A 71,344-nucleotide genomic window follows, 5' to 3' on the forward strand; every position below is an offset into this window, starting at 1 on the left:
TGATGTTATTCATGGTGAAAGAAAATATCCTCTGTTAGTCAGCTTGTGCTGCTATAACAAAATACCATGGACTAGGTGGTTTGAATAACAGACAATTATTTCTCACAATTATGGAGGCTGGAATGTTCTCTATTAAGATGCCAGCAGATTTGGTTCCTGGTGAGGAGCCCCTCCCTAGCTTATAGATGACTACTTTCTCACTGTGTCCTCATGTGGTGGTGAGGGACAGAGCTCTGGTCTCTCTTCCTCTTTGTATAAGGACACTGATCCCATCATGGGAGCCCCACCCTCATGACCTCATCTAAATCTAGTTATCTCCCAAAGGCCCTACCTCCAAATACCATCACATTGCAGGGTAAGACTTTAACATATGAATTTTTTAGCGGGACACAAATCTCTAGTCCATGGCAATCTATAAACTAGAATTCTATATCCAGGGAAAATAAACTTTGGAAACACATTTGCAGACAAAAAAATTATGAAAAATTATCAGCAGAGTCACTTTAAAGTAAATAATAAGGGAATTCTTAAGACAGAAGGATATCAATCTAGGATGGAAGCATGGAAATGGAGGAATGAATGAAGAGCAATTGAAAGGGTATATATGTGGGTAAAAATCTAAATAATTATGTGTCCTGGGGTTAAAAAAATAGCATTAAAATATGCAACACAAAAGCACAAAGGCAGTGGGATGAAGTTAAGTGAAATCAGTGTTCTAAATTTTTTGCGTCGTCTAGAAGTAATATAAAATACGAATTTATTTTAGGCTTTAACAAGTCAAGACTGCACTCAGTTTAAAGTATGTGCTATAAGATTTGTAAAATAATTTGTAACTACCAAACTAAGAGAAGAGAAAAATGAAAGAATAAAAAGACTTGATTAATCCAGAAGAAGATAAGAAACCAAAGAAAAAGGAACAAAAACAGGCAGGACAAATAGAAATGAAATAATAAGTTTGTAGATTTAAACTCTAATATGTCAGTAATTACATAAAATTACTAAACAGACTAAATACTCTAAAAGATGAAGATTATTAGACCAGATAAAAACAACACTCAACTTTGTGCTGTTTAGAGGCCTATTTTAAATGTAAGAACTCAGAACGATTGAAAGTAAAAGGAGAGAAAATGATAGACCATGTAAACATCAACCAAAGGAGAGATAGCATAGCTAACTGATAGAAGCAGTGAAGAGTTAAAGGCAAGAATCATTACCAGAGATAAAGATAATCATTTCATGATGATAAAAAGGTCAATGTACCAGGAAGCTATAACAAATCCAAATTTATAGGCACCTAATAACATAGCTTCACAATATCTAAAACAAAAATTTTCAGACCTAAAAGGAGAAGTAGACAAATCCTCAATCAGAGTAGATTTTCTTTCCAAGTTAATGGAGAGAATTTTCCCAACTTTAGGTTTTTCTCTCATAATTTTTTTTCTTAAATCTCTGTGGCCTGAAACCTCTTATCTGATAGCTACCACCAGCAGATGACAAAATAAATGAATAAAAACAAATATTAATAGAAAAGAAGCACAGTGGGCAAGGCTTTCTCTAAGAGCTTGCTTTATTTGTGGTCTTCTGTGTTCATGGAGATTTCTGTATTTCATGTAAATAGACAGGTTACCCACTAAAAGAGAAGTTCCTGGTTTATATGATAGATCAACTACATAGCTAAATCCAAGTGTTACAGAGCGAGTGCTTGCTTCCTGATGTCTAATTACCTGTTCAAATGTCAAGACGAGATTTGCACTTTAAAGGATGCCACACCTCCATTTTGGTGTACTTCAGGAGCCATGTTCTCCTTACTACCTAATATTTTATATCAGAGTCCGCACAGTTGAGACTCACACACAGAGCAAACATAGGCTGATGGATATTGGCTGTGAGATGTCCAAGATGCTCTTGCGAGCTAGGAGCAAGAGTCAAAGGTGTGTCCCTGGTCTCATGAAGCATCATGGGTGTCAAAGGTGTTCCCTGGTCCTCATGGAGTCCTGGGTCCGGATGTTCCCACCTGCCTCTTCCAGGCAGCCTGTTGGGCAGGCACTGACGGCATAGACCATTAGGTGGTTATTTTCTTTCGGAAGTCGGGTGGGGCTGATCTAGGTGACTTATTTAGCGCTCACAGCAAACCTGCATGAACCATCTGGATCCTTATCAATGCATTGATTTTGTAAAATTTGCTTTCTTTTTATTATTTTTGCATACATAATTTATGTTCAGTGTAGAATAATCAGAAAAAGCAACAAATAAGAAGAACAATAATCACCCATAATCCTACCCCTAGAGATAGGTTAATTTTTGTTGTACTTCCTTTCAGTCTTTATCCTATTTTCCAAAACGGGCTCTAGCTATGTATTATTTGATGGTTTACTTAAAAAATACCTCTTCAATTGTATCAAGAACTCCTTTTAAAGTCAATAAATATAGATTTATACTTTTTTATTTTTAGCATCATTTAATTTTTTTCTAATTCTATAATAATATGTACAATACAAAAAAGCAGAATTAAGAAAATTAACATCTCTATAGATAACTACTACTTCTATTTTTGGTGAAATTTCCCAGTCTTTTTCCATGCATGCATATAATTTATAGTGTTTTTCTCCGCAAAACAAAATTAGGCACATATTATGCATGGCAGCATTACTTTTAAAAGCTGAACTGCATTCCACTGTATCAGTATGCCATCTTTATTTATACAGTTCCTTACCTTTGGCCATTACTTTCTTTCTTTCCTTTTTTTTTTGCCATTGGAAACAATGCTGCATCCATTAGCTGGGTAATCTATATCTTGTGGCACTTATCCAGTTTTTTTCTAGAAAAAATTCTTGAAATTTAATTGCTTGGTCAAAGGGTATGTCTATGTTTATAGTTTTCTATTCATGTTGCCACACTGCCTTCTAGAAAAGTCATGCCAGCTTACATTCCCATCAGCTTAGGGCCTCTTTACTCTCTGCTCTTACCAATATGGTGCATGATCCTTCTTATGAAGCTTTGCAAAGCCAATAGATGGAAAATGGCACTTGGTCTTTAAATCTGCATTATTTTGATCTCTAGTGAGGCTGAACATTTTTTCATATGTTATTTGTTATTTCATATGTTCGTTATTTCATATGTTCATTGTATTTCTTCTTTTGTTAATTTCCTGGTCATTCTAGATTGATTCTGTGAGCTCACAATACGGACACGTCTGACTTCTTTAGGTGAAGTCTCTTACTTGAAATTCTAGACTGACTGAGTTGTGTCCAAAGTCTCTTTCTGTTTTGCTTGTTAGTCAGATCTAAAAGGGCTCGTTTTAAATTGTCTATTTGAAATTATATCTAGTCTTAGAATATCTGAACTGCAAGAGCTCATGGAGGACATTTATTCCGTCTCCTCGTTTTACATATGGGGAAACTGAGACCTAGAGAGGACAAGATGCATGCCCAAAGTCACATGGCATACCTCTCTGTCTCTATCTGCCTTTTTTCTTTCTCAATCATGTATTATTAAAATGTGATGTTTGGAATGATTGATTCTATCTGGGAACATCTGCTATTCCCTACCCATCTCTTGAGCTAAAGATGGACCTATTGGATATGAGGCCGAGATTCCCAAACTGTCAATGTCACTGAATAGAACAGATTAGGAGAAAGTCTAGTTTGAATGTGAATATCCTTGAAAAGGAAATGACTCTAAAAATACACTGTGATTCTAAATAGACTTAGGAGATATTAGGTTGCAGCATATTCAGGATTTTCTTTAATGAACAGATTAAAATCATTTATGCATAATTTATGATTTTAATGAAAACTACAAAAGATGTCCAAAGTGTGTTTGAAAAATTAATTTTCTTAATAAAACTTTTCTATTGTAATTTTGTCTATTCCTTTAATTCACTTAGAAAAATCCTTCATAGACGGTTTCAGACAGCATAGACTAAGTTTGTGGCAGTAACAAATAACCCCCAAATCTCAGTGATGTAAACAGTAAGAGTGTATTTCTTGCTCACTCAACATGTCCAGTGGGGACTAACTGGGGGCTCTGCTCATCAGAAGCACTCATGGACCCAGGCTGTTGTAGGATCTGTCTACACATGTGCGTCTAGGTTCATCTTGGCAGGGGAAGAAGGTATAGCAAATTGTCCACTGATTCTTTTAAGGCAGGGGCTGGTAAACTATGGCTTTTGTGCCAAATCTCACCTGTCACTTGTTTTTATACATTCTGCAATGTAGGGATATTTTTTACATTTTCAAATGGCTAAAAAAAAATCAAAAGACGAATATTTTGTGACACACAAAAATGATATGAAATTCAAATTTCAGTGTCCGTAAATAAAGTTTTATTGGAACACAACCACATTAATTTGATTACATATCATCAATGGCTGCTTTCATGTTATAATGGCAGAGTTGAGTAGTTGTGACAGTGACCATACGGCCCACAAAGCCTAAATATGTACTGGCCTTTTATGGAAAAGATTTGCCAACCTCTGTTTTAAAGAGCCCGGAACTAATACATGATACTCATGCTCACATTTCATTGGCCAAAACAAGTCCCCTGGCCTTGCCTAACTTCAGATGAGTTGGAGAAATGTACGTAAGGAGAAGAACTAGAAATATTTGGTGAATAACATTAACAACTACCCCGTAGACAGAGGGAAGCTGAGCTTCTCCCTCCCATCTGGCTGAGATTCCACTAATTCTTAATTAATTGAATCTGAACTAAAGATAATCTACTATAAATGTTTCTCAAAGCCTGAATCGCCCATGTCATGAAGACCCAGTCCTCCCTCCGAATGGCAGCTATTGATCTATGATTATTCTCATAACTGCAATTTACAACTTGATAACAACAGCTAGACAAATTTATAAGCAACCCAATGAGCAATTTTGAGAAAAAAATCAATTCCAGTTCTCCAGAGTATAAGGGGACATTTAATACTGTAAATTGTCTGAGCTCAGCTAGAAAGAGAAAAAGAAAAGCATTTATTTTCTTATTCACAGCCTCTTTTAGAGTAAGCGTTTTAGACCCTTGTCTGGGAGTGATGTTTCCCAAACAATGCAGAGGGGGAACCAATGAGGCTGGCAGTGCTTCCTGAGGCAGTGTAAGCCCTTCCACCAGCTTCAGACAAGCCCCTGTGAAGTCTATAAATGCTGAGGAAACCATTAGCTAAGTAAGAAATGTGAGTAATTTCAAAGAGTGACCTCAGGGCTGCCGGATTTAGACCCCTTCATGAAATGTAGATGTGTGCTTAGCTCTCCTCCCGGAACTCCCTGGTCACTGACACTGGTGTATTTACGCCACAGACGAGCAGCTCAGGCATGCCCTATCGCAGCCATTGTGCCTTGGACACACAGACAGGAGAGTAAGCTGGGGCATCCTGCCCAGTGGTACAACAGCAACTGAGGCCACTGAGCCAGCCCCGCTCATTCTGGCTGCCTGAGATGTTTCCTCCCTGCCCTTTCTCCTACAAATTACAATTCTTTTCTTTTTAAAAATCTCCTGAAAGCTCTTGTGCATGCAAACCACAATTATTCATAATGAATCATCCCCAGAGGGCGCATCTTCATGAAGTCTTGCCTACTTCCTTATGGTTCTGGCAACTGAGTAATCAGAGGATATAAGAGCCCTTGTTCCCTGCCATAAAATAAGTTTATAGAGATATAATTAGCAATAGTATTATCTTCATTTGGACTTAGCCTTGCTAAATGTCCTATAAGAGTTGTTTACGAGGTGATATGAATGGTAATGGCATTAATAACGTCATTAGCCAGAAGTATCAATATTTCCCACCACTTACTGCCTCTGAATGAGGTTGCGTGTGGAGTTCTGGGATGGGGAGGAGCTGGTGGAGTTATAGAAAGTTTTAAGGAAGCACTCAAGAGTCATTTGAAGGAATTTGGTAACCTCGAAATGTAGCGCCCTTGTCCTGCTGTGCGTTGGTAGCTCAGGGAGTCTTCATGTACACAGATCCCAGTGGCCCTGGACCCGCATGCTCCTTTGCTGTCTCCAGGCCTCTGCTGGTGGCCTTCCCCTACCTGAGGTGCCTGCCCATGGCCCATGCTGACATACCCTTCCACAGGGCTGCTTCTCTTGCTGTTTCACCCAGGAAGTGCTCAGAGCACTCACTGGGGGCTTAAAAGTTATTCCACCCTCTATTGTGGATGGCCTTGGCTCATGGGCTGTGTCGTCTTCCAAGATGAGTGTGAGGTCTTTGAGATGGGGTCCATGTTTTCCATTTCAGTATCTCTTTCAGTACTGGGAAGAAATAGGTTTGTATCCCCAATCTCTGAGGGTCCCGGCCCTGTGTCAGCACTCTGCCATGTGCTTACACTTCCCAGATGCCCTTGGAGTTGTAGGGGTAGAGCTGGGGGGGCCTCAGAGGCCATTCTGTCCAGCTGGTCACTTTACAGATGAGGAAACTGAGGCTCAGAGAGGTGATCTGTTTGGCAGGGTCCCACGTGGTGAGTGGCAAAGCTGGGAAGAGAGCTCATCTCTCTGGATGGGAAGGGAAATGTGAGTCCCTGAGGAAGCTCCCCTGCTGGACAGAGCGTGGTCAGGTTATGCCCCCGAGTCCTGGATGTTCACCTAACTGAGGAAGACTCCCGTAGAAATGGCAGAGCGATGTGGAGGAGGGAGCCCTGGGGCTGGAGGCAGGAGGTCGGGGTTAGGTGCTGGCTCTGACCCTTTCATGGCTGGCCGTGGCTGAGTCTCAGTTTCTTCATCTGGGAGTAGAGATGATTTTCTGCTCTGATGGCCTCCCTGTGTGCTTGTGAGAATCACATGGTAGACCTGCTGAGAAAGTACCGGTGCTTCTGTGCTCCCCTCCCTGGCCTGGGTGAGTCTGGGTGGGGAAGGAGGAAGGGTGTGAGTAGAGTGCACAGGGTTGCCTTCCCAAGGCCCTGTCCATTTGGTTGGCAGTGGTGGCCCCACTTCCTCCATGTGGCGGTGCTCCCAGCCCAGGTCCCTGGCCTGCCTCTTAGAGCTGCTTCCTCTCATGTTAGGCAGGCACCTTCAGGAGCAGAGTGCCTTGTGGCCAGCCTGTCTGACACTGACACTGACACTGACACTGACACAGCCTCCTGATTTATGGCCAAGAACCTGTTCAGTGGGGCATTAGCTCATCACCATGGCAGCCCCAGCTCCCCTGTCCCCCTAAGCCTTGGAGCTGAACCTGGTCACTCAAGTCTGAGCACAAAGTGAAGATTATTGGCTGCTGGATTGGGGCTATGACAATCTCATTAGCTCATTTGTCCTGCAGAAGTGGGCACATGCTTGTTGATCTTGTCACTGGAGCCAGCTTTTTGGGAGTCGTGTCAGGAGGTTCCTCGGAGGGTCTCTGATGTCAGAGCTAGGCTGACCCCCAGTCTCCATCCAGACTAATCCTGAATATCATCAGCAGGCACCCTGCCCCTTGGAGAGGGCAAGGGTCTTGTCCAAGGCCTCGTGGGGAGCCTGGAACCAGGGTGGGTTACTGGATCCCCAGACCCAGAGGGTCTTCTCGTCACAAAGGTGAGCTGCTGCCAAAGGCAGAGGGACCATGGCTGTGAAGGTGGAGGAAAGATGACAGGCAGCTGGAGAGCAAAGCCTAGGACAAGTTTCTGGGAAGGCCTGGCTGCAAAGCTTGGAAATGGCCTCTTAGGGGAGACCAGCGTTTGTACGAAGACTAGGCATAGAGTTCTTTCCTCGTTCTCCAGGCTAGCACCTTTGGGAGCCAGCAGTTTTAGCCCTGGTCTATCCCTCCAGGGTCAGCAGAGAGAGCAGAGCCACTGACCCTTCCTACTTGTCCTTTGACAACAGCAGGAAAGTACTTGTCAGCTGGTGAACTCCTGGCCAGGGCTGACTGTCGGATTCCTCTCCTTACTCGTGGTATGTGATCAGCACACAGTAGGTGCTAGGAAATGAGTGAGAGAGGAGGGCACATGCAAGATAGGGTTGTTGAGTTTGAAATTTGGTCCCAGAAACAACCAAGAAATGTTTCTGAATCTTTTCTTGGAAGAAAATGAAAAAGCCCTCTGAGTCTCAGACCAGGCAATAGCGCCTCTCTGAGGTCTTGCTGAGAGGTTTGTGGGGACATGGGTGGTTTGTGGGGGCATGGGTGTCAGGAGGCTCTGCTGTGCTCACCTTGCCTCTGCCGTCAGGGCTGCCTGTCTGTTGTATATGGCTCCTCTTGCCCGCTCAGATCCTATTACGCCAACGTAAATTGAGTTACAGCATCAAAAGCTCTTTGTTTAGTGAACCAAGCACTTTGTATTAGTTACTACATCTGTCTTGTTATTTTGCGTCATCTTTGCTGGAAGCCTGCACGCTTGTCCTCGAGGAGAAAGCTGTAAAGACTAAGTGATTTATGAAATCTATTTAGTTCTTTTGGTTATTCTTAAATGGGATAAACAGTGGCATTGGGGCTCCAGGATTGAGGTGAGGAGAACCGAGGGTCCAGGGTCCCCCTTGGTCCAGGAGGCTCGCGGTGCCTGCGATACCCGATACGCGATCGGCCAAGGGTGCAGCTGGGCTTTCTCTGTAATCGAATCAGGCACAGTCTGTTACAAACAGTTCTTACAGAGTAAATGCAGGGATGTGAGAATTATTAAGGCTGCTAATTCTTTGCACTTGTACAGTTTAAAAAACAGCACTTTTTCCACATTGTAAGAGTAATATGGTATGCATTGTAGAAAATTTGGAAAATAGAGACAAAGCACAACGAAAAACAAATCCCAAATCCCACCAGTGAGGATGAAACACTGTTAACACTTCATTGTGGAACCTTCTAGAGACTCTTCCAGGTGTGTGTGTGTGTGTGTGTGTGTATCTGCATTTCTATATACGGACTTACAATTTTTACAGGAAAGCAATCAAAAGTCTCTTTGCCTTTTATCCACACAGGCGTGGGGTCTTTGGCTCCCCAGGAAGCTGAGTGACCCACAGCTCACACAGAGCCTTCTTTGCTCCCCAGCCATCACCGTCTGCCAGGGAATCTGCTCCAGTTAACACACAGCAGGGTGACTGAAGTCTCACCATGTGTCACCAACACCCAACACTTTGGGCCCACTGGGGGCTCCACGTGGCACAGGGGTTGGGGCCGACTCCCCTCTGGCTTCCTTCAGTGGCTCTATCACCCAGGAAATACCAAGCTGTTCTGAGCCTTTTGGTGGCTCTCCCCAGGGGGCTAGGATGACATTAATGTGCCCCTGTGTGGCTGACCTCTCAGGCTTTGAGGCAAATCCTGATCCTGGAGCCCTGCAGGGCCCCCTAGTTGTGCCCATGCCTCCTGCTCTGCCCTTTGCCACCCCCTGGATCACTGAAGATGACCTCCTCCCGCTTGAGGATGGCTCAGGAGGGTGTGTGACCGACCTTGCATGCCGGGTGCGGAATTTGGGGTGGGTGCTATGTGCTATGGAAGAGACCCATGGCTCTGAAGGCTTTTTCAGCTTGTGGAATAATACTAGAGGAGTCTACAAACTTATGCCTTCTCCCTGGCTTTAAGAAAAACTTGACTTTTCTTCTCTTAGAGATTCACAAGTGATGTTAAAGGATCTCTGTCTTGCTGCCGATATATAAGAGAGTGTTTGCTCAGTGTCCACTTTCCACTTTCCCTGAGAAATCAATCCTCCTTGTCAGAAGCAGGCCGTTCGGAGACTGTGCCTGCATCAATATCGGCTGAGCTCGGGGGCAGTGCGAAGGAGGCAGGGCGCTCTGGGCTAGGGCTCCACACTCCTTATTCAATATTCTTTGACCTCTGAGCTCACCCTGACTTTGTTCAGTCGATTGCCCTCCTGCTGTCAGGAAGACCTGCCCTTGAACATGGCTGAAGGATGCATTACCTGTCGGAGGCAGCCAGGTGTGTCTGCACAGGGCTGTGCTGGGGGCTCTTGTAGTTGGCTTAGTAATTAAAAGCAAACAAAGCCTGCATGGAGACATATTGGTTTTGCTAGGGGTGCTGAGGCAGAAACAAGTGGGAAGGCAGCCAGGTTCCAGAGCCCAGGAAGACATGGTATCATGAGGGGTGACACAGAGAGTACTGAGTGCCAGGAGTAGGGGAAGCAAATGGCTCCACTGCAGGCCATCTTGCAGGACCCAGGAAGTTCTCACTCCTGTCTTGGCCTGGAGTGGGACTGTCACTGAGCATGCAGTTGGGCCTTACTTGGTGAGAAAGAAGGAGGGCAAGGTCTGTTCTCAGACCACTGCCCTGCTGGGCCCTTTATTGGGATCAAACTGAGTGTTGGTGACATCCTACAAAAGGACTGGATTTTAGTTATTAAGTGAGTGGCAGAAGTGGCTTTCAAAGCCAGAGCTGCCTGACTCCAAAGCCATGCTCTTGCTCTTTTTCCATAGGTTGGGTGTAGGATGGGTTGAATGGGGTGGTCCCCCAAAGATATGTCCATGTCCCTGGAACCTGTAGATGTGACCTTATTTGGAAAAAGGACTTTTGCAGATGTAATTAAGTTAAAGATCTTGAGATGGGGTGATCATCTTGTATTATGCCGGTGGGCCCTAAATCCAATGACAAGTGACCTTATAGGAGAAAGGCAGAGGATTTTTTGAGACAGACAGAGAGGAGAAGACACAGACAGAAGAAGAGGAGGCGATGTGACCACAGAGGCAGAGACTGGAGTGATGTGGTGACAAGCCAAGGAGCTGACAACCACCAGGAGATGGAAGAGGCAGAGAACGCATTGTCCCTCAGAGCCCTGGAGGCAGCATGGCCCTCCTGGACTTTGGACTTTTGGGCTCCAGACCTCTCAGAGAAAATGTTTGTGTTGCTAAAAGCCACCTAGTTTGCGGTAACTTGTTATGGCAGCCCCAGGAAACTAGCACAGGCTGGCTCAGTACGTGTCAGAAGCTGGGGATTTTCAGTTGCTTTGCAATTGTAGAGGAATCTTTTTGGGCATCAGGATTGGCCCTGTGGAGGTGTGGCCTGGGTGTGGAGCCAGGTGGTGCTATCTGAATCCATCTCTCCAGGCCTCTCAGGACACCCACGACATTGCAAGCTGCTATAGTCTCAGTGTCCTTCTCGCATACCCTGGAGCCCCTAGCCCCGGAGCACAGCGAGAGCTGACCTGATGTGGCATGTATCTTTTATGAATGGATTTTGCTCAGCTCTGAGGTTGCCTGTTTCTTGCCTGGAGGCAGTGGCAAGAAGCTGGTGCTGTTTTGGGCCTTTTGCTCTGAAGTGGCCCACTCCCTCTCCAGCCTCACCGGCAGGTGACCTCACAGGAAGGTTATAAATAGCAGTCAGGGATGGGTTCTGAGTGCCTCAAAGTGGAAGCACAATCACTTGATGACAGTTCAGCGCAGGGGGAGACAGCAGGGCGCTGGGGGCCAGTGCTTCTCCTCCGCTCTGACGGTAATCAGAGCTGGCAGATGTCTCCGACAGCTGGGGCTAATGGGCTGTCAGACAGGGCGGACCAGCCCGGGACAGGCTCCGTGCTCCCTGGCACTGGTCCAGCCCAGACCGAGGGCAATCAAGCATGGGGCTGCCCAGGGAGGCTCCTGCTTGCAGAGGCTGTACCCCTCCCTGGCCCGACGAAGCCTGTCTAAGAGTGGGGTCTGCTCCACCCATCCTGGACAGTTTTGTTTTTCGTTTGTGGGAAACGGTCATTTGAATTATTGATGAGAGATTAAAGCAGCTAATTCAGTTCAATTTCTCTGATAGACAAAACTATTTATAATTAACCTAGAAGCAAAGGTCAATGCAGTGGTAAATGGCTACGGTCACAGAAGAATTGCAGTGAGGATCTGGTTTGTGCTAAGGTGGAATTTGTGCAAGGACCATCTTGGAAGCGCTGTGAAATAAATTCATGATTCAAGACGAACGTGTGGTGCCACCTGAAAGACCTTTATCTCAGCCTTGGGACATTTTGAGCAAAGGATGGTCTGGGCTTGTTTCTTCAATGTGTAGCCCTGAAAAGGGAGTGAGCTGGTGGCCTCTGGGGCATGTGTCCTCCAAAGTGGCCTGGGAACTGGGAAGTCAGGAGACCTGAGGCCTGGTTTGACTGCTTGCCACTCCCCATATGACCTCAATGTCTACATCCATGCAATGAGGAGGTGGTAACAACCCCCGGACCCTTCCATCTCTGCCACCCCAGGCTCTTGCCCTGTGGTTATAACGAGTGATTCCAGGCATGAGAGGGAAGGGCTGGCTGGCGCCTGGACTGCCCCTCTGTATTCAGACCCTCAGGAGTCCCTGAAGGGAGCCAAGCATGTTCTTGACTTGTTCATCCGTGCAGCTGGAGGTTTGTCTTTGGCGGGGGTCCTGGAGCGAGATACCATTCAGCGACCTTGACAGGGAAAAGGACTCAGCAATCTGGCAGGAGTGTAGTGGTTTCCTCTCAGCACATGCTTGGGTCTACCTCTCCCCTGCCTGCAAGCTCTGCCTGCAAGCTTTGGGCAGGAAAAGCCAAGCTCAGCTATTTTGGCAATGAGTGTCCTGGTGAGGAACTGGCGCAGAAGTGGGCACTTCCAAAATGTCATAGAAAGGCACAGGACCTTCTGTGCCCAGTGTCTTTTTACTTCTCTGGTGGAGCTGAGCAGTGTATCACCTCTTGTTTAATGCTGGTAAGACATATCTGGGTATTTACCACCAAACTCTAGAAGTGGCTTTCAGGCATCTATCTAGCTTAAAAGAATTAAGCCTTATGAGGCAATTCAACAGGTAAGATAAAAAAAGTGGGGCTGCTCTGCATTGGGGGAGCTGTAGCTCTATGCTTCTGGCACTTTCTCCCCCTCAGGGGCAGGCAGCTTCTGAGGGACCACGAGGACTTCCCCCGACCCAATCCCGGGGAATGCTGACTTTGGTCCGAAAACTACCCAATGATAAGACCAGCTTCCTCGTTTTATAACAGAGGGACTTGAGACTCAGAGAGGGGACGGACTGGCCCAAGTGTCCCAGTGGACTCATGGCCAAGCAGGACTCTCCTGACTTCTAGCTTGGTGGAGGAGTGGGGAGGGAGTGGGGGGTGGGGGGCTGTCTGTGGCACCATACTGCCTCTCTTGGAGTTATTCTCAGGCCTGCTGAGAGTTGGGTCTCCTGATTTCCTGAGGACCTGGCTTCCAGTAAGGTCTCCTCAATGTGACTAGTCCCCTAAGATTTAATGTCAGGCTAAGGCCTCACCACTCCTGTCTGCAGAAGCCTGACACAGCCCCTGGAGAGGAGAGGAGAGAGGAGGGAGCGAGGGGGAGAGGAGGGAAGAAGAGGAGAGAGGGATCCTGTCCTGCAGAATGTGGTTATAGCTCAGTAGACAAACGGGGCTGCCTTATGACAATCTCTTTCGATGTTTTCCTTTCAACTTATTTCTTGGGAGACTGAGGCTGATTTTGAAACAAACTGATGGGGACATACGGGTGGTCCAGGAGTGCCTGGTGATAACCAGCTCCGGGCTCTGCTTTCTACCTGTCTTTACTCATTGTCCTTGACCCCGTGGGTGCTCTTGGCTCCTTGATGGAAGATTCACCACATACTTGTCTCCTGAATGCTATGGCACTTAATCACCTTCTAATATACTATATATTTTTCCTGTTCATGATGTCTGTTTTTTCTGGTCTGTTTCTATGCCCATGCCTGCAATCAAGTTCCTCCAGCACAGAGAAACTGCCTGCAGCTCAGGGAAGGTCTTGATACTGTTAGAAGGATGAACAAACAGATGACTGACTTTTCCTTCCCACACACCTGCAGATCTGTGGCCTTGTCTGGGAGGTTAATTCTTTGCCTTTTTTGGGCCTATTTTGGGTGGATTAAAAGCTTGTATGTCCCAAGAAAGGGTGTTTAATGTCTGCTGAAGGCATATACAACTATTTCTTAAAGATAGGGTCCATATTCTTCTTGAAATAATGCCTCCCCCAGACAGTAGGCCTGCGTTTCATGATGGTCCTTGGAACATAACATCCACAGCTTTCCTGCTTCCCATTGGACCTGGTGTTGTTTCATGTGGCTCCGCTCTTACCTCCTTAGGTTTCTGCAGTTTTGAAGTCTGCTCTCACCTCTCAGTAATGAGGAAATAAACAGTGCTGCTATTTGTGACCTCTGATTTTAATTGGATTTTAGAGCAGTTTTGAATGAATGAATGAAGTTCTGGGCTCTAGGAACAAGCTCTTCTAGTAATGAGCTGAAACTATTACATTAATTTCCTAAGGACCTCTTCCTTCCTCTGCTCAGATTGTTTGCATACACTGGTCAATGCTGCATATAAATTGAGGTCTCAAAAGGCTAAATTAACAATTAATTGGGAGCATCTCTAAGCCCCTCAAAATGGAAATAGTTCCTCAACTGTGAGAGGAAATCTACCTCTAGAGACCTCTTGTTATTGGATATGTGCACCTTGACACATCAGGGGAATCTGGAGTGAACCCTTGTTTATAAGGGTCCAAAGGGGTGAGCAGTGTTCATACATCAAAGACATAATTCTTAGTGTTTTGTCATATCAGCTTTTCTCTTCCTTCGTGCAGTGCAAAGTCCTGGAGGAAAAGTCTCTGTCACTAAAAGTGGGCAGCGGGTTGGATTTAGAAACATGCATGAGTGTAACCCCAATTGTCACTTGTCCTCACTCTTCCCTTCTCACTGTTTCCCCTCAGACTCTTATAAGACACTTAGCGTCTGGTATCCCTGCCTTCCGAGGCCCTCCTTCCTGTACCACCATGCTCCCGGCACCTGGCCTTCAGGCTAGTGTCTGTGCCTGTAGTTCTCATTCTCCATCCTTTCTGAGCATGTGGCTTGTAGTTATCTTGCTCAAGATTTCTCAATGACTCCCCACTGCCCGCAGGATGAAGTAGGAGCTCCTCCCCCTGGCTTCCAGGCTCTGTTTGGCTCAGCCTGGCACTTCCTCCCCAGCTTCCTTCTCCCTTTCCCCAAATGTGCTCAACTCTTCACTTGGGCTGGCTCTTCATAGTGCCCCTCCCCGACCCCGACCCCTCTGCTAATTCCTGCCTCCAAACTTTTGCTCCCACCATTTCTAAAGGGACTCATATTATTTATTGTCCAAGCCAGGATTGTTTTGGTAATGAAAGGAAACACTATTAATAATTATGCTGGGACAATGAGTGTAAGCTGGGCAGTCCCAGGAAATAAGGACATGTGGTTACCTTAGCTATGTCCTACCCTTGTTCTCTTTCCCTTTTCATCTCCATTCTCCCCCTCCTACTGAATTCTGCTCAGGTCTTCCCTGTCATTGATGGCTCACTTCTAGGAAGCTTCTCTTGGTGAGTGTGGGTTTCTCAGTCTCAATTATAAGGCTACATGCCAGACACCCTTGGTTCTCTCTAGTTTGGTGCTTATCATCTGAGTAACTCCCAGTAGGTGAGTGATAGTACCCGGATCAGGAGCATGGAGTCTGCAGCAGGAGAGGTCCTTCCTGTTAGTACCAAGAATTGGGCCACAGGTAAGTGCACAGGATGTCACTCAGTTGTATGTTTTTATGCACATATGTGTCATGGTCGTTTACCCTTCTTTTTGGCTTTCCAGAATCTGAACTCCCTTATTCTTAGGGCATTTCCACCTTTTGAGGCAGAACCCATCTCTTACTACATACAATTGAAGATGCCAGGTACTCACTTACTGGCTTCCCTTGCAACCAGGGTACAGGAAGGGACCATCTGGACTCTAGTCTGGTGAGGGTGGCAGCTGCGACAGTGGCAGTGGTCCTAATGGCGGTGTCTCATATGAGGTGTACATGGCAGCTCCAGCAGAGGTGTCTGGATCTGGTACTGGGGTATCAGAGGTGGCTTCTCCAGCCTAGTTCTGGAGCAGACATGGAGCTCTGTTCCTGGCGGTATGTCTCCAAGGCTGGTTCTCTAGCCATCCTGGTGACTCTGGGAGCTATTTAGCATCCTTTCTTTAAAAAATGTTAATCATAAACAAAAGTAGTGCCTGCTCACCAGGCAGATTGAGCAATTATAAAACTTTGCTCCTTTCTTTTTTTCTCTCACTTCTCCCTCTTCTTTCTTTGTCTTTTTTTCTTTCTAAAGAATTTTAAGAATATTTCACTCCTAATTCACTTCAGTATGAATTTCTAAAAAATAAGGACATTTTCTTATATAACCTTACAATTTTCATCTTACCTGGCAAGTGTAACAGTAATTCCTTAATAGCTTCTAACGTCTAGTCTATATTTCCCTGATTGTCTCAAAAATGCCTTTTCAGGGGCTGGCCTATTGGCACAGCAGTTAAGTTCACACGTTCTGCTTCAGTGGCCTGGGGTTCGCTGGTTCAGATGCCGGGTGTGGACCTACGCACCGCTTGTCAAGCTATACTGTGGGAGGCGTCCCACATATAAAGTAGAGGAAGATGGGCACAGATGTTAGCTCAGGGCTGGTCTTCCTCAGCAAAAAGAGGAGGATTGGCAGCAGATGTTAGCTCAGGGTTGATCTTCCTCAAAAAACCCCCCCCAAAAAACCTTTTTATAGTTGTATTTAAGGCAGGAGCCACACAAAGTCCAGACTTTGCATATGGTTTTTCTGTCTCAGGAGTCTCTTTTACTGCAGAATCATCCCGTGCAATTGATCTGCTTTGCTGAAAAAACCCAGCTCTGTTGTCCTGTAAAGGTCTCACCTTCTGGATTTTTCTGATTTCTTCCTGGTGGTGGTGTTTCTACTTGTTCTTCTCTCCCTGCCATTTCCTGTCAACAAGAAATTTATCTAGAGACGTTAAACCCCCAAATGTCAGTAGCTTAGTCCCATAGAAGCTGTGTTGTTGTGGATGTTCCTGGTTAGCAGGCAGCTTTTCCCCGCCCAGGAATTCAGGGCCCCAGACTCTGTTCACTTTGACTCCTCTGTTCCTGAGGACCAACTTGTTTTTGCAGTCCAGCTGGAAGGAGGAAGAGAAGGTAGAGAATGCACACATGCTTCTTACCTGTCAGGAAACGACACCCATTGTTTCTTATCCCATTTGTGAAAATTAGTCACCTGGCCAGTCCTAGACACAAGAAGGGCTGAGGAATGGAGCCCCTTGTTGTTGGCCACTTCCTAGGGACACCCATTTTGGAAGAGAGTGCCTACGTTTTCAGCTTCTGTCGCGGTCTGTCTTGGTTTGTCCACAGCCCAGCTTTAGTGATGCACGGACACTGGGGCGCTAATACCTCTGTACATTTTCCTTCTGTCACGGCCTTTGAGAGTGGCCTCTCATTCTGCTAATTGGTTGCTTATCTCGCATACCATCTGATTTTTCCTGTCGTGTCCCTGCATCCTAGGGAGAGCCTGTTTTTAGCTCAGGTTTAGCATGAACCAGATGAAAAAGAGGTAACTTTTTGTGCAAGGCACGATGTTATCATGCATCCCTTAAGAGATCCTGAAACTATTCAGAAGAAAGGTCTTTACTCTGGAGAGAAGGCCTTCTCCCTTAAATCAGTGCTTTTACACTTTAACATTTTCCTTCTTTGCTAAACTCCTTGTGAATTCTCCAAAATTTGACAACGGTCTGTGATATAGTTTGTATTCAATTTTTAAAGGGAAGCATTAAAACAGGTTTTCAGAAAACATAGGTTTTGAATAAAATCAGTATCTTCTCATAAATTCCCTGCAAATCTTAAACTTCACCAATTACCGCCCTTTTCTGAAAACAGCACCTTTTTGTTGGAACACACTGTTTACTTATAATATACATTGCATTGTTCTCTAATAGCTTAATATGTTTTTTTTTCTGTAACAAGTCGAGAAGTCCCCAGAGAGGGAGGATAAGATACTACGTGCCTTGGTTCCTCCTCCATCCCTCGCCCAGGGCTGGTAGACTGTTCTTCAGTTGCCTAGAAAGAAGTAAATGATGAAGCCTGAATTCTAGCGCTTACAAAAGCTCCAGCTGAGCTTGGGTTTGGGTTTGCTGGCAGGTTGTAGAGTCGGGGACCTCTGTCATATGGTTTTCCTTGTGAAGAAACTCTATTCCTCTTTGTTGTACTGGGGCTAACAGACTATGTAACGTAAAAATCTCGGACACTAGTAGTGGTTGAAACTGAAAGGCCAGTAAATGTCCCATAGGAAAGAAATGTACATGGGGAGGTGGGGGAGGTTAGGAAGTCACAGCAGCGCCAGACAAGCCTTTGGGTCTGAGTGTGCTTCCTGCCCGAAGGGAAGAAAACCAACGCTGTGACCAGGAGGAGTGTTCCCAGAGTCTGATGGCACTATAATAGCATAAACAATGACAAGTTCCATAAACATCACAAATGGAGGAATTTGCCTTGAAGTTTCTTCTGGGATCTAATTTAAAGGAACAGCTTGGTGAAAGTGAGGTCATGAGGGAAGCAGAGACGAGTGGAGAGAAATGCGGTGTGACAGCTGAACTTGCCCAGCCTGCTCAGCAAGCTGCACTGGCTTGGTGGGGAAGGACTCCCGGGCAGAGGCACTGGGTTGGAAGTGAGCCTGGAGGAGACAAGTCCTCAGCAACTGTGACCCCTCAGGGCTGCTGACATCAAGCCCCAGCAGGACGGGAGCTGTGCTGAGCTGGGAAGAGGATTTGGAATGAGATCGGTGTTTGAGTGTCACCTTAGTCATTTACTACAGCTGTATGACCCTGAGCAAGTCACATGCCTGTGAGTAAACACTTCCACATCTGAGAGTGGAGCTGAAGCTAACGCCACTCAGCTGCTGTGAGAATTAAATGCAGTCACATCTCCAAGGGCAGGAAGGGTGGCTGTCACACTGTCAGTTGATTAACAAGTTGGCACTGGCCAAGGGAAGGTTATACTGTGTCCCCCAGCCTGAGTATTCTTCCTGTTCAAGGCTGCCTTTAGACTTTTAGTTTCTGAAAAACAGACTTTTTCTTTTCTTTTCTTAAAAAAAATCAGAGTTGGAAATTTGAAGTTGGAAAACAGGAGGTCTCATCTAGAACAATGTGTAGGGGCAGCCGGGTTTCATCTCAGTCTTTGGTTGTATCGTGAATTTCTCTGGTCACCTAGACCCGCCTGTGACTCCGCACTGCTATGAGTTTAGCCAGGAAAGGGCCCACAGATGCAGAGACACGGAGGTCAGCGCTGGGCGGTCCAGGGGCTCCTCAGGCTGCGCTTTGTTCTGCAGAGTGGGCGAGACACCTTGCCTGCGTCCCAGCAGGCCAAAGAAGAGGATCCTGGGAGCTCAGCAGTGACATCTCGTGCTTCTCAGCCACTGAGCAGAGCAGAGACTGGGGGCCTGGGGCTCCGGGCATTTCTGGAAGCTATTGTCCAAAAACTGTCAGGAGAGAAGGTTTTCTTGCAGGGGCCCTGTACCCGCAAGCTTTTCCTGTCCCCGCCCAGTGCGGGGGAGACAGAGTGTGTGCCTGTTTATTTTCAAAGTGAAGTTGACTTCAGTCTCTTGTTCTAGGTGGTTCTTATTTTAGTTGAACCCTGTGGCATCTCTCCGCAGGGCTGGAGGAAGGTGTTCACCGTGTACGTGAGACTGGGACCCAGTGGGGAGGGCCTGAAGCATTGAGAAAGGACCGGGGAAGCTGTGTGTGTGGGGTGGGCGTGTGGATGGAGGGCTGGACAAATCTGCTGGGGTGACAAAATCCTGTTGCTCTTCCTGGAAATTGTGAGCATATATTTTGTCTTCAAAAACATCTTTTCTTGGAATTGTTAAAAGAGAAGGGCTGGGTGGGGGGCTTCAAACCGAGTCCCTTTCTGAAATGAGTGGGGTTCTCTGTGCTCACAACTGAGGTCTGATTCCTCCTTCTAGAAAAGAAGTCTGGAGAGAGAGGGGATTTGGTGTGGGGTGGGAGAAGGTGTGGGGTGCACAGGTGTGTTCTTTAAGGTGAATGCCACTAGGCCCTCCCCCCGGAATTGGTGGGAAGCGGCTTAGCCCTCTGTGGCTTGGAAGATGGTGCAGCCATCACAATATGCTTCACGAATGGGCCGTGGGAGCTGAATTTAATTTTATGTCCGCCGGGAGATTGTAGCCAGGTGTTTCTGTGGTGTGGAATCGTTATTTACAATGAAGCACTTACAGAGAAGTAGTAAAGTTAATGGAGGTTTCAGAGGAATTAGCTTTGTTCCGTTCCCCGGTGGCCCAGGCGGCTCCCCTCTCCAGTCACCGATCTGGCGAGGAGGCAGCGCGCAGAGCTCGTGGAGTTTGTGTGGGTGGATGAAATCGGGAGGGACTCGAAGTGGCGAGCCCCCAGCCTTCAGAGACTGGCCCGTGGCTGGACTCTGCCACAAGCCTGCCTCCCTGGCCAACAGCCCTGCACAGCCTTGCTGGGGGTTCCTGGCCCTGGCAGAGTAAATCGCTGTTATTTCCACTGCCCATTGTGGCTCTTGCTGCTGCTGGAAGACGTGCCAGGAGCTGGAGCATGCGGATGGTGAGATGCGAGTCAGCCCCATGCTCACACTCCCTAGAGGGGTGACCAGGCTGCACCATGAGGACAGTGCTGCCCTCAGGTCGGCCGCAAGCTGTGAGGTCATTGGGTTGTAGATCCTCAGGTTCCCCGTGTATCCGGGGTCAGGGGCCGGGCAGACGTGGGTTTGAGTCTGAATTCTACTGGATGACTTGAGCACATTACGTAGCCTCTCGAGCTTCGTTTTCCTTATCACTAAAATAGGGACAATAATTCTGCCACATCACAGGGTCATCGGGAGGATTATGTGACATAAGGTGTGGAAAGCACTTAGTTCCCTGCCGGGCACCCATGTCAGCCATGTACCTTCTTCACTTTTTGTCTCTCAGCCCACACACCCATCTATGTGTCTTTCCGGGCCAGAGAGTCCACAGACTGCATTTCCCAGGCTGCCTTGCCAGGCGTCTTCCTGGTGGGCTCTGCCCACAGGAGGCCCAGAGGGCGGGAAGACGGAGGAGGCCTCAGTTCTTCCCTGCTCCCTTGCTCTCTGCCCTCTTCTGCCAGTGGTATCTGAGGCGGGGCAGCTCCTGCGATGGCCCTTCCTCCATGCTCCCCGTCCTGTGGCTGAGGCGCCTCCTCTCAGCCTCTGGGTCCAGGTAACGTCATCTCCTCCCTTTGTACGTGCTCGCCCCAGGGGAGATACTGGCTGCTTGCATTTCCTAATCTCTGGGTCACCTCACCTTTCCCTTCTTACTGCCCCAGCACCTGTGTAAGCGGTTCGCTGCGTTGAATCTTCTCTGTGTGAAGGACCTAGCGTGATTTCTGTGTCCTTGACTGGAAGCTGAGCAATGCAGTGGATCTCCCGTTAGTCATAACGAGAGCGTGGCCTTGGAATCTGACAAGGCGAGGCTCACACGTCAGGGCTCCACCCCTTTGTTGCTGTGTGACCTGAGCCTCCACATGTGCATCTGTAAGATGGGGAGGATAATAGACCCAACTTCATGGGCTTATTGGGAAGATTTAATGAGATAACAATAGAAGGAAAATCTCCACATAGTGTGGTCGTGGACAGCAACACAACATGAGGATCCATTTCTAGAAGTGTTTGTTGCTTTCTCAGGTCGGCCCAGGGAGTACTGAGGATGGCTCTGGAAAGAGCATGGGAGGTGGTAGGCTTAGGCCTGTGTATTCATGGGCAGCAGGGAGCTGTGTGGGGCCTGGAGGGCCCTGTAGGCAGGGACTGCTGGCTGGAACAGTCTTAATGTCCTCTGCCAGTTTAGCTCAGAGCTTCAGCTAAGCACCAAGGCCGGGCCCTCCCTGAGGCTGGCCTGGTAGGAGGACACCATAAGTGCTATGGCCTTTTCTCCAAGTCTCCAGGGCTCAGATAAGTGAGGACAGGTCAGTGCCTCAGTCTGGGGTCTCACTGGTAGTGTGGCTTTTAAAATCTACTCAGTCATTCATTTTACCTAATTAGCCAATGACCTAACACTGGCCTATAATGTCCTTTTCTGTTCACAATGACACTCAGGGGGTTTGCAGAGCTGGAATATTTTATCTGCTGCTCAAAGGCCAAACTTTCCTGCACTTACTCACTCAGACCCTCCAAGGGGAGCCATGGAGCTGGCCCCAGCCCTGGGGGTTATCTAAGAGTCACAAGGCCTGGGAGGCAATCAATGGGTCATCCCTCAGTCCCCTGTCGCCTGCTGGGTTGGCATTCCCATCGGAAATGGTTTTCCCTGGGCTTTTTGTCTCTAGGAGGTAGGAATCACAATGAGCCGATGAGCCGGCAGAGACTTGGCAAGCCTTGGAGGGATCTGAATCAGCAGACTTGAGACAACTTGCATCCCAAGCAGATAATCTGGGCTGTGTAGACTTGCCCACCTGGCTACACCCTGTTGGGCCCTGCCTTTTCCCAGGGTGGTACTTGGGGGCTAGAGCCGGGGACCATGTGTTCAGAAGAGCCCCGCAGTGCAAGGTCCTCCCTCTCTCATCTGTCCTCTCCATTGGGAGCCCACCTGCCTCGAGAGCACCCTCTCCACAGACAGGTCAGCTCCTGCTGCACGTTTCTGCCCCAGCCTTTGCTGGGCCACCCACCTTGCTGGTAATGCCTTCTCCTCTTCATGGATGCAGATCCTATTTGTTCTTTATGCTCTAGGGAACTTTCCCTGGCTGTTCAGAGGCCTGCCGACCTCCTTCCTTTCTGCCTCCTCTGCATTGTGTAACAAGCACTTCATTAAGTTTTGCCTGAAATGATTCTCCACGTCTTTGTGAATGTCAGGCTGGAGTCTCTTTGTTGGCTTCTGTAATGATTAGGATTGCACGACCAGCTCTATAGGGGTGTGGATTGCCCTTTTGGGCCTTCGGTGCAATTCTGGGTACTCTCACCAGGAAGACAGAGTTTTCAGAATGTTGCTGTGTGGGGCCATCAGCTAGGCTTTCCTCACCTGTGGGTAGGGGCGGAGCGCAGACCAAAGGTTTCCTACTCTGGCTTTGTGCCAGAAATGCCTGGGAAAATATTTAAAAATACAATTCATAGACCTCACCCCCAAATATTCTGTTTTAGTAGATCTGGAGGCAGGGGCTTGGAATGTGTTTTTAAACCAGATCCCAAGGTAATTCTGATGTCCAGTGGAGTTTGTGAACCCCGGCACAGAAGAACACACGAGCTGGCCAATTGCCCTCACAACCACACCACATCCTGTATTTGTCGGGACAGTCTTATTTCAAGTATTCTGTTCCATTGCTCCTACAAACTGCTGAAATAGTTTAGAAACCTCCAGGTTTTGTCACCCAAGGTGAATGTCTCAGGGCTCCTCTCAGATATGGACATGGCAGCAGACATTCTCTAGACCCCAAGTCTTGAGGTAGGAAATGGGGAACGGGCACCTTCCCATAAAAACAACGTAATTGTGAATGAAGCACTTGATTTTTAATTCTCTTGGAATCTAAGACTTAGCAAAGAGTGATTCAAGAATCTCCTCTGCATGATTCAATCAGTCCTAGAACATTTCCAGCAGGGGAGCCTCCTCCCCTTGTGCTCTGTCCATGACCCCATGAGTGGCCAGACTTGTGACACCCTCTCTGTTCCCGGAGTTGGTGCCCTCTTCTCTGCCCCTTTCAGCCACTGGTCTTGCTTTAGGCCCCTCCCGAGCAGTGGTTTCCAAGCCTGGCTGCACGTTACAACCACGTATTGACATCCAGGCCCCTCGCACTGAGGTTCTGATTCAGTGGGGCTCGGTGAGGCTCTGGCCTTGGTTCTGATGCGCAGCTGGAATTGAGAAGCACCTGGACCAAGCCATGTTACTCACATGCATGTATGCAGTACAAGGGGAGATAAATTAGAGCAAATTTAAGAAAATGTAAATATATAGGCACAGTTTAGAACCTTCCTTACTAAACTCGAGTTATTTCTCATCGTTGAGCTTCCTTATTGGGTTTTCCAGATAATTTGAAACTGTCTTCCTCATTGTAGCACTTTACGTTTGAAAACGACACAGATGGTGGACATGCCCCCAGACCCCCGCTTGCTGACTGCTGCTGCCTTCTGCTATTGACACGTCGCTTTGTTTACTGCTTTCGCTAAACCCTCCTTTTCACTGTCTGAGCCCTTTCTGATCTTTATTTTTTTATGACGGGAAGCTTAGCTTTCTGCTCCTCCAAGTTACCTGAATGTTCTCTCCCCAGAGCATCGCAAAGAAAAGAGAGGGGGAAGGAAGTCTGCAGCCACCCCTGTGTTTCTTCACCATCCTCTTTCCAATCTGACACATCTCCTGGGGTGGCAGGCATCTCTGTCCTTCATGGTGTGCGAGGGTCACCAGCAGGGAATAAAGATTATCCATTAATCCTCCACCCCACCCCCACCTCCTGCCCAATTTGGCTTCCAAAAGAGGAACATGTTCTTTATGATGAACACTGGAAGACTGCTTTTTCAGACCGTGTGTGGCTTCCTTACATCTCCAAGGGGAGGATGCACGTCTTGTCTGTTCGTCTGCTGGCTCCTTCCCCACCCTGAGCCTTGTGCTGAGACCCAGCTGGCCCCAGAAAACACTCACTGTATTAAATTCAGTTGAATTCCTTACTTTTCCCGCACTGGGTTCACTCTAAGAGGCAAGCATGAGGAGTATTAATGTCAGGTTGTGCCTTCTCAGTTCAGCAGGCTGTCGCTGTCCTTGTTGGTGACACCCCCTGGTTTCACAGCCCCCGCTGTGTGGTGTTTAGCCCCAGGACAATAAGCTTGTTGTAGGAGATTTTGACCAGCCAGGGTTGGGGTTTAACAAGAAGGTGTGCGATTTCTGCACACTCTCAGATTTCCAAATAAGCCTCTTCTCTCTTTGAAATGGAATCACTCTCACCCTGTGTGACTGGTTTATAGGATTCATTAATTCTACTATTAGAAACAGGTCCCTATTAAAGTCAGTTAATAAACAGTGATAGTCTCTCGGTGGACCTAGAGCCAGGAAATACAGGAGCCTGATAACAGCAATGCCGTGGGGGAAACGCTGCTTCTGTTTCTTGGCGGGGAGGGCTGGCTCCTGCCACTTACACATGCGGCGAATTCAAGGCACTCCAGAAGCTTCTGTTGCAGAAATTCAGGCGAAATGAAGACAAATCAATGTAGACTCTGTGTTTTAATCTTAACGTAGAAAACCTGTGTCACGTAAAAAGATTAAACATGTGAGAACAAAATGCACCCCAGATTTGACATAATGCTTTTCTCCAATCTCCCACAGGTGAAGCTCAGTTATTCTGGACCAGCACTGTCCCGAACAATGACCACCAGCCACACGTGGCTGTTGAGCACCTGAAATCTGGCTGGTCCAGATGGAGATGTTCTGTCAGTGTAAAATACACTTGCGTTTGAAGACTTGGCATGAAAAAAATATGTAAAAGCCAATTAATTTTTTATACTGGTTGAAATGCTAATATTTTAGATATATTAGGGTAAATAAAATGTATTAATAAACTTAATTTCATGTTTCTTTTTTCCTTTTTTAAATGTGGCCACTAGACAATTCAAAGTTGCCTATGTTGCTCACGTCGCATTTCTGTTGGACAGTGTGGAGGGTGAGCTCTCCCCCTGTTGGACAGGGCTGATGACTTCTAGAGATGAGGATGGCTCTGCGGTCAAGACGCTCCCTGGCCGTCTCAGCCTCTTCTTTGCTCCTGCTCTTCCTGGAAAGTCAGTCACCGGAAGGTTGACTAGATGGCTCAAGGGAAGGCGTTGCCTGGTGGACTTTCTTTTGGAAGCCGCAGCCCAGTTTGTGGTTTTTTCTTTGTTCAGACCAGAAGTGTTACCTTGCAGGACCCTGCCTAGCGACCATGCCATAGAGTTCAGGAAATATCCAACAAACCTTTATCAAGCACCTACTAAGTGCCAGGAACCGTCCTGGGCTCTGGGATGCAGCAGTGGACATGGCAGATGAGTTCTTGCCCTCCCGGAGCTCACACTCCAGGGGCGGAAACAGACAACAAAGTCCATAAATAAATGAATAAGATGCCTTTAGGGAGTGATAGTTGCGTGGATGTAAAATAAGGCAGGGACATTGAGTCAAAAATGATGAGGGGGATGTGAGGAGCTGCTTTAAATTGGGTGATCTGGGGAGGCTTCTCTGAGGAGGTGATGTTTGAGTTGAGAATTGAATGATGAAGAAGCCCATCACGGGGAGATGTGGCGGCTGAATGCTTTTGGCAGAAGGGTCAGCTACAGTAGAGGCTCCAAGGCTTGACCAAGCTCGGTGTGTCTGAGGACCAGAAGAAGAATAATCAGAAGGAGCATGCAGAAACTGAGCTTGGACAATCGTCAGGGGACAGATCATGTGGGGCCCGTGGCCATGGTAAGGAGTTCAGGCTTTAGTATAAGAGACTCTGGGAACCCCGGTAGGGTTGCAAGCAAGGAGTGACACAATCACTGTGGCTCTCTGTGGAGGGTGGGCAATGGACAAGCACCAAAGCAGGAAGAACAGTGGAGGTGGCATTTCCGGGCAAGGCATGATAGTGAGTGAACCAGAGTGACGCCGTGGAGTTGGAAAGGGGTCGTTGGAGTCTAGATTTATCTTGGTGGTAGAGGGGCCTGGAGTGGCTGCTGTTTGGCTGCAGGGGTGAAGAAAAGGGAGGCATCAAGGCTGACACTCAGATTTTTATCCCGAGCAATTGGACAGATGGATGCTAGTGTCCTTTCCCGAGATGGGCAAGCCTGGGGGAGGAATAAATTCTGCAGCAGGTGGGAATTAAGGAAGTACCAAGAGTGCGATCTCAGACACATGGGGCTAAAGATTCCTTCAGAGGGGCTGGCCCCGTGGCCGAGCGGTTAAGTTCGCGCGCTCCGCTGCAGGCGGCCCAGTGTTTCGTTGGTTCGAATCCTGGGCGCGGACATGACACTGCTCATCAAACCACGCTGAGGCAGCGTCCCACATGCCACAACTAGCAGGACCCACAACAAAGAATATACAACTATGTACCGGGGGGCTTTGGGAAGAAAAAGGAAAAAAATAAAATCTTTAAAAAAAAAAAAAATAAAGATTCCTTCAGACATTCTTGTTGGAGACACTGAGGTGGCTCTGGGGTCTACAACCCTGGATAGATCTCAGCGGAAAGATCTGGACCTGTGATGTAAACATGGAAGCCACGTGCACCTATGTGGCATTTAAAGCCACACAGATCTGGATGGGATCCCAGCGTGCTAGGGTAGATGGGAGTGGGAGGTTTTCAGAACCCGTGGCTTTAGGGCCCTCCAGCACTTAAGAGGTGGAGCAGCGGAAGAGGGGCCAGCAAAGGGGAAGATAAGCCTGACTGAAGGTGCAGAAGCCAAACCTGAAATGGCTAAACCTCCTGAGCCTGGCTCTGGTTGGCTCCAGGTATGAGCACTTAGGTTCTAGCCCTTTGATGATTGCGTTCGAGAAATTCCCAGGCCCAGGGAGGCCTCAGGATTGGGTGGGGAAGAGGGCATGGCTCTGAGGATGCCTCAGACAGCTCCCCTCCCATCTCTGTGTCCCGGGGTGCACCTAGGATGCTGTGGGAGAAGCTTTTGTTCAGGATGGGACTTCAGCCAGCTCTCCACTTGCGAGAGCAATGTAGGAAGGCTTCACAGAAGAGGCAAGCCTTGAACAAGCCTTAAAGGGCAGTGAAAATTAAGATGGGAGAGGACCCTCTAGGTAAGAAACCAAAGCTTAAAGCAGGAGTGAATATGGGGGCGTGGGGGGAGGGGTGAAGAGAAAGGGGGCTTGTGAAGAGGTCCGTCTAATTTAGGCAAATGTGAAGTCAAATGTCTATGTCAAAACTGGATAGCATTTTTTTTTAAAGTAGAGGTTTTGTGTGGGGTGTGAGGGAGGCATGGCTGGATGGGGTGGCGTCTGCTTAGAGACAGGGTAGTGCGTTTGAGGAGCAGAATGGTAAGATAAAGGTGGTGTTTGAGGCTGAGTAATCCGATGGCGTAATGAGAAGGCAACTAAATTTTTGAAATATAAGGATTGTAGCCATCATGTTCTGGAGAGATCAGTAGGGCTGGAGACAGGGCACGGAGCAGGTTGTGCCAGATGAACCAGAGAATCTGACAGCCTTGAGGTTCTGGCCCAGCCCCAATGTGTCGCCTGTGAGAGGGGCAACCCCAAGAGTGGTGGCCCCAGCTGTCAGGGTGGTCCCGGACTCAGATCCTCAGAAGCCAGGAGCCCTGCACGGGCAGGTTTATGCAGAGGAAGGCCTTAGAGCTTGATTCCCAAGCTCTCCTTGCTCTCAAGATGGGCTGAGTCTGTGGAGGGAAAGTGGCCACCCAGCATGTGGCACCCTGATGGCCTTGAAGTGCTTGTCCCAACTGTAAGTGCGTTGAAACTTTGCGTAATTATTTGTTAAAGTCTGAATAAATTCAGACTGTCATATTTATTAAAGTCTGTATAATGTCAGACTGTCTTGAGGACAGCCCTGGCCTGCCTTTGTGCATCGTGGTATGCCCAGACCCCAGCACTGGGCCTAGAAAACAGCAGGTGTTCAATTTATGTCTATGGACCAAGTGAAAGCCAGTGGTATCCTCTAGGTCTGGGCTGTCGGGGCTGGGAGGAACCTCACACAGAGGAGCGAGCCCTACTGTCCATTTTCCAGGTTGCCCCGCGTAGGAAGAAAGGGAGAGAGATGATAACACTTCTGTGCTTAGCCCTTAACAGTTATAGGATGCCCACTGTGGGTGGAGTCCTCTGCCTGGTCCTGGCTCCCTCCTCCTCTCTCCCTCCAACTGGTCTCATCTGGTCACTTGGTAGTTTGGGATTTATTTCTACAAAGTTTTCTTTAAAAAAAATTGGGGGTTCTATTTTGACTTGGAGGTGGACACTATTTCTCTGAGATTTTGAACTCCCAGATCTTGTTGAGACCAATTCTACTGAAAGTGGGGTGCACACCCAGGAGGGGCTGCTGAAGCACACCAAGTGAACACTTGGAGTTAGCAGGACATGCTCCTGCACCCCCTCCCCCCACTCCCAAACACCATCCCTAGTGCCCATGTTCCCCTCCAACGTCGTCGTACCTGCCGCTAAGACACGGCCCTTCTTGCCTCTGGTCTTTGTACTCAAGTTCCCACCACCCATTCAAAACAGCCGCTCTTGAAGTGAGCAGACTGAGCATCTGCAGACCAACAATTCTGGTGGTTTCACTGAATTCACTTTTTCCATTCTATGTTCCGGATTCTGTCAGGTTTTGTGTGCCTGGCGGGCGGAGGAGTGAAGGGCGCGCTTGCCTCTCATGGTGTGTGGGTTGTCACGAGGCTCTGGGGTCTCTATTTCTCCCCCAGGGTGGAAGCACAGAGGGAGCAGCTGGCTGAGACCCAGCTGGCTTGTTCCTTGACGTCTTCTCTCAAGGACTTCGGGGGAGGCGTGAGGAGAACAATTTCAGAAGGCTCCACTTCATCGTCAGGCTTTCAAAGTCACTCTGAAGTATCCCAGCCAAGATAGCATACTTAACTTTTCTCTTTAGTTTTTTTGATTTTTTTTTTAATACTGCAGAGTTCACACTAAAGTCCCTTAACATCTGGTCTTCCAGCTGCAGGTGTTCTCTTTGGTTCCCAGCCCCACGCTGGCCCTCAAGCCTGGATGGGTTTGAGGGCAAGATGAGGAGAGTCATTTCTGGTAGCGGGTAATTGCCTTGGACCGTCAGGACTGGAGACGGAGCTTCGCCAGATGTGCCCCAGATTGAGTGACATGACTTCGTTCCACTGGAGCCTGCTCTGTCGACGCTCCTGCTTCTGTCCATCCTCCCTGAATCCAGTCCTGTGGGGTCCGTGTGCGCTCTGCACCCTGGCTGTTTAGGAAAGCTACCTGTTGTGTTCTGTTGGAAACATGCTAAGTCTTAAAGATGGCAGAATCTCGCATTCTAGTTTGGAGTGACAACATTTGTAGAAGTTTAAATGCTGGGGGGCAAGTTAAATATTTGACTACATTAAAAAATAAAGCCTCAGTTGAGGATTTCATATTTCATGCCTTAACAGTGAAGTTCAGCGTGTAACCGGCAAGGATCTATTTGGGGCTGTGTGGTGGGGAAACCCCTGCTTTCAAAGAGTGCATAGTGTCTGGTGGGTGCAGAGGCAGAGGTGGGGAAAATCTGAGATGAGGAGGCAGGATGTGAAGAAGCAGAGTGCTGGAAGTCCGGGCATGGAGCGGATTCAGGGGGCAGATCAAGAGTTTCTCCCAGAAGGTACCATCTAGAGCATGACAAAAAGACACATTCTTACCATCAAGGGACAAGATGGGCCCATAGTGTGAGGAGATGCTGTCTACATGTGTGACCAGGGCCTCCCTTAGTTTCATCTGGATTTCGCAATGAGAGGACAGGACCCTCTGTCCATGGAGGCAACCTGTGGTTCTCCTTCCTCTGCCCTTGTTTACCGACACACTCTGGTTTCCACAGCGTTGATTCAACTGCCCATGTGTCCACAGCTCTTTCTGGTTACAGAGCGTTCTGACTTTCAGAGGCAACAATCAGCTGGTGGGAACAGAGTTTCAAGGGAGAGAAGCAGCATGACCAGCTTCTATAAAATTGGAGCATCCTCCTGTTCAGTTAAGTGTCTGTTTGCAGAACATCCTCTTTGATTACTGCATTTGTCCTCCATTTAAAGTGTGAGGAGCCCTCTTGACCCCATAGAAGCCAGTCATAAAAGAATGTTTTAAGAAACACTCTCTGAAGTAGAATCCTATTTACAGAAAGGCAATTTGAACACGGTCTTCATCTTACGGGGGGAGGGAGGCAAGCGGCGCTCATGGGGTCGTGCTCGCATTTGGAACACAGCAGCTTCCCCAAAAAGGCACCTCGCGTTTTAGCTACAATAAGGAGGTATCAGCCCTGTCTTGCTGTCGGGAGATGAGGAACAGAGAGGAGAAGTGATGTGCACTTCCTTCTCAGCCTCCTCTCCTGACCAGCAGACCACTTGGTGTTAAGGGCTGTTTAACAACAGAAGGAAGCCTGCTATTGTTGCGAGGTTGATGGGATGTTCATGATTATCCATCACACTGAAACATATTCACGGAGTGAGAACGTGATTGACAGCCCTCAGCTGAAACGTTTCCTGGAACACCCTCGAAGGGCCTCTCAGCCATGAGCCTGGACGTCTGCCCCCACTGGGGTGGGCTCTGCAAGGACTGGGCTCCTTCAGATAACATCTGCCTGGAGGATCACCTGGGTACATGTCTTCCCATTTATGCACAGCAGGTGCTCTCCTCTGGGTTGCTTCAAGTCCTGCTTTGGGAAAATAAACATTTGCCCCCTGTGACTCCCCAGCTATGGGGCAGCATGGTTAGTAACAGAAGCTAATACTCCTGGTATGGCCAACCCAGCAGCACTCAGGAGCCAATTTCTCTTTAAGTCAGAAGAGGGGAGGAGGCGAGAAGGCTGGTGCTCTCCAGGTGGGCACCTGCCATTTCCTCACCAGGTATTTCCTTTATTCTGGGATCAAAGGCAAGCTATATGCCTTCCTGGTACCCATGCTGTGGACTCAAGATAATGCCACTTGTTTTCTCGCCAAGCAGCTCTGAGGCCTGAGAATGGTTGGTCCAGATGCTGCCCCTAGTCCCCGGTCAGTGGTGACAGGTGGGTGTGGATGCTGTGGAGGCCTTGAGCATGTGGAACACCTGTCCTCCTCCCTAAGTCTTGGTTTCACCTGCACCTCCTGCTGCCCTGCTCGCCAGGTTTGAAACTTCAGTGCTTTCTGAGTGGAATCTGAATTTCCTTGTGTCCTGAAGCTGGCTGGGGAGGTGATTTCTACACATGCCACAGAATGTGCGAATTCTGCCACTCAGTGTATTGGTCAGGGGTCTCTAGAGAAACAGAACCAAGAGGTTTTTTTTTTATTTTTATTTTTATTTTTTTTTTCCTTTTTCTCCCCAAAGCCCCTCGGCACATAGTTGTACATTCTTCGTTGTGGGTCCTTCCAGCTGTGGCATGTGGGAAGCTGCCTCAGCGTGGTTTGATGAGCAGTGCCATGTCCGCGCCCAGGATTCGAACTGACGAAACACTGGGCCGCCTGCAGCAGAGCACGAGAACTTAACCACTCGGCCACGGGGCCAGCCCCCCAAGAGGTTTTATATATAGATATACATATATATATATCTACACACACACACACATGCCTTTATTCGTTCCTTTGTTCTTATATATTTATTTATTTAAAGACAGTAAGGCAGACTTTATTCCAGGGGCCTATTACAATGGAGTTGTTTATGACGGGTGAGAGATGGAGCTCAACTCCCTCGATATTTATTTTAAGGAATTGTCTCACATGATTGTGGAGCCTGGCAAGTCCCAAATCTGCAGGGTGGGCTGGCAGATTGGAGACTTGGGGAAGAACTGATGCTGCAGTTCAAGTCCAAAGGCAGTTTGCTGGCAGAATTGCCTCTTTTCTGGGGAGTTCAATCTTTTTTTATTTGGGCCCTCAACTGATTGGATGAGGCCCACCCATACTGTGGAGGGTAATCTGCTTTACTCCAAGTCCACTGATTTAAATGTTAATCTCATCTAAAAAATGCTTCCACATTTTGTGAAACACTAGAATAGTATTTGACCAAATATCTGAGTACCATGGACTAGCCAAGTTGACACATAAAATTAACTATCACACTTGGCTTCCCTGATGCTTAATGCCAGAGACGTCTCCCTTTTTTTTTTTTTAAAGATTAGCACCTGCACTAACATCTGTTTCCAATCTTTTTTTTTCCTTCTTCTTTTTCTTCTTCTCTCCAAAGCCCCCCAGTACATAGTTGTATATTGTAGTTGTGAGTGCCTCTGGTTGTGCTATGTGGGACGCTGCCTCAGCATGGCCTGATGAGCAGTGCCACTTCCACTCCCAGGATCCAAACCAGCAAAACCCCAGGCCACCAAAATGGAGCATGGGAACTCAACCACTCGGCCATGGGGCCGGCCCCCAGAGACTCCTTCTGACCCTGGCGTGTGACTGTGTGCCGCTCATAACTGAGCTTGCCAGATTTTTTCCAGAACCAGGCTGTTGGTATGGATCTTTCAAGTTGTGCTTCATCCTGGAAGAAAAACCTTCTGGGGTTTGAGTTGCAGTTTTAACCTGAGTTTGCGGCAGAGGTGATGCTCCCTCACCGTGTTTTCTTCCTGTCTGACAGCTTCTTGGAAGCTGGGATCCCCGTTGACTCATCCTCGCACCAGACCTTGCACAAAGGAAGAGCTCAATAACTGTGCTGAGCTCACTCCCAGGGGAGGGACTCTGCAGGAAGTTCTCTTAGTGGTCATGGGGCATTCAGACTCCCATGCCCCTGGGCAGTGAGCCATGCCTACTGCTGCCACGGGCCCCAGTCCGGGTCCTGTGTGGCCACCCCTGGTAGACCACCTGTGGGTTTTGTGGTCCCGGTGCTTGGGCTGCCTGGCTCTGCCTCTGATTTGATCGGGTTCCCCAGGGGCAGGGGTGCTTCCTTTCCCCTCCAGCTAGCCTCAGCCCTGGACCAGGTCCCTGAACGTGGAGTTCAGGAGAGGTTTATTCCTGCTGCTGCTCATCAGCAAGCCAGTCTGGGCTGCATTAATAGGGAAAAAGTTGACAAGAGGGGACCAAAAGAGCGAATTAGTCACAGAGCTTTCTGAGGGGCAGAAGAACAAATAATCAGGACGAAATATACTGTGATAAGGAAGCCTGCCCTTTTGTTTACTGACACACATCTCTGCTTCAGGTTATTTTAAAAATGACTATTTCATTTGCGAGGTGATAAAGGAATGAATGGAAATTTACCTAGGAACGTCTCTGTAATTGAGTGTCTATCTGCAGGATGAATAGTGGAAGCAAATTATCCACAATGGGCCAACTCTCTGCTTTTCTGGGACCGTGCATCTATTCTTTCTACTCAATAGAGGACGTTGTCTGCTCCACCAAATTAGCCAAACACAGATAGTCTTGTCAAAGAACGGCTCCATTAGATTTCACAGACACCTGACACCAATACAAAAGCCTCTACCCTCACAGCATTTCAACTTCAATTTTTTCCTACATGACTCAAAAAATAAATTTATTTTGTGGGGCACAGATGATGAGTTTGACAGAGTTTTAGAACAGAAGATAAAAGAAAAGTTAGCAATATTGGCCGGGGCAATTCCAGCAAATTCCACTAGGCTCTATACCATACTTGGGGATGTAGACAGCTTGGTGAATGAGAGAGGACCTTCCTCCCGGGGAATGGAGCCTGGGCTCTGGTCCTGGCTGCGATGGCATCGGTTTGCACATGCTGTCCCATGGAGATGATGACTTGAGATCCAGAGTAGCGAGCTGGAGCTAAGGACTCTGGGAGGGAACCCAAGGGTTGGGGAAAGCCTTCGCTGTAGTCTCCCCATGGTTCGATGCTCCTTATAGAACTCAAACAGTCTCCAAATAACAGTACTGTGCAAGTCTCAAGCCTATTGGGAGAACTGAGCAGAGAGTAGGACACAGGACATCGTGGAGGGACAGCTCTTCAGAGGAGGAGAGAAAGGGAAAAGCCCTCCTCCCACAGTGCTGCCTGGGCTGGTTTCAGGAAGACCTCATTTAAGGAAAACCTAAGAAAGCTGATGCTCTCATTATATATATTTTTTTATTGAAAAAATTTTATAATAGGGAACTTTAAAAAAAATCTCTGTAACTCACCACCTCAACACAGCATGGAGAGTTTTGCGTGTGTTTTTTGACATATGCACGTGGTCGGCTGGCTCTTCCGTTTGCTCCTCTTTCCCTCTGGCTGGAGCACAGCACACACCCCTGTGGGGCGCCTGCCGAGCAGGGAGATCTCCAGGGAGAGAGGAGGCAGAGGCTGTTTCTGCATAATAGCACTCAAGGTGATGCCCTGGGTGGACCCCTTGGCAGAGTAGGGGCCTGAGTGTCTGGTGGATGTTTGACGGGAAGACCAAGCTCTCTTTCCTTCTTGCCCTGGGGGCCTGACTCTGCAGCATCCTCAAGCTTGATGGGAAATGGATTGGGAAATGGCACGACTGAGTCTGAAGACTGAGGGGGCCAAGAGTGAGATACCAGGAGGAGTGAGCAGAGGGACTCAAGAAACCAAGGAGGCAATGAGTTGGGGCTAAGAGAGAGGTGGGATTAGGAGAAAGGCTCTCTGAGCAGTGGCATGCTGAGGGTCCCAACAGGAGCAGTCCTGAGAGTCTAGGAGAGAGTTGAGAAGCCCCTGGCAAGGAGGCCTCCACATAGATAACAGAGGGGGAGTGGTGCCGGCATACCCGACCCCCGTGTATCCCTTTCTAGATACCACACAGTTGAGCAGTTAATTAGTCACACTGCTTTATTCCTGTTATGAATTGTCCTATTTTGCCCCTTCAGTGTTAAGGGGTCAGAGGTGCAGTTTTACATTGTGTGTATGAGTGTGTGTATGTGTGTGTCTATGTGTGTTTTCAACCAGAGTGTACCCACCAGTCTAAGCTCCCTCATCTCTGTCTGCTGTGATCTGTGTGTTCAATGGCCACACCATCCTCGGCTGTGCTGGTTCGTTGTGGTGTGGTAGGCACTACACTAGATCCATAGTCTGGTGTCCTCAGGCCTTGAGGACACTGTAGCCAGGCACCACTTTAGAGGCAGGGGCTTTTCTCAGCAGTGCCAGGACAGCCCCAGCTCTGCATCTGCCTGGCTGCGGCAGGCCTCGGTCTTGCTGCCTTCCCCCAGGATAAAGGCAAGGTCCTTCAGGTGATGGGAAAACAGGAACCACACTAGGCATTTCGAGCTGAAAGGGATTGACTCTAGGTATTTAGGGGCTCACACGATTGTTGGAGGTGGGGTGGGGGGAAGCAGAGGTCAGAAAGGCCACATTCAGGAAATTTAAAAATGGAGGAATCTCATGGGAAGCTGCAGACGGTGATCACAGCTGCCCACAGCATCGACGTGGGAGGTTCTCGGCGGAAACCTGGAGCTACTGGCAGACCTCAAGTTGCGTGCTCACAGCTTCCACCGGAAAATCATGGCTTCTCCCTCTCCTTAGCCTTCCAGATCTCACAGGAGTACCTCTCCCTACTCGGTGGGGGTGCTGTTCACCGAGGTGCAGGAGGCTGGGAGGAAGCCGACTTGGAGGACATAAACACAGGCACACGAGTTCTGTCTTGGACATTCTGAGTTTGAGCAGAAGCCAGGGAAGCAGTTGCTATACGGGTCTGGGCCGGAGGCACAAGTGTGAGAGCTCTCAGCCCAGAGTGGGTGAGTGAGTTGGCCCATAGGCACCTGTGTGTGTGGCGTCGGGGCAGTCCAGGCCTGCGTCCCTGAGGAACCGAAGCATTTGGAGGTCAGTGAGAGGAGATACAACCAGCAAACAGATAAACCCGCCCCCCGAAGGCGACAACCCGCCTGTGATAAATCATGCCCGCGCTGCCCAGCTGCAGATGTGTGCTCTGAGGATCCCCCAGGCACCAGGGGCCTGTCGCTGGGTGATGGATGAAGGCTGCTCCCACCCACCCACCTCCTGCCAGCGCCTGCTACCTGCCACCACCAGGCAGTCCCTTAGGGACAGGGAAAATAGCTGAGCGGGCTTGCGGTGACAGGCTTTTAAAAGTGACTTTTAAAACTTCTTATAATTGCTGATTAAAAGGCCCATTGCTCCAAAGGCTCTGTTTGTGGTGAAGAAGGAAAGTCATTTTAGAAGACCTTTCTGGGGAGGTGAAGCGTTCCCGCAAATTGACCAGGTGGCATTTGCAGCTACAGGCTTCTATTTCAAAAGCCACTAGAAGCCCCTCAAAGAAGTGCTGCAAAGTGGTCATTTTGAGAAAGGGAAATCCTTTTTTGGGGGGAAGGAGAAAATGCCAGCTGTGGCCCTTGCAGTGGCAGTGGAGGGAGCGGGAGGAGGAAGTAGGAGGCCGGGTTCCCCTACACCCTGGGGCGGGCGGGCGGCCCCTCCAGCTTCCTCCACTGCCAGAGTGGGCTCCTGGCCCAGCCACGCCTCTTCACCTGGCTTCCCTGCTCCCCCATGGGCAATGACCACTTCTCAACACCATCCTTCCCAAAGTTGACCCATTGCCTGGACTCCTTTCTCTAAATCTTCCTGGCTCCCAATAGCCCTCACTGACCTCCTGTGGCCTGTGACTGCTGCATGAGCTGGTCACACGTGTTTGTGGCTGGGGACCCTCATGCTGCTGTTTCATACACATCTCTGCAGGCTGGGATATATGCCAAGAGAGAAGGGTTCTCAGGGTGCTGGGGGTGGGGTGCACTCTGCAGAACAGTGGCCGCTCCTTTCCTCTTTTTGTTACAAAAAGCCTGTTACAGTTCTACGTGGGTATCCTCGTCCCACACACACACCTCGGGGCGCTCTGATTGCTCCAGACTCTCATGCTGACTACCTTATGGACTCATAAGCTCTGAGTTTCCTTTCACAGTGAAAATTAGGCAGGGCGTTTATCATCTCGCCTGCCATGGCCTCCCTGGGGCTGGGAGCAGCCCTGCCAGAGCCAGAGAGCGGCGGCATCTGCTCAGCCTGTCCCGCTCTGCGAGCCCCTCCGCCAGCCTGAGTTTGCAGACCCTTCGCTGCCTGGTTCAGCCAGAGGATTTGGCCAAACAGCCAGTCTGTACGTTCACCTTCACGGCCAAGTGAAGCTCACCTGGGCCCAAGAAGCTCCGTGGAGGACAGGATGTGAGCAGAAACGCTCCATCTGTCGAATCCCCTCGCTCCTGCAGCGGGGCAGGCCCCAGGCCGTGCTGCCTGCCTTGTTTTGCATATAGTGATGAAATATTAAGGGAAATTCTTCTGGTTTTGAAAACCTTTTTGTCAAGGCATCAGGGGTATCCTGAACATGTGACAAAAGCCCCCGGATCTTGGAGAGAGGAGCAGAGGGACACAGAGAGGAAGGAGGAAACACTGCCGAGGCTGGAGCTTCCCTGGAGGGGCCAGGAATCGCTCAGGGGTGGCCTTCTTCTCCCTGCTGGCTGCACAAGGTGGACACTGTTGACCCGGAGCCTGGGATGATGTGGTTCTGGCAAGTGCTGGGACGGAATCCTGGACTGTGAGGTCTGTAGTATGCCCTAGCATGGGCAAGTGCTTGTCGCACGTAGGGCTTGGTTTTCTCCACTGGTAAAACCATGTGGTAGACCAGATGCTCCGGGGCTCGTCATGTTTAGGTAACAGGATGGTACTCGGAAGTTGGTTTGTCTGTGCACACATTTGCTACCAATGCTGTTTTGATTCCTAGTGGGATAAATTGGACTGAGTGGCCATCATGGAAGGAAGGGCTGTATCTAGAGGACCCTCCTGAGCGTGGCCTGCTGTGGCTCCGACAGACCCAGGCTTTCCTGCCCACAGAGACGTTGCTGGAGCTGGGGCAGCCACAACTGAGGGTCAGTGTGGTATAGGCCAGCCACATTTCTGAGCTGACCTCCTGGCATAGCTCTATGACTTGACTCCTGTTGGGTCTCCTCGCAGCGTTATGTCTGCATCCCTGTCTGTGTTTGGGGTGGGGTATGCTCTGGGCTCAGGCATAGCAGGAGCCCCTGGCATTTCGGATACAGAGCTTCAGCCTCTCCAAGGCCTTGCCCAGCCCTCTGTCCTGGCTCCCCACTGCCCTGGCCCCTGGCTTGGACAGACCTGACCTGACTCAAATCCGAGGTGACCCCGGAATGCCGGAGCATCTGCAGAGCCCGGATCTGTGCCTCTCTGGTGCTATAGCCTCTGTGCTCAAGGGCATGTGCACACCCATCTCCCAGGGAGAGAGCAACTGGCTCCCCCTCGGATGATTGATTTGCATCCTACATTTCCCTTCCCCAAGGCATCTCAGAAGTACACAAGCAGATGGCTTCTTCGGGAATTCCTCCGGGGAACTGGCCTTCTACAAATCCAACAACATGTGGAAATACAATATTCAAATGAGAGAAGAAATTGAGAAAGAAAATGTGCTCTTTTCCTCTCTCAGTTAAAACCTGGCTACAGAGCCGGAGGGGTCAGAAACAGCTTCCCCTCTCTCATGGCTCCCCTCCCCGCCAGAGGGATGAAAACAGACCTGGGGCCAGGTGAAGAGGCCTTCAAAGGGGCAGCATGCTGGGAGCTGTGAGTCTGAGGAAGTGGGCTTCAGCACGGTTGAACAGGAGTGCTTAATCAGCTGCTGTGTGCCAGGCTTGGGCCCGACTCTGTGGATCAGGTCTGATAGCTTACGGCGTAAAAAGCACAGACTCCCGACACAGACCTGGGTTCTGCTCCCAGCTCTGCCATGTTCTGGTTGTGAGACCTGGATCCGGGGCCTAGGTTCTCTGAGCCTTGGGTTCTCAATCTGCAGGCTGGTGTCATAGTACCTGTCTCGTAGGATTGTTAAAAGGATCAAATGATTTAGTGCATACAAAGAGCTTAGCATGGGCCTGGCTTATAGCACCCTCCATGAGTCACCTACACTGTCATGAATCACACGTCCCCAGCCCCTGTGGCACGTAGAGGGGATGTGCCCTGAGTTAGAGCTGACAGAGCCGAGGCCGAGAGAGGTTCTATGAGTTTTCCTAAAGTCACTTGGGTTGTTACTGATAAGACTCAGCTGGGATTGGGGTTTCTCAATTCTCCAGTAGGATGTCCTGGACGTGCTCTGAGACAGGGGTCCCTCCCCAGGTCTCTGGCTGGTCTAGGGGGAAGAAGAGCTTGCTGTGGTTGTGGGGGCTCCATCGTCTCTGCTCTGTGGCAGAGGTTGGGCAATTAAGAACACGCCTCTTATTTTATGTGTTTTCTTCCTCCTCAAGAAAAGTGTTTATAGGGGCTGGCCCCGTGGCCGAGTGGTTAAGTTCGCGCGCTCCGCTGCAGGCGGCCCAGTGTTTCGTTGGTTCGAATCCTGGCGCGGACATGGCACTGCTCATCAGACCACGCTGAGGCAGCGTCCCACATGCCACAACTGGAAGAACCCACAACGAAGGATACACAACTATGTACCTGGGGGCTTTGGGGAGAAAATGGAAAAAATAAAATCTTTAAAAAAAAAAAAAAAAAAGAAAAGTGTTTATAGAATTCCAAGGAATTCTACCTAGCTACCCAGATCCATCCCCTTAGGGTGGCAAAGACAGTCCTTCTGTGGAGGGAGAATTTGTAGCTGCCTTCCCCAGAGCCCTGACCTTCCCACCCCGCCTCATGCCCGCGTTTTACACTGCTGCTTGCTCTCTGGCATTTGGCTTTTCCTGTTCCTCTTCCCGAGGTTCGGTCCCATTAGTGTTTATGAGCAAATAAAACTTGGATTGCTGCTTTGGGCCGTGGGATCACTGCTGACTTGGGGAGGGACGTCTAATTTGACATAATCCGGCTCCTTCGACTTTCCATGACTTCCCCTGTGTTCTCCTCCGGGAAGATGAGCAGAGGCAGTGGAAATGTGATTCAAGCAGAGGCTGTATCTCCCTTTCGTGACCTTGGCGCCATCCGTCCCCTGCTAGGAGTAGGAGGAGAGTCAGATGGAGTATTGGAAACACAGATGTTATTTATATATTAATTTCTACATGGACATACACAGGCATGGATGGGCAACTTTTGGGGACACAGGAGCTCTGGGGAGTCATGGGTGGCGTGTCAGCTGGTTTCTCACAGAATGAGGTCTCAGGGCAGGGCTGATGGGTATGTTTTTGATCACATGCATGAAGATGTCCCATCCTTCTCTGGGGCAAGAAATTGAACGACATAACTCATTACTTCAAGGATAAAATCCAGGCGAACTGGTGTGAGGTGTCATGTAGACCCCCATGTTTGTACCAAATGTGTCATTTTCTTTTCCTAAATGCACAGAGTCCTGTATGGGATTCTTTTTAATGGACTTGGACGAGCCGTCTTGGGGTCTCAGGGTGGGGGCCTGTGGGGAGGGGAGGGCACACATCGGCTACAGGGGTCAGAGGCTGCCCTTGGGCTGCATCATGGAGAGCATCTCCACAGGGGCGGCACATTCCTTTCTGGGCTGTAGGCGGGGCTGTGAGCCCGGCAGGAGAATGGTAATTATGTCATTACTTGTCACTCTTGTCTCAAGGGGCCAAATTAGCTGACTCTCCAAAACAAGGGTTTACTTTTGACTCTTTAATTTATAGGAGGATACAGATGCAGATAGTTCACCCCTAAATTTTTCTGGAACAGCTGAGGTGTGCCTGGCACAGTGGATGAGATTGAGAGGAGCAAACGTGTTCTGACGTTGAGGATTTCACAGGTCAGCAGGGAATAGGGGACAGACCATGACCTGTGATGATGCCCAGAGGGATGAGAAAATGGGCAGAGGAAAGGCCTGGAGAAACTAAGGGCAGCACCCCCACACTAGATGGAAAGGCTTCATGGAGGAGGAGGTGGGCTGGCCCATGGAGGATGAATGAGATTCCCACAGCTGGAGATGGGGAGGACAAGGCTTCAGGGAAAGGTCCATGCCAAACACAGGTGTGTAGACAGAAACATGAGGGCCATTTGGTAGGAGGTTCTGTGGAGGGAAGTCCTGGGAAAGTGGCTGGAAAGAGGCGGGGCCTTAATGAGCTCTGAAGATGCTCAGTGGCTATTTGTTGAATGAATCGTTGGGTTAATGGCTGAGCCTTCAGTCATCTGACAAGTATTTACTGAGTAACTACTATGTGCTAAATACTCTGCTAGGGGCTGGATATGCAGCTGTGAAAAAATAGATAAATATCACTCCCTTGTGAGTTTACATTCTAGCAGGAGAATACAGACAGTAAACAAATAAATATAATACATATGTAATGTATACAGTATGATAGGAAGAGGTGCATGCAAGGGGAAAGAGTGAGTAGAACCGGGCAGGGGGATGGGCACCAGGGTGTATGTGTGTGTTTGGGGGAGGTTGTGATTTTGACCAGGGTAGCAGAGTAGGCCTCTTTGAGAAGGTGACATTTGAGCAATTTGAGAGGGAGGTAAGGAGTTGACCAGGTGGATATTTGGCAGAGGGAATAGCAAGTGCATAAGAGCCAGGAGTGTGCCTGGCGTGCGCAAGGAGCAGCAGGAGGCCAATGTGGCTGCAGCAGGGTAAGTGAGGGGGACAGTGGTGGGAGAGAAGGTCAGAGAGCCAGTGCGGGCCTTGAAGGCCAGCATAGGCCTTTGCACATCACCCCGAGTGATGTGGGGGTCTCTGAGAGATTTTGAGTAGAGGAGAGATGTGACGTGATGTCCATTTAAAAACTATCATCCTGTGTGTTGGGTGAAAACTTGACCATTTTGGGGGCAAGGGTGGAGGCAGGGAGACCGGTTAAGAGGCTGCTGCAGGTGTCAGGTGAGAGGTGATGGGGGGCTGGGCTGGAGTGTGTCGTGGAGGTGGTGAGAAGTGGCTCCGTTCTGGACACGGAAGATTTCCTGCAGACTGGATGTGGCTGTGAGAGACGGCGGGATCAAGATGACGCCACGGTTTCAGCCTCAGCAATTGGGAGTGGGAGGGCTGTGTGTGGGGCAGGCTGGGGCTGGATCAGTAGCTGTTTTAGACATCATGAGTCCGAGATGCCTGTTGACGTTAGTGTGGAATGTGAGGGGCAGGTGGCTTTCCTCATCTGGAGTTCTAGAGAGAGGTTGGGGCTGGAGATGTAAATTTAGGGCCTTGAGATGGTGTGAAGGTCATAGATCTGATGAGATCACCAAGGGGTTGACAGAGAGAGTATAACAGTCAGGGCTAACATCTTATTTAGTTTTAAGTGCCACATGTTCTGTTAAGCACTTCCCAGTGTTCCTTTTCTTTGTCTCCACCACAACCTGATGAAGTAGGAGCCGTTATTTTCCCCATTTTATAGAAGAGGAACCTGAGGGTCAGCGGGGTTAAGTAAATTACCCAAGATCACACAGCTACTGAAGGTCAGAGCCAGAATTTGCATGTAGTACTGTCTGATGCCAAGTTTTTAATCATTGCCCTTACTGACACTCTAAGTTACGGATCTAATTCTGTGCATAGTGGGGGATCCACTGAGGCTTGTGAGCAGAGAAAGGACTCAGAGCTGTGGGCTGAGAAGAGGCATGTGGAACCTGGGGGCTCCTGAAGAATGTACTGGGGAGGGGAGAGGTAGAGATGAGAGGCAGGGAGTATAAAGAAGGTTTGGGTCACCCAGTGGGGGCTGGAGATGGAGTCTGGAGAAGGCATTTCCTGAAAAGGGGAGAACCAAGTTGTGGCAAACTCAATGCTATGAACTGAATGTTTGTGAACCCCCAAATTCATATGTTGGAGCCCTAGTGCCCAGTGTGGCTGTATTTGGAGATGGGGCCTCTAAGGAAGTAATTACGGTCAAATGGTAAATAAGAGTGGGGCCCTGATCTCATAGGATTAGTGTCCTTATAAGAGGTGACACCAGAGGTGACTCACTCTCTCTGTGTACATGCACCGAGGAAGGCCACGTGAAGACATAGCGAGAAGGAAGCCCTCTGCAAGCCAGGAAGAGAGCTCTCACCAGAAACCAAATTGGCCACAACCTTGATCTTGGACTTTCAACTTCCAGAACTGTGAGAAATAAATGTCTGCTGGTTAAGCCACCCAGACTGTGGTATTTTGTTATGGTAGCCGAAGCAGACTAATACACCCAGACTCTCTGGTATTCTGGCTTTTTCCAGAACTGGGCCAGGCTGTAGGGCCCAGCAGTTGGGTAACTGGTTTCTTAAGGGGCTTCTCCTTCCCCCTTCTAAACAATTCAACAGATGTGAATGGACCAGAAGAATCATTGAACAATTTTCTAGCAATTAGCTTCCTCGTGGAGTCCAGGGAGAACTCCTGGAAGAAAATTGGTAAATTCTTTTCATTCTTTGTAAAACCTAACATTATCTTGCTAATGCCTGATATTAAGAGTTCAAAGTCATTTCTACACCATTGATCTTCAAAGGAAGAGATTTCCTAATTTATTTGACAAGGCCTGAAAAAATGTGGGTGAGGTTCCTTTCAGAATTTTATTTTATTTATTTTTTAAATCTTTTAAGTGTTTTTGTAAAAAAAGTGGTGTAGTTTTTTTTTTTTTCATTTGAAGTGTAGGGGAAGGATGCAAACAAATAACAAAAAAGATGCTTTTATAACATTTATTTTCACTATTTAGCATAAAAAAAATCATTCCAATAGTATTGAAAAGTCCAAAGATGAAATAATTTCATTTTTTCTCTAAAGGCTATAAAAGGCCCTGCCTGTTGATTCTATCTCTTGTGTCCAGTGAAGTCATGTGACTCTGCAGTGGTCCAGGGGTTCATTATTACCCAAAGATCAGCCCTGGTTTCTGGGACACGGCCTAAACAGAAAGGTGGAAGCATCTGAGGATTAAAAATCTCTCCCCACAGAAATGTTATGGGCAAGAAGATACTTCCCTGAGCCAGAAGAAGGCTCAGCAGGTTCCACACCAGGAGCAGAGGATGGCAGAGCCCTGTATGTTCCACTTCTGCTTCCTCTCCCTGCCCAGAAGATTGAAAAGAAAAAACGTCAAAGCAACATGCATGTAAATGCAGTGCAGTGTATGTCTGGGTGTACTGGCAGAGGGAGACATCTTAGGACTAAGAGAAGCTTTGCCAGCTTTTACTACAAACGGGAGAAGAAAGACATCAGGGAGATCCCACCGTGAGGTAGACAGACTTCCCTTTTCTGGAACTCCTGTAGCATGGGAGGTCGGTTTCCATTTCCCTTTTCAGTGGACTGAACTTCTAGATTAGGCATTTTCGTTACATGAAGACTGATAACCACAAGAACACAGTCCAGGGCCCAATTCTAGCTATAAAGTCACCCCAATGCCAACATATGATGTGATGGTAGCTTGTATGCTATAATTGAGAAATTCCACAGTTTTCTGGATGGGAATTTGAGAACCTTGAATGAATTTGCGACACGGCCGACTTCCCCCGACCATGCTTGCCACTTCCCCACTCTTGGCTTCCACTGACCCTGGGTTCAGTTGCCGTGTGTGCCTCCCTGAGCATTCTGAGCCCCTGAGGTGCAGGGACCGCTCCCAAGGAGGTGGGCATCCTCGTTTCCATCCCTGGTCTGAGGAGGAGCATGTCCTGGTGCCGTGTGATGGAGCTGGTTCTAAGGGAGGCACACGGAGGCCCGCTCACCGCATCAGCCTCCTGGGAAACGGATGTCTCCAGGATGGTAATGTTTCCTCTCCTTTTCCTGAAAAAACCCTTTCTCTATAAAAATGAGTTGTCAGCTGCTCTCGAGGCCCTATAAATTGATTTTGGCTCTGTCCATTATGAGTAGCTTTTGTGTGAGGAAGCTGTATAAATCTTACTCAGTCAGGGAGTGTTTAAAATGGCAAATTTCAGAGTAAAGTTTTAACAAAAACCATAAATAAAACTTCAGAAGTAATGGAAGTGCTTATAAGCATCTGTGGAATTCCACACCAGAACAAGGAGCGTGGTTCAGGTGCTGAGAGATTGACTGAGGGGTTGTGTTTGCCGTGAGAGAGAGAGTATCCATCTTTATTCTGCCTCTGCACGGAAGGGCTGGACTTGGAGAAGCGTAGATGTGAGCAGGGCTCCATGGCTAGGCTTGTGAGAGGGAGTCTATCTCTGTCAGGGGCATTGGCAAGTCTGGATTTGAGTGGCTGCCACTGGGAGAGGAACTTGCCAAGAACCAGGGCCTCCAGTCCACCATGCCTCCAGGCCTACTGCGAGCCTCGTGTGCTGGGAAGGTACGAATATCACAATGATCACATCATCCCAGAAACAAGCTGTGGGGCAGGCGGAGCAGTGTGTCTATGTCCTGTCTTCCAGCTAAGGAAAGCGAAGCAAAGAGGAGTCTATGATTTGTCCAAGTCTCAGAGCAACCCATTGTTGGAAGCTGGGGGAGAGCCCGTGGTTCCGGTGCCTGACCTGAGTGGTACCAGGCCTGCACTCTCCCAGCCATGTTTCCTCCCTCCCCATCTTAACTCCACTTCTCCATCAGTTACTGAATCTACTCCATGCCGGGACCTGGGCTGGGTACTGGGGTTGTGGAAGATGCATCAGTGTGCAAGAGTTTTTACTTTACCCCCTCTAACATGCCCCCTGTTCCCTCTGTGGGAACTGCACACATAGAAGGCAGCATGCGGGACAAAACCACAGTAACTCTCACTCATTCTTTCGTTTATTCATTCAGCAAGCATTTATTGAGCACCAACTGTCCTGTGTGAGGTGCTCAATAAATAGTAAAATGTGCAAATATTTGGATAAGAGAAAAGTTCTAAGGGTAGCCCAGGAGGGGTGAGATTGGCAGGTGGGCAGGGGTGGGCAGAGGCTTCCCAGAGGAGGTAGGGCTGAGCTGGACCCTCGTGGAAGGCAGGGGTTGGGGAGGACAGGCAGCTTCCAGGTGGGAGGGGCAGAGTCAGCAAAGGCCCGGGGGTGTGAGTGGGGGGGAGTTATGTAGACGTGGGTCAGCACAGTGGGCGGCAGGTGGGCGCTCCTGGCTGTGTCTCCTGCCGGATGGGCTGAACTGGGCTTTCCCCTGGAGCTTGTTGCTCTGGGTGTTGGACTGCAGCCTGTGGTCTTTTGGCTGTACCCAGGAGCTGAAATGCAGGTCTCCAGTGCTGGGGGTGGGCGGGGGTGTGCTGGGAGGGTAGCTTCCCTTTCTTGCTGTTCTTTCTCCTCTTCCTCCCATCTCTGGCGTCAGCACAGGTCCCCACTTCTCCAGAAAACCATTGCATTGTCAGCCTCTGACCCCCAACACCCCTCAGCCCCTACAAGGCAGATTTGGATCAGACTGTGACTCTTGTCCATGTTTGTCTCTGGTCCTGGTGTCCCTCTGTTTTCCCCCAGGCAGCCTGGGTTCTCGGGGGCAGTCTTCTGTAGTTCCCAAGACCCCAGCACAGGCCTGGACACGTGGTGAGTGTCACCAGGTAATACAGACGATACTTGGTTACATTTCAATTTCAAATAAACAACAAATAATATTTTAGTATAAGTATGTCCTAAATATCATGTGGGCTATCGCATGCAATGTGTGGGACATAATTATACCAAGGAATTATTTGTTGTTTACCTGAAATTCAAATTTAACTGGGTGTCTTTTTTTTTTTTAACTAAATCCGTCAACCCTACCCTAGAAGTCTTGCCGATTGGCTATTGAAACTCAAGGATGTCTAGGTTCATGGGACATACAAGTTTTAGGAATTAGACTCACCTTAAAGTATAGGATGGAACAGGGGTTAGAGCCTGGGCTCTGCTCCGGTTTGAATCCCACTCTTCTCACTTACTACCTCTGGGGACTTCGGCAAGTTACTCACCTTGTAAGCCTGAGTTTTCTTATCTGTGACATGGGAATGGTGTTAGTCCCTGAGTGATGGGTGAAGAATAAATGAGATAATGCCTGGAAAGGGCTAGCACAGTGCCTGGCACTGAACAGTCTCAACAGAGAGGCAGCCACCCTTGTTATTGTTATTACTATTATTGTTGTTGTTGTTGCCGCCTCATGGGGCCACACAGGTGCTCTGTAGCTGCCGTAGGAAGTCCTCGGCTCCCTTCCCTCCTGCCTCTCTTCCTTGAGGCTGGTCTCTCTGGGGAGCCCCCCGCCCTCCCCTCCTCCCTGCGTGTGTTCTCTAGGTGAGACATGCTAATTCGCTTAGACCCGTCAGGCTCTGTCTCTGCTGGAAACAATCGTGCCTCCACCCAGGTCAGCTTAGTTTATGTCTGTAAACGCGGCTTGGGTAGCAAATCCTTTGGTAGACTTTATAATGGGGCACAGATCATTACAGATGGGACTCAGGTTTTACAAAATATTTTAGGAGATAGATAAATTAGATCATGAAAAGCACATAAGGGACATCAATTATGCAGGAGCCAGAAGAATGATTATAAAGTGATCTGGCCTCACTTTTGGCCCATGAAACATTTAACTGTGGCCATTAAAGTAGAAAACATCCCTTGCTTCCTACTTCAGAGAAGTGGGGTGGTTGGGGACAAAGCTTTGCCCAAGGGAAGATGTCAAACGGGTGATGACCTCCCTTACTTGTGGGCGTTTGAGAAGTGAAAGGCCGCCTGGGAGGCATAGAAAACTGAGACTGGGAGGTATAGAAAACTGGGCTCATTTGGGTGGAGAAGGGTCCTGGGGCCTCTGGGAGCACTGGGGACCAGCTGAGGGCTCAGCTGAGATGCTCTCCTGGCTCTCTTAACCCAGGGCACAAAGGTGCACACTAGGACGTTGTGGGGGAGTGGTTAGACACCGTGACTCCTGGGTCCTCAAAAATCCCCCAAAGATGTCATGCTTGTCCTACCTCCTGCCCAGCAGCAGCACAGACCTTGTCCTCAGTGGGCTGGCATCTGCCACATTCACCTGGCCTGGATGCTACTGGTGAACACCGGTATGCAAGGAGAAGCGCAGGTGATCATGACCCTACAAGCTGTCCACATGGCCCTCCTCCACGAAGCTTCAGCAACCATGGCTGGTCCCAGACCTGGCCGTTATTTCTGTTTCTGAAAGAACACAGATCTCATTCTGAGCCGCACACTCAGGCTTCCACAAGTGTCTCTCAGCCCTGCTGGAGGATGTGCTGTGCTTCTGGAAGGCAGGCACCTTCTTCTCCTTCTCTCACCCCTGTGGGCATTGGACTGGTGCTCCAGCTGAGCCTGTTGGCAGGGGGCTGAGGGTTAGTTACCAGCGAAAGATATCATGGCAAATGTTCCCAGGCCTTCTTTCCCTGTGGCAGATCATTCTTAGCCTATCAGTGTCTCTTGGAATCAGAGTGCGTTTCTGCCTGGAGTCAGTCTCTTTGTTTTAGGACCACTTGTCCCATGGAGCCACTAGCAGCCATTAGGGAAAAGGCAAATGGCGGTGACTGCAGTCTGTGCGGTTCTCGGCAGCGTGCCCTCAGTGGGAGGGCCGAGGTTTGTGGGGTGAGTATGCTCTGTGAGCTGGTGATACAACTTCCTCGTTAACGTCACAGGCTCAGCATTCTGACAGATGTAAGATCATATCCCTGTTCCGCCACTTACAAGTTGTGTGACCTTGGATAAGTTGCTTCACTTTTCTAGATCTCAATCTTCTCACCTGCAGAGTGAGGATAACAATGATGCCTATCACATTATGCATATAAATGAATTCTCTGATGGGAGCTCTTTAAGGACTGGTGTGTTCACCACAGGGTGGGGAGAAAAGCGTGGGACCTCTAGCCCTGCTGGGCTTTCTAGAGGTTGGCGTTTGGGAGCAAGCACTTGGCCTTCCTGGCCTCAGTTTATGCATCCATGAAATAAACTTAGTATGTGGTCAAATTAGCCTTAAATATCAGCAAGTCAGCTTTTCAAATGCTGAAGCCATTTCTCCCTGGGGTATACCCTACCCATCTACTTTAAACTTGCATTATTGAATCATTACTACTATTATTAATGACAATTGCTAACATTTATCTAAAACTTCTGAGTGCAAAGCACCAGGCTAAATGCTCTGCAGGCATTCTCCCATTTAACCTCACCAATCAGTAGATGATGGAGCTGAGGCCTGCGGCTATTAAGTGACATGGCCAAGGTCAGAGAACTAGTGAGTGATGGAGGCGGACTTTGAACCCCGGCAGTCTAACTCCAGAGTAGAGAAATAACAGGCAGACCTGCACTGGAGGAGTTTTCCTAAGTTCTGCCTGTGAGCCCACTCTTCTGGAATGCGGCAGACTGTGGCCGTGGGGGTGGGAAGGAATTTCTACTGTGTTTTCCAAACCTGGAAGAAGGAGCCCCATGAAGTTGATTTCATTTTCTCTTGGATTCCAACACCAGTCAAGCTGCTGTAACTTTCCTTGAACTAAAGACCGATCTGGAGAGAGAAATTCTTCCCCAAACCACTTCAGGATGTTTGCATGCTGAAAGGACAAGGTGGCCCGGCATGCAAATGAGGGAAAGGGCCCTGGGCTGGCTCAGCCATTCTGTGAGCTGACAGCTGAAAAAGAACTTGGACTTTGCTCCTTAGGCATTGTGCACACAGTGGAAGGGAAGTTTAAAAGATATTGCCTGGAGCTCAGACTAGGCAAGAGAGTCCATCAGGATGAAGAAAGCAAGAGGACCTGTGACACTGCATGCCCACGGGGTTGGGCTGGGTTGTTTGTAGATTTATATATAGATAAGGCTAATTTATTGCCCACACCAGGATGCCTTTGGGAGTGAAAGGTGTTATTAACAATAACACTGCTGCGATGGTAGGCATTAAACTGGTTCTGTCCTTGGGTGCGATGGCAGATAATTCCTATTTATTTGTTAAAGCAGCCCTCTGGCCTCTGAGGAGCAGGACCTCATTTGTCTGGTTTGCGTTTTGTGTCCACCTTTAGAAGACAGTTTCCTTAACCACATTGACCTCTGCTGCTAAAAGGCAGAGGAGGAATCTTGGAAGAGGAAAGCCACTGAACTCCTTGGAAGGCTGGAGGGCTGCAAAGCCATGAGCGTGTGGGAGTACTTGGGTTCTTCCATCTAAGGGTGATGAGAATCAAGGCTGCCCCAGGGAGAGAAGCCCAAGCCGTTCTGGCCTACATACGGATCTATATCATCCTTGGAAGCATAGGACATCCTGAGCTGATCCGACCTGATTCTTATCTAAAGTTATAGGACCACACAATAACCAGACCCCACCTGCACTGACACCATTCTAACAACTTTTTTACATAATCTTTCCTTTGTCTTGTAAAGAGATAACTCACATACCCACGCCTTATAAATTTAGCCCTACCCTCAAACCATGTTTGCAGCCCTTCCCTGCCCGTGGGCCCTGTCCCGTGCTATTCTCTGAATAAAGGAGCACTACTACCAGACCTTAACAGTCCAAGAAATCTTTCTTTAGACTCCTCGGCGCGCCGAGCCCACATCAAAGAGAGTTTCTAGAGGTTTGGGAATTAATTCTCAAACTCTGAACTTCGTAGTCTTTGTTTGTGGGGGTGGCGGTGGTGGCACTGCTGGGCACTGATGGTATAAAGCAATAACTGGAATTCTCACGGGAGAGGGTTCTCTGGCAGCCCCGAGACCTTCCCCAGCTCCCTGACAGCTGGCTGCTTAGAGGGCTCCTCCTGCCTCCCAAGGGCACTGTGAGGGCCCGACTCCATGCTCACTTTGGGCTCCTTGCATGGTCCCCATGACTGTGCCCAGGAGGAGAAGTCAGGCAGATCGCCATCGTTTCTGAGGGCAGCAGGCAGGGCCGCAGGGCTGTGGCTTAGGTACCAGTTTGCTGTTGTGTAAGACAGCAACACTAACCAGCTCTACCTTGTTCTAGGTCTTGTGTTGTGCGGACCCACGTGTAAGTGTCACAGTGAGTCATGGTCACACAGAATATGGTTACTGCTTTCTCTCCTGGCTTGTATCTCCCAGCTTGGCCACTAGAGAGGGAGTGAAGTTATCTTTTTGTCCCAAATTGAAAACTCTCGGGGAAATGTCTTCTTGGCCTGTCCCTGACTAATCACTGAGGGAAGCTGGGGGATCTACGAGGGGCCCAGCGTAGGTCAGAGCTCTAATTCTGGCAATTGGCAGTAGCTGGAGGTGACAAAAAGTCAGAACATGGCAGTGCCACTTCCTGCCACATGACTGCAGAAGGGGGAGAAGTGATTCCTTGCAGGAGGGAGAAGTGTTTCTAGAAGAGAAGGCTGTGCTGGCCAGTGTGTATTTTTACCAACAGCAGGAGAGTTATGGTTGTAAGTGTTTGCTGATTTGATTGAAGGGACAGTCTGATTTAAATGTGTATTTCTTGATTATCAGTGAGATTTGTCGGCCATTTGTATTTCTCCTTTTGTGAATCGCCTGTCTGTGGCCTTTGCCCATTTTTGTAGTGATTGCTGAGTATTTCAGGGGAGCTCGGGGGGCTCGTGGATCTGAGTTTCCTATTTCCCATCACCTTTGGTGGGTAAGTTATGTCAACTGTGCTTACTCCTGCTTAGAAGAAACCCAGCTAGGAGACTAATGTAGAAATCCAAGAAAAATGGTCTCTCCTTAATCAAATTTCTTGTATTATGAATGATTAAATACCTCATGTGAGAATTGTAATTACTGATTAAAGCCAATATCAATAGCCTCAGATAATCAGTGCAACACTAATTAGAAGGTACTGAGTAACCCCCAATGAGTCGTCTATAGCAATTTGAGAATTGCCACAATTGTTGGCAAGCTGAGCTGGGAGGTGGGCGTGCTGACTGCGGCAGGCACATGTGTGTCCGTGTCAAAGCTGAGCTCACGGGCAGGCTAAATGCAGAGCGGCAGGAATCACTCTGCTGATTTGGAGGGCTCCCCTCTGGTGAGCTGGCCAGTGCTTGGCGGGCTGTGCTGCACCTTCCACTCTCTAGTCATGCCGTGTCTGTGTTAACGAGGTCTCGCTTTGAATGGCAGGAGGTTTGTTCCCAGCCTGAGAGGCAAAACAGCCCATCACTGCCTCATCTACCAGCCTGTGTCCATGCCCCTCCAGCCCCTCCTACTTCTTCCAGCATGCTCACAGACACACACAGACACACAGACACACTCACACACACACACACACGAACACACTACTGCTTAACCATTACTGGCTTTGTTTGGAATGTTACTTTTTGAGAGTTTTTTTCTGTCTCTAAAGGGGGCAGCTGAACATGCTGCAGTGAGAGTTACTGGCTGCAAAGTGTCTGGATCACATCAGCACCCCAGCTCGGGCCACCCAACAGTGTGTGTAGCTCATGCGAGGAGAGAGGGGCTTCAGTCCTGGGGCCCAATGTCTCGGCGGGAGCATTGCTGAGTTACTCCCTCCTGAGAGACTGCCTCAGCCATGGGACTCTCTTTCCCTCCTCCCTGGGAAGTGGGCTAGAAATCAGCACCAGGGCCCAATGGAGATGGCTAGGAATGTGCAGCGGGAGCCACAGGAAGAGGGATGAGGGGTCTGTTCGTGCTGCCCCTGGGAGTCCACACATGGCCGCACCTTAGTAGGGGAACGGGCTGTGCGGTCAGAATCCCAGCCCCACTCCCTACCAGTTCTGGACCTTCGGGGAAGTGCTGGCCCCTCTCTGAGCCACAGCGCCCTCATCCGCAAATAGAGGATAATGATACTTACCCTGCAGCAGGTCGCTTGAGAGGCACCATAGGCTTGTTTGAAGCACCGCCTCTGGAGCCAGGGGCCGGCCTGACTCCCTTGTCCCTGCCTCTCCCCAGCTCTGCAGCTGTGACCAAGTTATTGAAACTCTGAGTCTCAGTTTCCTAACGTGTTAAATGAGGATAGCAACAGCACCGACCTCACTGGATTACTTGGAGGATTAAATGAGTTTTAAGCAGCTTACGGCAGTAAATGCTACACAAGCACTTGTTAAATATAAATAAATAAAAGTTATGTAAATTGCCTGAGATGTGCCAAGGAGGCACTGACAAAACTAACTCAAACTAACTCAAAACGCCTACTGTGCAAAGTGCTGGGGCCACAAGACCTGAAGGAGCCAGACCGAGTCTCTCCCTTTCCAGTCAAGTGGGAGACAAGAGGAGACCAGCAAATGAACAGGAGAAGTGGGGAGGGTGGTTTGTGCCATGAGGAAACCTAATGCAGGGTGAAGTGGTGGGGGGAAGGTTCTTTTGGGTGGAGGGAGCCACATTTGATGCACACCTTAATGGAGGGAGAGGGAGAGTCATGGGAAGAGGCAGAGGAAAAAGCGGGCACAGAGACCCTTAGCTGGTGCTGCGGCTGCCCAAGGTCCCTGCGTCCCTCCCGTGCTGTGCACACTTCTCTTGGGCTTTCCCTCCCAGCGACCAGTGCCTGTGGCTCTTTGTTAGCAAACTGACCTCAGGTTGCTGGAACTGCTTCCCCTCTCCGTGCACAGCAGGAGGTACCTGGGGGTTTTCAACCCCCATGGGGACAGCCCTACCAATGGTGCAGGGGTGTCCTGCCAGCCTGTTTGCCCCTGACGGGCAGCAACCTACACCGTTTCCAGGGCTCCCAGAGGTGTTGTGACCCAGCCACCCTCTGTGGGACTTTGCTAGCTAGTGCTCGCTTGCTCAACCTCTGTGACCTCCTGAGCGTTAGTGCTCACTTCCCTACTGGCTTTTTGGGGGGAACACTTTCCTATTAAACCACTTTCATATGAACGCCCTCTCAGCTTCTGCTCCCGGGGAACCTAAGACAGACCCTGAGTCAGGAACGAGTGGGACGTGTTGAAGGAGCAACAAGAAGCGCGGCAGAAAGTGGGCCGAGCTTGAGTGCAGGAGACGCTGCAGAGGCGGTCAGGGCTGGGTCAGTGCCGCCTGTTGGCTGAGACAGATCGAACTGCTTCCAGGAGCAAAGGGGAGTGATGGAGGCAGCGGAGTAACATAACGTAATTTATTTTATGAGGAAAGATCTCTCTGGCCACAGTGCAGAGAAGAGACTGTTGGGGTCAAGAGTGGAGGCAGGAGACCCGTTAGGAGGCTGAAGGAGTCACCTTGGAGAGACGAGGGGCTCGAACTAGGAGAGGGGCCACGGGGACGGTTCCGGGATTTGTTCCGAGGATTGGAGATGATTGGTAACTCTTGCTGCTCAGACACATGGGTTCAGTTTTATCGTCTGCCCAAAGTCATAGCAAGTCTAAGAGCTCAAAATGGGGACTGTGGGCTGGTGGGTCCTGTAGTGACCCTACTCCACAGGTCCTTCCCATGCCCCACCACAGACACAAGAAGCCACCTCTCCTTCCTCTGAACTCAGGAGCCCCTTGGTGGAACCTTTCTACGAGGTCACTTTGTGGCGTGTCCCGGCTGCTCATGTCCTGGCTCATTCCTGCTGCAGGGCCTCGTTGGGGTCATGTGGGAAGAACACTGAGCAAGATGCTGAGGTCTTGGGCAGATGCTGCCCCTCCCTGGGCCTGACTCTTCACTTTGGAGTAAAGAGAGTCAGAGGGGGGAGCATCCAGGCCCTCTGAGGCCGAGTCAGGAGACTTTTAAAGGGAGGTTTTCTTGAGAGCTTTGTCTGGGGTATGAGAAGCCAAGGGCTTTCTCTCCCCCGGAGGCACCTGCTGAGACCCAGCCTCTGTAAGATGGACGGAGTGGACGGGTGTGCAGCCCAGCCTCCTACAGGCTTGGGGTTCCCGTGGGCCCTCTTGAGGACCCTCCTCTGAGGGCAAGGGCCAGGAAGAGACCACTTTGGCTGCAACTAGATTGAGTTGGAATCATTTTGCTTCCTCAAGTAAAGACAACCTTTCCTCAGAAAGCAAGACAGTCATTCTAAGTTATGTTTCTTCCAGAAATTAAATATCTGGAATGTTAAACTGCTCGGCTGTGACTCTCATGCCTCCAGGGGACAGTTCTTAGGAGAAAGAAACTCCTTTATGCATGAGATACAAAGGCCCGTGGAAGGTCTCAGTGGGAGTGGGCTTTCTTTGAGAAACCTTTCCCCGGGCTGCATATCTTCTCAGGATGTGGATACTAAGCAGCACGCTGCAGGTGGCTGGGACCAAGCAGGGCCTGGGGCTCGATCCCAGGCACATCTGGTGGGCAGATGTGAAGAGTCTAAGTTCCTGGGTGCTGGGCAGGGCAGCCCCTCAGCCACCCCAAGGACCCCTGGGAGGCTAGGAAACCCCGTCTCTGGAGCCCTAGACCCACTGACCGGCTGAGACCCCGTTGTCCCCAGAAGTAGCCAGTGGTGTCTGGGGGTGGATCTGATCTGTCTATGGGAAGTTCTAACATTAAATATCCAAAACTTCAACTAGAAATTCCGCTTCTTGGTGTCTAGTCTAGAAACATCGTCCTAATGTGCACAAAGAGCCTTTTATGCGACTGTTCATTGCAGTTTGTTTTAAACAGTGACAAAAGGGAAACAAGCTTAAATGTCCTGCATATTAAATAAACTCTGGAATAGCCATTTTGGGACCTTCTATTAAAGGTTAAAAATCCTTAAGCTCAGTATGTATACGGTGTTGTGGAAAGACCCCCAAGCTTTACTACTAAGTGAAAAAAGTAAGTTACAGAATAATTTGTATAACATAGAATTTATGTTAAAACCATCCTATAAACAATAACTCCATTTCTTTACATACATAAGAAGCCAGACAAAGCAAACTGGAAACAGTGATTGTCTCACGAGAGGACTGGGATTGGAGTGGCATCCTCAAGGGAAACTTTTTTTTTGCTGAGGAAGATTTGCCCTGAGCTAATATCCACCACCAGTCTTCCTCTTTTTGTATGTGAGCCACCACCACAGCATGGCCACTGACAGAGAGTGGTGTAGATCCATGCCTGGGAACCAAACCCAGGCTGCAGAAGCAGAGTGTGCCGACCTTAACCACTAGGCCACCGGGGCTGGCCCAAGGGGAACTTTTGTTTCATACCTACGGTTTGAGTATTTTAAAAATGAGAATGTTTTTCAAAACTACTTGTATAACTAAGAAGGTTATAACAGGACATAAAGTAATTGATTCCTATTATAAGAAGTTTGTTAAAAACAGAGAGATGTTACCCTACATCCTACTATTGGCATTCGTGCATTTCCTTCCAGTCCGTTTTTTTCCTTATGCGTTTTTATGTAGTCTTAAGCATACAGTACAGATATAATTTTGTACCCTGCTTTTTCCTCTTAACATTTTGTCATAAACATTTTCTGTGCTATTTCAAACTATAAATACCTTTAATAGCTGCATAATTTTCCATTGTGTGTATTTAGCCATTTCCCATTTTTCCTTCCCATTTAAAAGTGATCTCTGTTTGCCTAGGAAATCTTCCACCAGTCTTGTGAGACAACTAAAATCATTAATATTCCCATGGTAAGTGGAGTGGGATCAGCGCATGCGTGAGTGTGTGTGTGCGTGCGCGCGCGCGTGTGTGTGAGAGAGAAGGAAATGAAAGCTGAGGCACTGCTGGAGCGGTGGACTAGCCATAGCTCTCCTGGCGTAATTCAGGAAGAAGAGGGTAACCACACATTCAAGCCAGAGGCTGGTAAGTCAGGTCGGTGGCACTTTTTGGATATACAAGTCTCATCCATGAAATAATAGACAGCAGATGGCATGGGAGTGTTCCATGCTGGGCCCCTGCCGTCCAGGGTTGGAGACCTAGCTCGGCACTAACTCTGATCTCCTCTCTGGAAAACCTTTCTCGCCAGCCTGCAAACCATCTTGTGATCTGAATACAGAGAAGGAGGTCTCCGGAGATGTGTTCTCTGGCTGATCAGGTCCAGGCAGAGCCTTGTGCTTCGGTTCCCAGAAAGGCACTTGTGGATGGTCAAGGAGCAGCTGTGCCCACTCCTCCTCTAGGCGTCAGTTTTCTACTCTGAGAAATGAAGCTGCCTGTAGCAGGAAAGAGTCAGAAAATCCCAAAGGGAACGTTAGGAGACATTAAAGAGGGACTATTTACAGTGATGTGGGCAGGACTAAGAAACCAGCAGGGGATGGCGATGCCCCAGGCTGGCAACATTGGGAAACCTTTGCTAGCCTTGGGCTGGAAGGGGGAAGAGGGAGGAGCTGTTAGGAACCCAGGGGGAGCTGAGTGGTAGGAGAGAGTTTGTGGAACAGAATCTGTGGCCTTAAGCTGTTTTGGAAACTGAGATGTGGCACACAGGGAGCTGGGGGAGTAAATACCACACCCTCTCTTTCCTCCCGTTTCCCAGTTTCCTGCTGGTACTGCCCATTGGCAAACCCAACCAAAAGCCAGAGGCAATGAGGGAGCCTGGATAATGTAATCTGCCTGGGCCAGCTACCCAGGGCACAGAGCAGGGTTCTACTCCTTCGTCAGGGACAAAATGATGGCCCAACACCATGGAAAGAAAGTCCCGTCAGCTATTGGATCTTAGTGCCATGAGGCCAATTCAGTTAAACTCCCACCAGGAAACTAATTAAAATGTTAGCCTCTCCTGGTGTCCTTTGTGTAAGGTAGTGGGGAAAAAAATAAACCATTAATGAACATAAAGCATAGGTGCTGCCGTCTGCTCTGTAGCTGGCCATGAGGCAGAAGCTGATAATCATAGGTTTGGTTTTCCACCAATCATTCCGTGTGCTGCTGATTCTCTGCCAGCACCTTGGCTGGTTGGCTTATCTGTTTTTTTAACTGGTGGTGGTGTGACCTAAACCTTCGTTCATACAGGATCAAGATAATTGCTGAGTTTGTGAATAGCCTTTGTTCTTGTCCCGGTGTCTACGTTTTACACGGGCCTATTGATCACACGCTGGGGTGATCGGAGAAACAGGTGTCTGGCATACACAGTCATTTCATCCATCTGATCACTGAGAGCCTTTGGTGCCATTGTGCCCTCTGGCGAGGATGTCTGTGGGACATGGGAATCTTCACACAGACTCTGAACTTACTCTGAGTGACCCTTCCTCGTACCTGTCTTTGTCACCAATGTTTCCATCTTATTCTTTGTATGTTTCTGATGAGCCGTCTACCTGTTACTGACTGACTAAACAGTGTACATTTATCAGGCTCTTTCTCCTTCCATATGACATGGACAACTGCATGTATTTCCTGAGTTTCTGCCCATTGGAAGGATTTCCCCTCACCGTTGTCTTTTAGGGTCACCCTTGAGCGGGATTGCGGTATCTTGTCCATTCCCTTCTGACTCGTTTAGCATACTGTGCAAGCCATCAGTAATCCAGGCCATGCTTTTCCCTCCTCTCTTTACAGTTATGGGGAGTTCCCTAGGAGGCACAGGTGCAGACTGAGGCAGCTGTGGGGAAGCAGTAGGAGTAAGTCCCGTGGGAGTCTGAGCCACCTGCTCTACAATCTACCCTTACCTTCTGACCTGTTCAGGCTTGACCTTACCTGTAGCATTTCCATTTATCGACGGAATTCTACGTACTTCTGACTTTATGATTCAACGATCATACAGCACTCAGTTTATGATGGGTGCTTTGTGTCACATAGTCACTTGGCGCCCCATGGTCTGGCGTTCAGTCTTTTCTGTGGCTTAGGAGGAAGCCAGAAACTGCTTTACAAATGGAGCACTACTATTAACAGAATTTTTACTCTAAAATCTTGGAACTGTAGTTTTCCTGTTAGGACTTGCTAGCGGGTCTATAGAACGTCTCTGTCTACCAGAGATTTCTAGTACAACTGGATATGCTGGGTCACCAAATAACAGAGCAGCAGAGCAGCTTATAGCCTGGACCTTCTGTAGAAACTTCTCTTGATCCAAAACTGGGAGACTTAGCAGTTATCTAGCAAGAGGTCAGAGCAAGATGCCCACGTATGGTATGCGTTTCCTCTACAATCCAAAGAGGCCCAATCCAGTGCCATGCTTTTCTTTGTGGTGAATGGTGTAAGGAAAGCAACATTTTTGTCACTTTAGAGGGACTATACCCATATGTTCTAGACTACTGTGCCCTTAGAAACTTCGCTTGTGTGTCAGGTCCTTGGATTTTTGCAGGGGTTTATCGCCCATTTTCTGGCATGCATACGTCTTGCTGAAGTGCGTATGGTGCTTACTCAGTCCTTCTCAAGAGCCCAATTAGCATAATTATATCAGTGTAATGGACCATCATGATTTTCTGTGGGATAGCAAGACAATTAAGACTATACTGTGGCAGAGAACAGACTGCATTGTGACAGGAGAGGAGAGTGGACATAACTTTGGCATAAGACAGTGAAGGTGCACTGCTCTCCCCACCCTGTAAAAGCAAATGGCTTCTGATTATTTTTAATGACTAGGATTTGTTAGATCAATAACTACATACCAGATTTTTATGCAAGGGAAATCTGATTTCCTTGTATGAGGATAAGGATCTGCTTTAACCAGCAAGGAAATTTCAAGAGGATTTAGGGGTTCAAAGTTCTCATGTACTAAAACGTCCTCCTTCCATGTATCGGGGTCTTATATCTTCTCCACCTGCACCCTTAACTTAGCACAGTGTTTCTTAACCTTCTACAGTGTTTCTCAACCTCAGCACTACTGAATTTTGGGCTAAATAATTGTTCTGTATGTGTGGGGCTCTCCTGTACGTTGTGGGATGTTCACAGTGTCTGTGGCCTCTATCCACTAGATACCAACTAGTACCCTCACAATTGTGGCAACTCAAAATATCTCCAGACATTGCCGAATGTTCCCTGGGAGGCAAATCGCTCCCAGTTGAGAACCACTGCTTTGGCACGAGACCTGGCAGAGGTGCAAATTCATTTGTACTAGTGCTTATACTTAGGCTTCATGCTTGATCCTCAGCCATTTCTGCCTGCAACTTTAGATGATGAGAGATTCCTTCAAAAACTGCCATGAAGTCTTCCTGATTTTCTACCTCTTCTTTTACTCAGGATTCAAGGTTTTCATTTTGTCCTTTGCTGTGTGTATTCTTCCTACAACTGACAGAAGCAGTTGACACCTCCCAGGGTCTTTGTAATCGAGACTGTCACTACAGCGAGAGAGTGTCAGAGCCACTTCAGCCCCCAACACTTTGTCTTCTACCTACACTCCATCATATGCCATCCCCAGTGATTTGAATAATTCTAATACCACTGCTTACCACAGATTATCACTGTCCCGTCTACCCTTAGAAAGAAGCTTATGCACACTCTCCTCAAACGGGAGTAACCCAATTCCCAAATCCCATTTTTAGGGCCTATTTCCTGGGGGCACTTCCAGTACCAAATATTGTAAAAGTCGAGAAAAAATGGCACACTCAAAAAGAATAAGTAAAGAGAGGTTAATGAAAGAACTGTTTGTAAAGGTGGGAGCAGGATGAAGGGAACTGACAAAAGGATGGGTGAGGTACCCAGCCACGAGTAAGAGCAGTAAGCCATTACCTCCCTGGACTGGAAGAGGAGAGGGAAGGAGCTGTTCCTGGAAGCCAGGGTGAAAGCTGCAGACAGGGCAGAGGGGTCTCGGAAGTCGCTGTAGCCTTAGGTAGAAACGTAGCTACTGCGAAATTGCTGCCTGGGAGGAGAGGAGATGGGGGAATAAATACTCTAATCTCTTTCCCTTCCTACCTTCTCATCTCCAGGTGCCTCCTAGTGGCTGAACTGGAAGCTGTGGAAGCAAACCCATTCATGCAACCTAGATAGGTCAGTCTCCCTGGGGAAAGAGCGAGAGTGGAGAAGGGTGGAGGGGAACACGGAGGACCAACCAGGACAGTGGCTGAGCAGGGTTTTTTTTTCATATGATCGTGTTTTGCAGTAATTTAATCTCTCAGCCCCCCCCCCCAAATTTTAAAAATTACTCATTTTCGAGTGGTATATAATGAAGACATAATTTTAATTAAAAAAATTGAGATTAGTATTGTTAAAGTTTATATCAAGTTAATTCCACAAACAGCATTTAATAACATTAAATATATATTACAACAAATTAAACTTTTTCCCGTTTAACAACTGATAACTAAATAATAATAAAAGTAATGGCTAACATTTATTTTGTGCTTCCTATATATTAGGTGCCATAGTAAGTGCTTTGCAGGCACTAGTTGATTTAATTTCGTTTTAATTAGTTGTGTAAGAAAAAGCATGCTTTGCCAACAAATAAACTGTGACATCTCTCATGTTTGTTGGGGATGAATATATATTAAAATGCAGATTGAAATTTAACTACGTGATTCAACATCAAACAGACAAAAGCTGCTTTCACGACCTGGGGTTTTAGATTCTTGCATTTTGCACTAAAAAACACAAATGGTTTATTTTGACAATGTTTGTGTTATGTTTTAAATGACAAAATAAGAGAGATGGCCTCCTGCTGCTGTTTTAAAGCACTTTGCCACAAATAACATATTGCTTGTATGGGCAGTCTTTATCCTCAACAAACGAAAATCTAAATTGGATATAATTATGACTGTATTTTCTTTTCAAACATTCACATTTTGAAGTACTAAAGATATCTGGATGTACTATATGTGATTTCTGATCAGATGGCTACAGCTTACTTATCTGGCAGAAATCATCCTACGGTGATCGTGTAGAATTATTATCATTTTTCACAGTCATCATTAAGATGTTGTATCTTAACGTCAGTGTTTCTTATGCTTCCTGACTTTAATCAATGGCCCAATATGAGTATAAATTAAATAATGTACGGCTAAGAGCAGGACATTTAAGAAGAGTATAGTGATCCATCCCACCACAGCACTTGTTCAGCTAAGTTACAAATAGATCAAGAAACTGATTTGTTAATAGGTTCATCTAATCTCTGCTAACTGCCTTTCATGTTCTCTTAATGCATATTAAGAAGTTCTTTAACTTTTAAAGAATTATTTTATGTAATTATTTCTAAACAATGGAAATTGGAATCCTTGCATATGGACATGAACACTTGCCACCATCCATAACCCCCAGAAGGTTTGTAGATGACTATTGTGTCAGGCAGAGCAGGAGGTGCCTCTGGTCCCACTCTGGTTTTGCTGTGGATGATGCTGTGGGCTGCAATAGCTTTGCAGGAGGCAGGGTAGTGTAGGGGAGGAAGACATCTCCTCTACCCGCTCTGGGTTCTTCTGGCCGGAGAACGAATTAAATTCACATGAGACAGAATAACAGGAGAAAATTAAACAAAGCTTTATAACATGTATACATGGGAGAGGCTCAGGCAAGCTGAGCAACTCGCCAAAATATCCCTGAAGCCACCACCTTAAATATCATCTTTAGCTAAAGACAAAGGAGGATGTTGGGGGTGGGGGGAGTCAGTTACAGGAGGTTACCAGACAAGTACAGTAAACAGGAGTAAGATTATTATGCAGATTTAAGTCCTTGCCTTCCACATTGATCAAGAGTTTCTAAAGATAAGGTCATCCCTCCTTCCTGGTACAGAGAGGGAGACACTTTACAGATGGAGGTTTCCTTTACAATGTAAATGTTTCTTAACTAAGGATAAGTAAACTCTGCTTTTCAGAGTTGCTGTCCTGTCTGCAGTTTTTTTAAGTAACCATCCCCAAATAATCCTCATGCCAAAGAGACATATCTTGGGGCGGCCAATTCCTGTCCCCCACACTAGGGATGACCCGGCCCCACAGAGTGCAGAATTGGCACCCTGGAGGCTAAGCATCCAGAAGGTCAGAGCTGGAAGAGGCACTGGGGTCATATGGTCAACATCTGTTTTAATATTCTGCACTGAGGAGGGAACAATCCCAGAGATTTACTGGTGTCGGAGCTGGGATGAGAGCAAGCACTGTTTCTTCCCTCCTTATACACGATTCCAGAAAGTGTTTGCTGTTGAGCACATTTCCCAACCCCTCCTGGGGATCATGGATGCTCATTTCCTGTCGCAGCCACATCATGGCTTTCCAGGTCAGCTGTGCCAAGTGGCCTGCTGAGGCTGGGTGAACCACGAAGAGGGGCATTTATTCTGGAGTCCAGAAATGATTTCAAATCCTGATCTCTGATGTGTCCCCGGGGCCTGTCAAGTAGATTTGGGTACCTGTGGTTCTCTTGTGGACAAAGAACCTTCTTTGAAGCCAGGAACTGCTGGTAAGGCCAGAACGCAGAAGCTGAGATGTGCAGGCGGTGTCCTAGTTGGAGAAGCAATGTGGCTTTCCGCACACCAATCTTTGTGATCCACAGGACAGAGCCAGAGAGCCTTGAACACCTGATGTAAAATGCAGGAAACAATGGCTGTCTTTCTTGAGCGTCAAGGTGCCCCAGCAGTGGAGCTAACTTCCTTGCATTGAAACACTTTTCAAAGCCTTTTAAATTGGAGCTTTATTCTCTTTCCCCTTTTTTCCATAACAGAAGGCTCTCTGTTCTCTGAGAGAAGATTCAGGGTAATCTTTTTGCTGGCTGATGGCTCTGTCTGCAACCCTGCATAGCAGATAAGGCCAGCAGTAGTCTTGGGGCAAGCACAAGAGCAAACTTGACACAAAGATGAAACTCTCCATAGATGTGCTTGCAGCAATGACAGGTCAGCTGTTTCAGTTCTGATGGTTTTCTTCTGCAAAGTGTAGGGAAAATTCCATTCCCTTTCATTTAGGGAGGTTTCTGGTCTCCCTCTTGCTGGCCCACCTCAGGCTAAGGCTGAATGCGAGCTCCGACTGGCTGCTGCTTAACTGGTTAGTTAGCGCCGTGGTTCTCATCCTTTGCAGGTTGACAGAACCCTTTGGGAATCATTGAAAGTGGCGGATCATCTTCTCCACAAAATTCCCACCACACAGGCACTGAGTTCTCTGAACACTTTGGTGGTGGGGGGTCGGTGTTCACAGACTATCCAGAAATCCGCACACATGAGGTTCAGGATGCAGAAGTTGACAACATCCGCGGTTCTGGATAGTGCAGAGTTGGACCCGTCACCAGATGGTAGGACCCCTACCAGCTGCCGGTGGAGAGATGGGTGCGGGCCCAGATCCAGGCCCCATGAAGAGGATTACCTTATGTCGGGAAGATTTAGCTGTTCAAAATCCTCTTCTTGGTGTTTCTTCCTAGGGTTCCCAACTTTTTTCTCCAGCTTCACTGACTCATATTCCTCCTCCTCTTCCATCAACACAAGTATTCTTCAAAGTTCTCGTCTTAGCCTTTGTCTCTTCTTTCTAAATCTCTTTCCTGAATAATCTTGACCATCCCTTGTCCTTTTTGCCAATGATTTCCCAGCTGAGTTTTCAGTCCTGCATTCTCTCTTGAGCTCCAGACTCGTTTCCAGTTGCCATGAAGATGACTCTTAAACCCAGCACCCCTCCAGAGCCCCCACCCCTCCTGCATCCCCCCTACTCTACTCCTCTGTCTGTGCGGCTTCTCCCAGCTGACTACCTACTAAAACTATGGGAGTCACTGTTGACGGCCTCTAGGGTGTCCCTGCGTGTGTGCGCAACTTCTCTCCATCCCAAATATCATGGCCTGGCTCTGGCCCCCTTATCACCCTTCTGGAAGGTTACAGAATTCTTCCATGCAGGCTCTTGGCTTGCTTGTTCCTTGAATCATATTCTAAACTGTAGCCATGCCGCCTCCAGGCTTAGAAGCCTGTTTGCTCCGTATTCCCTGTAGACCAGTAGATCCCTAGCGTAGATGCACTCAAGGCTCTCCACCATCAGGCCCCACCTGTAGCAGATGCTATCCATGTCTGCTCACATTCCTTAGGTCTTACCACACCAGTACACCCAGGCCTACCTTCCCCTTGCCAGCATCTGCATCTCTATGCTTCAAGGCACACTGGCATAGATGTGCAAATATTGGGGTCTGCCAGCAGAGTCCACTCTGCCAGAGTACAGGACAGGCTGGAAGTGCCAGGGATTTAATGCCTCTCTCATCCCTGAGAGCAACCCTCAATAAGCAAATGACTGATGGGAGTTGCTATATAAATGCCCAGCTTCCTTGCCTCTTGGGTGGGATAACTCTGAGGTGTGTGTTCTGCACTGGCTCCCAGAGTTGCCAATGAGTTGAGCTCCAGGATCGCTCAGAGCTGGTGTTTCCTGGGACCACCTCCCAGATATACTACTTACACTCAAGTCTTTATTTCTGGGTCTGCTTCTGGGGGAACCCAAATTAAGTCACCAACTTACGTTTTCCTCCTCTACCCTTTCACCAGAAGCTCTGCCTTTCCCTGACCATCTCCTGTTTCCATCTGCCTTTGTCCCTTTGCTCAAGCCAGGTCTTCCATCTAGGATGCGTCCCTATCTCTGCCTTCTGGAATCTTGCCATCTTTAGGTTCACCTGAAATGTGGCCTTTTATGAGAAGCCTTCCCAAGGACTCCCACCCAGCACTCCCACCACACTTTCTGCTGATGCCCTTCTCTGTGTTACACTGTTGTTGATTGGATTTGATGTCTGTTTTCTTTGTAGGAATGAGGCATTTTTTAATGTTTTTACCCCCTGCAGCACCTAACACAGAGCTTGGCACTTAGACCTTCAAGAAATGCTTATTGAACGAAACTCCCTCAGCTCCCCCAAATCATTGTGACCCTCTCCTTACACCCACTTTGCCAAGACACCCATTCTGAGACTCAGTGGATAGTGCCCTGCTTTCTTTCTTTGGAGGCAAGATTAGTCTCCTCCTCTGGACCGGTCTCCAAACTAGAGGCCAAGGAGGGCTCTTAAAACTCATCAGGCAGCCAATGTACTAAGACAGTGAACCACGTTTAGGCATAGGGCCTAAGGGGATAGAAAAATACAAAGATGTCTTAAATCCAAAATGCTTAGAGTTAACCCATTAGTTCAGGAGTTGGCAAACTTTTTCTGTAAAGGATCAGACAGTAAACACTGCAGGCTTTGTGGGACACATATGGTCTCTGTCACATAATCTTCTTCCTCTTCTTTTAACAACCCTTTAAAAATTTAAAAAACGTTCTTAGTTCTCAGACAGTACTAAAACAGTCTTTGGGCCGAACTTGGCTCACAGGCCGTGGTTTGTTGGCCCCTGCATTAGTTCAATGATTCATCCAACCAGTAATTATTGAGCATCTACTCTGTGCCTGGTACCTTTTGGCAAAGTTACACCTTCTGACAGGTCCCCTCCCAGGCTGGGTACCTACTTGGCAGCTGTGAAATATTCCTGAGAAGTTGAAATAAGTTGACCGCAGTGCCGACCGCAGCCCTGGGCTGGGACACCTGGGGTGGGTTGTCTTTCCCTGTACCACACTTGTTCCTTCTCTGCATGGCTGCTCTCTAACAACATGGCTCTCTCAACTTGATTGCAATTTTAATTTCAGCTGGAGGTTAGCTGTCTCTTCCTTCCTAAGTGGCTGCCCCTCCTGATTGACTTTTCTGTGTAATGGCATAATCTCATCTCCGCTTTTGCTTTGGAAACTGACTCCAGATTAACCTCCTAACAGGCCCCCATCCTTGACCTCTTTTGCTACATGCCCTTCTCTTGTTATAATTGCCTCTCTCCTTCACTGCGCTTGTACTCTGGCTTCATCCAACTTGCCCCCTTCCTGCCTGTCTGGGGCCTTCCCAAGAACCGCTGGTGGCCTCTCTGTCTCTCATATGTACAGTCATTCTCTTCATTGCTGGTCCCCAGGGCTCTTCAGTGATACAGGCCCAACATCAGCCTGAGGTCACAGCCAGTCAGTGGCCAATGAAATGCCTGCTTGCTAGCTGCGACCCAGCACTGTTTTGGACTCAAAATTTGCTGAGTGTCAGACTCTGCCCCGCACTATCCACCATGGCGGATGCCTTCGTGATGAGTTAGATCCCTTGGCGTCCTTGTTCTCTTTACCTCACAGGACTTAGTCATGCACTAGTTAATTTGGTCTTTGCAACAGATGATAAAATAAAAAATAACATTTTCTATGGCAAACCTTTCTTGGAGGAACAGATACACAATAAATAAAAACCATATGCTTTGAATCCTGCCCCGCACCCCCCACCGGCGTTCTTCAGTGATAGTTACCCATTCTACAGAAATCCACTCATACACAGAGGAGAAACAATTTGCACATTCCGAAGTTTCCCTTGGTTTGCAGAAGAATTCATTGCCAGCTTTTATAAAGTAGTGCGCTCCCTTAGTGCATTTTAAGTGGTTTTATTTGTAAGGTTTTGATTCAGGTAGAATATATATAGGGAAAGCATAAAGCGAGGCATGTTCGTGCTCACCTGGAGAAAATTGCTACCCCACGTATGTGAGGAAAAGATCATTTGCAAGTCTCATGTGGACATTCCACCCCCAGATCCCACAGGGCAGTTGGTTCACGTTCCAGAAGGCAGATTTCTCCTGCTCTTTTATCTTAAGAAGCTCACCTGTGAGAATCTGTCTTTGGAATGCAGGAAAGCGGAGATCTGAGGATTCTGGTTGAATGTGGTTAAGATCCATTGAAGGAAGTCAGCAGATCTTGGCGGTATTTGAACAGACCCCTCAGAGAGTTCCACCCACTGAAGAGGGCCTTGTATCAGCTTTCTCTTTTCCCAAAGGTTCCTAATCAGGTGTTCTCAGACCCCAAGGGCTCCCCCTGTGGGCTTCAGGGGTCCAGCCCTCTGAAAAGGCATGCAGTTTTATGTGCCTGTGCTTATGTGCATTCTTTTGGAGAGAGTGCCTAGGGCTTTCTTTGGATTTGCAAAGGATTTCGGGCCCCAAAAAGGCTCCCCTGTGGCATGATCTCAGGAAACGAGATGATCCACGTGGGTAGATCCTTTGGCTTATTCTCTGCTGGGTCCCAGCCCCTGGGACAGTGCCTGGTGCATAGTTGGTGCTCAATGTATGTTTGTGGGTTGAAGGAGTCAATAGGTGAATGAATAAAACGGCTGCACCAGGACTTGAACCTGGGCTGCTCTGATCGCAGAGCACTCTCCTCTGTATCCTCCCAAAGGAAAGAGGCTGCTTTGGTTTTCCAGGAAGGCTGGGCTGGGAGCTGGGCATGGAAGAGGAAGGAAAAGTCTATATTCACTGAAGACATGAAGTGCGAATCAAAGACCCAAACCACTGAAAAAGAAATCTCAAAGCAATAAGCAAAGCAAAGACTGTAGGAGGAAAGACAAATTGGATTTTCTGAGGCTTTCTCTCTCTGAGAAGTTACCTCTGAGCCTGGGTAGGGTTTGGGCAGCCCTGGATGCTGGCGGGCAGGGATTGTAGTGCAAAGAGCTTCTGAGGTGAGGGTAGCGGGAAGAAGCTGCCTCGGGCTGGCTCAGGCTCTGGCTCAGTGAGCAGAGCATACGCCAGGCTGCTGCCCCATTCTTCTGTTCCAGAAGTGCTGCCAGGGGCTGTCCTGGGTGCTGCAGGAGGCCATCCACTAAGGTGGAAGGTGAGGGCTTGGTCTTGGGGCCTGACTGGCTCTTGGCATACCTTGGAGCACCTGCCTCCCCTCTGTATTTCAGCCCTCTCTCTTTCTGTAGTAGAGTTAGCAGGATCTGTTTTCATTCTTCTGAGGGCTAGTTGGGGGAGGGGTGAGGAGTTGGGACTGGGTTTTATAGACTATAAAATGCAGAAGGCAGAAGGCACTTGAGGAAACAGGGACCCAGATGAACATGTGCGACAGGGTCCTCCTGTCTGGGGTCCAGGTCTGTGTGGTCATACCCTGTGGTGGGTTGGTCAAGCAGATGCTCCTGGTGAGCAGGGGCTGACTAGGACATGCATGGGGGTTCAGGTTGGCAGGAGCCTGGGAATGCATGGAGCAGGCTCCAGGGGATTGTGGTACTGTCACGAGAGACTCGTTGTTACTCCAGTGAACATGTGAGGGAGTTGTTGTCAAGAAAGCCGAGGAAGGAGGAACTAGGACCCCATCTGTCCCCTAAGCTGATGATCTGGCCCCTTTTAGAGAATAAGAGTCAGTTACTAGAGCCACTTAATTAATTCCAAGATGCTGAGCTGAGCAAGACTGGCTTGGCACACTCGTGATGGCAGAGCAGTGCTGGCTCTTTCTGAGGGCCAACATGGCGAGAGGCCCATCCCAGGGTTATGGACGTGTTCAGTTAATAGAGGAATTTGTGTCCAAAGTAGCTGAGGATTTCCTGGTTCAGAATCCTGGACAGGAGATGAATGATTCTCAGCATTTCTAGGACTCCTGGGGTTCCATTTAGAGTGAATGACACTGCAAATAGTGCACCCTGAGGCCGTTTCCAAGGGAGAGGGCAGAACTGTCAGGAATGGGATGAGGCCCTGTTGTATTGGAGGTGTAGTGCGGTGCTGCTCAGAGCAGTAGCAAATGGACATTGTGGTTGCCTTGGCAGCATCTATCCCACAATCCCCCAGGTCTAGCAGCCTCATGGTTTGAGGGGCCCTGATTGGTCCAAGTCAGTCAGGGAAATCCCACTCCTCCCTCCCCTCCTTTGCTGGAGAGATAGATGCAGAAATGGTCCAAGCAGAGCAAAACTTAGAGCTTTAATTTAGTGGTCTGAGAATGGCACTCTTTTTCTCTCTGGATATGAAAAGTGAAGCATAGAGTCCTGGTTGCTATTGGCAGCCATTTTGTGACCATGAGGGAAGCTGATCTAAAGACCAAAGTAACACATGGAGGGCAGCAGAACAGGGAGGATTACAAAGGAATAGAGCTGGACTTTCTGGAGACACGAGTCAATAGATCTTTATTGTTTATGTCAACTTGAGTTGGCTTTTCTGATTCTTACATTGAGTGCTTTCTAACTAACATGCAGGACATGTTGGTTTCCCAGGATCCTCTCAATCCTAGAGGTTAATGATTTGGCTTTATAGTTTTATGTCCTGGGGCTACAGCCAAAAGCAAATGGAAGTAGAAATTTGGGGCTAAAGTTCTACTTGGATCCCCAGGCTTCGTGTCAGATGTTGGAAGGCTAGAAGCTCACCTGTGTCAGACATTGCTTTGATCTGGTCATCACAGAGCCCTTAAGAAGTACGGAGGGGCCCTCTATGCATCGTTGGGGTGCTTGGGTCTAGAGGCTGGTCTAGCTTGTGGTTGGTTTGTTAGTGGTTGGAAATGGTCTAGATCTAGAAGAATCCAACCTGAAAATTTAGGTTTGATCTTCAAATGATCTGTGAATTGGAAACTACGAGTGAATTGAGAAAATAATCTCTTCTAAATAGTGTTCTTACCTCCTGGAGTCAATTATCCATAAGTCTTAGAGCTCACTCTGGCACTTAAAATTGCACAGTTCCTAAGCCCGTATGTTAGGGGAAGCCAAGCAAACAGGCTTCCGTTTTACAAATCCTCAGACGTTTCCACAAATGCTCCCTTAACTGTCTCTGACAGTAAGAAAATTAATAGATGCAGCTGACAATGTGTAAAACGATTGTGTGTGTCGAGGTCTCAGAGGATAACATAATGTCTTCACTAGAAACGATTGGCGTGATGTGGACTAGCAGCGCTGGAGATGGATGGCTAGAAAGCCTGCCGTGGGTTAAATGCCATCGTTACAGGCTCTTTCAATCAGGAAATAGCTGTCAAGCACCTGCAGTCTGCCCAGCACTGAGGCGGGTACCCAGAATCCAGGCAGGCTGGATGGTGTTGGAGGAGAAGAGCCTCCCTTGACCTTGAGTTGCTACCCTGTGAAGCTGGGAAGAGAAGGCACCCATACCTAACAGCCTGGGCCCACTTGGCGGCTGTTTATGTTCTCAGAGTCTGGAAGAAGGAAATGACTGTTGGGATCTGGGTTTTCTCAGGGGAAATGGGGCTTGAATTAGACTTCAAAGAAATTGAGCAAATTATTATTTGGACTGGAATTATGTATTATCGAATGAACCTTGAAGCAGCCACTCATTGGCTAGGGCTTGGAGATTTTATTTACCGAGAATGTTGGAATAAAATTTATTCTAACAAGAATTGGCCTGCCCTGTATTTGTCCTATATTTAAAACATGTAATTTTTCACAGTAACAGCAGAGAACATGAAATTTAAATGTAGGCTTTTTTTTTTATGGAGTCTTGGAAATGACTTTTCTTCCTGGATGGAATTGGACTATTGACTGTGTTAGGTTTGGAAGTGATTGAGCAAATAGTATTTTCTATTTGATCTTATTATATTTTAATCACATTGCAAGAAATGTCAGAATAGTCCAAAATGAGAAACTTCAGAAGCTCATATTTCATTATGAAGTCAGTTTGTACAGAGCTTTGGAAGGGACCTCACTCACATTGGTTTGCCGTGGTGATCAATCATGGCTCAGCTCTAATGTGCAAAGAGCTTCCGCCACGCTGAGCCTGAAGGTCGCTTCTCCACCTCCCTCTGCCTGGAGCTGGCCACGCTGTTCACTGTTTTGCGGTGCAACTTGAATCTGGAGGTCAGCGGATGAAATACCACTCACTGCGGCTCTGGTTTGCTAACCCATAGTACCTGTGGGTGGAATCATATTTTGAGATATTCATTCTTCTTGCCTTCCCCCCACCCCCTACCTTCTTCCCATTCAAGTAGGTAGCAGGCTTAGGGCTTCGTCGCCTCAGTGGAACTGCATGGCCAGGCTGCAAGCAGAAGTCACCTGCATGTTTGTTGGCTTTTATTTTCTAAAAGCCCAAGCCTGTGATGTAGGATGGGATTTTAGGAAAAAGGCAGAGTGCATGGGGGAAGCAAGAGGCGGAGAGCTTCTGCCCAACCCCTTTAAATAGAGATTGCCTTTCTGGGCACCTGAGGGCAGGTGACAAGCCCTAGGCATCATGCTTCTACAGAGATGGGGGTGCAGC

At 48.4% G+C, this 71,344-nt stretch overlaps 1 long non-coding RNA gene across 1 annotated transcript; it reads left to right on the forward strand.

Moving 5' to 3' along the window:
- Positions 1-18,290: 18,290 nt before the first annotated feature.
- Positions 18,291-25,174, forward strand: LOC139075393 (uncharacterized). Its single transcript, XR_011525768.1, has 2 exons — positions 18,291-18,494; positions 24,937-25,174. It is a non-coding gene; the product is annotated as an uncharacterized lncRNA (long non-coding RNA).
- The last annotated feature ends 46,170 nt before the right edge of the window (positions 25,175-71,344 follow it).

This window comes from Equus przewalskii, chromosome 13, assembly GCF_037783145.1.
Source record: "Equus przewalskii isolate Varuska chromosome 13, EquPr2, whole genome shotgun sequence".
Classification (NCBI taxonomy): domain Eukaryota; kingdom Metazoa; phylum Chordata; class Mammalia; order Perissodactyla; family Equidae; genus Equus; species Equus przewalskii.